Here is a 68,084-nt window from a genome sequence, read left to right on the forward strand (position 1 = left end):
CTAGAATGAGAGAGAAAAAAAGCATCTCGTGAAAGATATAATTATTGCCAAGTATAAAAATGAGAAATGTAGCCCCTTTGGGGTGCCAGATGGCTCAGTTGGTTAAGCATCTGACTCTTGATTTGGCCCAGGTCATGATCTCATGGTTCATGAGCTCGAGCCCTGCATCTAGCTCTGTGATAAGAGTGCAGTCTCCTTGAGATTCTCTCTCTCCCCTCCTCTTTGTGCCTCCCTAGCTCACGCAAGTGCATGATGCATGCTCTATCTCAAAATAAATAAACTTAAAAAAAAATAGCCTCTTGATATAGCTACATAATTGAATTTGAAACATTTTAACTACAGGTTGGGGAGTGGAGGAGGGGGGCATTTCAAAGGTTCCTTTAAGTCAAAGGGGATGAATTTTGAAAAGACAAAAGCAATTTATGAACCTATGGACATATTACTGGGGAAGAAAAATGATCAAATTCCAAAAGTTAAATCTAACTGGAAACAAATCTAATTAGAAAGAAAAAAAATTGTTTTCAACTAATTTTTTTGTCCATTTTATTTATTTTTTTCCAAATGGGTATTTATTATTTATACAGATACATAAAAATGATTCCCATTCTTTAAAACATACGAAAAATGTACATTAACCACAAAAAGCACTTACTCTGACTGAAAAGAAGATAAGCGCAGCTATTTGGAAAATAGCAGTAAACACAAGGAGCAAACATGTAAATCATGACAAGCATACATCTCATTTTTGACAAAAATAAGTTCAATTTTTACATTAATGCTTTATTATAAGCTTCTATATGAGATCCTCCGACTTTATTTACATTTACCATGAAATTTCTATTAGCATGTATAACTCAAAGGCACTCAATTCAGAGGTTATAAGGTCCTGAGGTTAAGTAGGAAATAGGATTCCCAACCAAAATTTGAACATAAATAATTCTGTAGAGAATATGAAAATGTTTAAAGTGTAATATTTGGTACATAAATAATCCATGACATAAGAATAAAGTTGTATAGAATGTCAAAGAAATGACCATGTAAGGCAAAGGAATATCCTCAGATTCCAACGGATTTTCTCTCCCATTCAAGTTCGTTTGAAAGTCTGAAGCTGATTTTGTTAAAAATCCTCACAAAGCTAAATTAAAAGCAAAATAAAATAGCATGAAAATGCTCACATTAAATAAAAAGTTCCCCAGCTTAGTCTCCACAGCAACAAAAAAGTATTTAATGATTAAAAGCAAGCGTAGTTTGGAGGGATATCAGAATATGAGGAGAAATCATAAAAAGCAGTTGAAAAGATTAAAGGACAGATTTAAATGCACCAATTGAAAGAGCATTTACAACTGGCCATTCAAATTGTTCCTTCAGCATTGTCTTAGCCAAATAAAGATAAATTTACAGACAGATAACTGAGGTTCACTAACATTAGGTAGGATCAAAGTTTAAACTAAAAATTAAATCTATATTAGATTGCAGAGAAATGTGAAATTTACCTACAGCGATTTTCTACTGATGCTAAATTAAAAGCATGAGTCAAAATCTTTATCACAGAAATAGTTTGACAGATATTTTCTTGGCTTCAAAATGGTTTTTCATATATGCATAGAAATGTAATGATCATAAGAATAGTCTTCTGTATTGTCTGTACAGTTCATAAGGCCTTTGTCATTGTTAGTCACCTTAGATGTGAATATCAGTAGGGCCATTAAAGTAAAGCTGGCTGAAAAAGTTTTCAAAGTGCTACTGTTTCCAACTGATGAGAGCCTCAGTTTTCTGGATTTTCTGGATGACGGTTATTTTCAGTTCTTTTTTCTGGTGATATATACAGGAAGTTACAGCAGATGTATAAAGGGAAGATCAGAAGCCTACTGTCCAAGTTCATCACTACTTGTTCCTATAAAACAAATTTTTGGCTTTAATGACAAGACAAAAAAAACAGAAAACCAAACTGTTGAATTGAGCGAACTGAAGGAGATCGCATGGTGGTTAAGAGAGCTTGCATCTGAAGTCTCAAAGTCACCGCTCAAATCTCAAAACTCCCATCCACTAGCTGTGACCTTGAGCAAGTCAATGACTTGTCAACTGCAGTTTCTCTACTGTAAAAAGAATAAAAATACCTGCCTCATATGATTAGAGTGAGGATTAAATGAGACAATGCACATAGAGGGCTCAGTAAAGCCAGCCATGTATGAAGTATTCAATAATGGCAGTTATTTTCATTACTGAAAAATTTCTATCAAGTGCCTACATTATCTTATGAACAGGTATACTCCAGAAAGTATATATACAGACTTATTTGGCTTCATTTCCTGATGGCCCTTAGATGTAGCAAATGGTTGGGAAGAAGGTGGGGAGTCATTATTAGCACATACAAGCATGGTTCCTACTCTTGTCTAAGATCTTCAACCGTCTCTAACGTAAACATAACATAAACATTTGTCTCTTGAAATGTAAAATACATGATCATGTGAAATCAATTCCAGGTTCAGTTACATCAGTACACATGAGAATGCCTTGAAATCTCAGAGAGAGGAGTTGATTCTTTACTTCACAGACACAGATGTAACCATCTCTGATTCTACAGATATCCATTTGGAACCATGTATGAACAGCATTTGGTGAACAGAGTAAGTTTTCAGACTAAAAGGAGCAGGACTGGAACTTCTACTTTTTTATTTTTTTTTAAGTTAATTTTGAGATAGAAAGAGAAAGCATGAGCAGGGAAGGGGCAGAGAGAGGGAGGGGGAGAGAGAATCCCAAGCAAGCTCCATGCCGTCAGTGCAGAGCCTGACGTGGGGCTCAAACCCACAAACTGTGAGATCATAACCTGAGCTGAAATCAAGTCAGACACTTAAGTAACTGAGCAACCCAAGTGCCCCTGAAGCTTCTACTTTTTGAATCCTTGGATACATTCTCTGCAGTAATATATATTAGCTTTGCCTTATTTTATACATTTTGAAGAACACACTAATAAACACTGTTTAAACCTAGAGTTTCTGATTTTTTTTTTTTTTTTTTTTTTTTTTACTGAGCAAGATGCTCCTGCGATAAAGAGGGATTAATGCACTGGAACATTTAAATGACTGATGTAGGCTTAACTAGACACAGCTTCTGTGCTGGGGGAGAAGCGAGATAAACTGGAAAAAAGAAGATATAGAATATAAATGTGACCACCCCTCTCCCTACATGTTATCTCTATATACCCCAAAACAGGCAAAGTGGTATTTTTTTTTAAAAAAAAGTGTTAGTGAACAAGATGGGTAAGATGAGGAGTCACGTGAGGTGATCACCTGGGCCGATGACACTAACAGGGTTAGCAGAGAGGAATGATGTCAAACATAGTTGGTCTTTAGATGCTTGAGTCACCCTGGCACAGCCGAAGTTTATAGCAATAACCCAGGTGAAGACACACTTACTAAATTTGTTGAGGACATATGCTTTGACAGTAAGTATATTTGATGATAAAAAGCAAGATTCAATGCCACAGCGAAAGAAAGACTCCAAGGAAGATTCTAGTATTTGAATATAGTTAAGGCTGGGGTGTGGGGTTGGTTTTTTCCCAACTTGGTTTAGAAAAGAGGAGAGCCAGGTGGACATCACTTGAGAGCTGAAAGGACACATCAATTTCTGAATATTAGATTGTATTAATTCCCAATGCCAGTTCCCTAACTAGACAGATCTAATTCTAGCTTTACTAAACCTTTAATTCCACCTGAGGGCTCAGTTTACCTCCACGTTTGCATTGAAGCACCATGAAGTTCCATTTTCTTTCTTCCACTACAGAGTGGAAGCTGAGCAGCCCACACATCACAGCACCAGACGGCGGCGGTATCTTTCTACGTCCATTTCTACCTCCAGGCGGTTATTTCTCCGTCTTCATTTACCAATCCCCGCTTCTCTGAGGCTCACACCACTTATTCTGTACTAGAGTTCTCTCACTTCCCCCTATTCTACCATACAGGTCTAAATTCCAGGATCTAGCTCTCTACTGGAAATCTTCACTTAGATATAAAGCAACTCAAATTCATCTTTTTACAATGTTTTAAAAAAATTTTTTTTAAATGTCTTTATTTTATTTTGAGAGGCAGAGACAGAGAGCAAGCGGAGGAGGGGCAGAAAGAGAGGGAGACACAGAATCTGAAGCAGGCTTCAGGCTCTGAGCTAGCTGTCAGCACAGAGCCTGACGCAGGGCTCTGTGAGATCATGACCTGAGCTGAAGCCAGACGCTTAACTGACTGAGCCACCCAGGTGCCCCCATTTTTTTTTTAACATTTATTTTTGAGAGACAGAGACAGAGTGTGAGTACAGGAGGGGAGAGAGAGGGAGACACAGAATCCGAAGCAGGCTCCAAGCTGTCAGCATGGACCCTTATGTGGGGCTCGAACTTCAAATGGTGAGATCATGACCTGAGCTGAAGTTGGATGCTCAAACAATTGAGCCACCCAGGTACCCCAAAGCAACTCAAATTCAAACCATCAGCTACTGGCTACTACCTCTTCTTTCCTTTCTTTCCAGGCCATCTATACATTCACTCTCGCAATCTGGCTTTGACTCCCCATCCCAGCTCTTGAATGTCTCACCAGGTTTCCTTTTTTGGTAATACTGGTGTCCCCTAGGTTTCTGTCCTGTCAGATTCTCTACACATCTAATTCTGGTGTTGTCTGTAAGAGGGATATATATGATTTTCCTTTCTGCTTATTTATGTTTTCTATTTTTTTCCTATCACAAACATCTATTACCTATGTAAAAACACATATACAACTTCCCATTGCAATCTTTCTCTACAGATCTCGAGAGATCTCAGGAAAAAGTCCAAACTCCATCCACAGCCCATCATGTCCTGCCTCTGGTCCTACTCAACTCTTCCAAACCTCTTTCAGTTCCTTGAATGGGCCTTGTGCTCCCTTGTTTCCATCTTACTCACCATCTGAGGCTTGATACAGGTATCCACTTACTTTTCCAGAGAGGAAATTTTCTGTGAGCTATTGTCCCTTCTCTTCCTCTCCCAACAACCACACCTGCCCCCAAAGCTGCAGTAAGGGTTAGAGACTTCTTTAACAGTACACACTACTGTGAGCTCATCGCCACCATGCAACTTATCCTAAGCTATATAACACAAGCTTCTCTTTATTTCCCCCACTCCTAGTACAGAACCTAGCATGCAGTAGGGACTCCGATGTTTGCTGAATAAGCAACTCAAGGAACACTTGATCAACTTCTCCTGGTGATTTTTTAAAAAATCTCTGGCTTTGAGCCATGATAGTATTTTTTTTATGATGTTCCAGGTAGAAGGTAAAGATAAGCCATTGTTCATGCAACTCCAGAGGGCACCAGACAGACTGAAAGAGGGACCTACTGAAGGCAGTTTTGACCTTTCCTATTATATATCTACCTTCTCTCTCAGAGCTCTCTGTCACTTGAATTGCAACAACTAGTGAGGGATCCCATTAACAATGTTGTTAAAGAAGTTCTCATTCACACAGCGTACGTGAGGTCAGAGGATTACTCTAAGGTTCCTTGCAATGCTAAAGTCTAGTGTTCTCTAAGACTCTTCTGTGTGAAGAAAACTGCTAACTTCTAATAATTTATGTGAACTATAGGCCCTGAACCCTTTATTAAAACAGTGCATCCCTTGGAATGGTGGTTAACTTTTTTTATTATTATTACTTGAGAGAGAGCAGGTGCATGCACCAGTGGGGGAGATGGGCGGGTGGGCGGGGGAGAGAGAGGGACTCTCCAGCAGGCTCAGTGCAGAGCCTAAAGCAGGGCTCAATACCACAACTCTGGGATCATGACCTGAGCCAAAATCAAGAGTTGGATGCTCAACTGACTGAGTCACTCAGGCACCCCAGGGGTTAGTTTTAATAGAAGTAAACTTCCTTAATATTTTACCAGCTCTCATATAACTTTTTGAAAATGGCTTACTTTCTCATCATGACATTTTGAAACTTCTACATGCATGTGATATATAAAGGAACAAATGACTTTAGAGAGAATTTCGGGAATATTACAGATGTTACTTTAGGAAACTACTGCGTTAGAGGATGATGTTCTCTTGATATACAGGAGCTATGGAGACACACTGAGTTATCCTCATGGTGTTTGCTATTAATGTATAAATAAATGCACTTATGCACACATAGATAAAGCATTTAAGATTCATAACTTTTGGGGATGATATTCAGGATAAACAATTATTTCCCTATTATCAGCTTTTCCCTGACCCTCAAATCAAACTGAATTTTCTTTTTCGTCTTAGTTACACTTTTAATGATATGGGAGTAAATTATGCATAAGTGAGCATGGTGCTTGCACCTCTACCTTCAAAAATATTATAAATCCATTCTTAAATCAAATGTTACTTCTCTTTAAGAATTTTCAAAAGAGGATTTAAAAGACAAATATTATATAACCAAACAACAGAAAAGTGATCAGACATACCTGATCTTTTTCGAGTGTAAGTATCTGATAGCCAGTTGTTCTACTACAGATTAGTTTTCCACTACTATCAAAAGAGGCCAAACGTAATCTAGGATTAAAAAAAAACAACACAAATAAAAAATAAACATGATTTTTTTTTTAAGTAATCTAGACACCCAGTGTGGAGCTCAAACCCACAACCTCGAGATCAAGAGTTGCATGGTCCACCGAATGAGCTAGCTAGATGCCCTTCAACATCTTTTAAACTACAGATTAATTTAAACAAGCCCTCCCGCACTTTAATATTTACTTTTCCACATTCTTTAATTTGATAAGAGATTTTTTAAGTCTTTTCACATTCTAAACTGATCCCCTTTAGATTTATAAACTTGTGCTATTATACATATCTAGGGTGGAAAATGATTTATAAATGTCTTTTTTATTGTAGAATATACATAAAATTTACCATTTTAACCATTTTTAAGTGGTAGTTATCAGCATTAAATACATTCACATTGTTCTGCAATCATCACTGCCATCCATCTCCAGAACCTTTTCATCTTCCTATCTGAAACTTTCTACCCAGCAAACACGAATTCCCCATTTCCCCTTACCTCAGCCCCTAACAACCACCATGTACTTGCTCTATGAACCTGTCTATTCTAGGTACCATGAGTGGAATCATATAGCATTTGTTCTTTTGTGATTGGCTTATTTCTCTTAATATAATGTCATCAAGGTTCATGTTGTAGCATGTTTAAGAATCTCCTTCCATTTCAAGGCTGGATAATATTCCATTGTAGGTATGGACGGTATCTACATGGGCTTCTGTTGATTGACACTCGGTTGCTTCCAACTTTTGGCCATCGTGAATAATGCTGCTATGAAGATGAGTGTACAAATATCTGACCCTGTCCCTGCTTTTAGGAAAATATGCAGAAGAGGAATTGCTGGAATTGTTGTGGAGTTCTCTAGATATTCTGAATATTAACTCCTTATCAGATACATGGTTAGCAAATATTTTCTCCCATTTCATGGGTTGCCTTTTTTACTCTGGTGACATTGCCTTTTGATATACAAGGGCTTTTAATTTTGATGAAGTCCAATTTATTTTTTTCTTTTGTTGCCTGTGCTTCAGTGTCATGTTGAAGAAATCACTGCCAAGTCCAATGTCAAGAAGCTTTTCCCTATGTTTTCTTCTAAGAATTTTAGTTTATTTCTTATGTTTAGGTCTTTGATCCATTTTGAGTTAATTTTGCATATTGTGTAAGGTAAGCATAAATATATGACTTTAAAAAAATCTGTTCATTTAGGTATTTTCCAATTTGTCAGCATCCTCTCCAGAAAGACAGCCAGCTCAACTATCAAAGTTGGACATATGAGATCCCATAGAGAGTGGGGACAAAGGCAGCTTTTTTTTCCTGGAAAAATACCTTGCTGTCTTTCCAGTGTGGACCTTTTATCTGCAAGGACAGCAAGGCAGCAGCTTTAAGTCTAGTATCAATCCCCTACCATTCATAGTCCAGCCTATACTTTCTGACATGCTAGATCCAGAGTTTTTGATTCTGATTATTACTAGCACTTCACAGGAATGGAGCTTTACTATTTCTTTGCACATTCATATATATTGTATCCTATCAAAACTCTACTACTGTTGGTGTAAATTACCAGGTTTTCTTTCCTTCCTTCCTTCCTTCCTTCCTTCCTTCCTTCCTTCCTCTCTCTCTCTCTCTCTCTCTCTTTCTTTCTTTCTTTTCTCTCTCTCTCTCTCTTTCTTTTTTTTCTTTCCTCCCCGGGAGGAGGAGAGCAGCAGGAAAATTTCATCCTACCTAAATGCTATGCTCCTTCGAGGCTGTAAACTGACAGATCCACTACATGGCTGATTCAGTGTGTTACGTTTGAAAATGATGTATCGATTGGTATAAGTTACAAGCAGGTCAAAGCCGAAGTTAAAACCTGTCCACCGCCAGCAGTACTAAGAAATACAAAAAAGAGAAAGATTTACTTCAGTTTATCATACTAGCAAGTCACAAATTAAAAGTTCAAAATGTCTTTTCTTTCTCTAACTCATTCCAAATATTTCTTGCTACACAGAATATATCTGTGAAGATATATAAAGGTTTGTCACACAGGTATAATATATTTCAAAGGCAGAAAAGCAGCTGGGCTTTTCTGGGCATGATTCTTTAAGGGACTTTCCTAATATTGGCTCTTCATAATCTGTTTCATTCTCTCCACACTGTAATTCTATCATAAAAAATATAGCTTTTTGGGGTGCCTGATTGTCTCAGTCAGTTAAGTGTCTGACATTTGATTTCAGCTCAGGTTATGATCTCATAGGTTGTGAGTTGGAGCCCCACATTGGGCAGTGTGCTGACAGTGCAGAGCTTGCTTGGGATTCTCTCTCTCTCCCCCTCTCTCTGCCCCTACGCTGCTTGCTATCTCTCTCAAAAATAAACAAATTAAAAAAGAAAGAAATATGGCTTTTCACTGCAACTCTACATAGGTATAGCTTAGGGGACTAGGAAGCTAAATGGAGGTAATAAGAACCCATTAAAATCTGCCTTTAAAAACACTCTAAATTCGGGGCGCCTGGGTGGCTTAGTCGGTTAAGCATCCGACTTTCACTTAGGTCATGATCTCGCGGTTTGTGAGTTCGAGCCCTGAGTCGGGCTCTGTGCTGACTGACAGCTCAGAGCCTGGAGCCTGTTTCAGAGTCTGTGATTCCCTCTCTCTCTGACCCTCCCCTGCTCACGCTGTCTCTCTCTCTCTCTCTCCTAGAAATAAAACATTTTAAAAAAATTAAAAAAAAAATACTCTAAATTCTTAAGTGTCTAACCAACAGAGTCACAACTGAGTTATTTATTTTTTAAGTTTATTTAGGAATTTCTACATCCAATGTGAGGCTTGAACTCATGAGCTAGAGATCAAGAGTTGCATGCTCTTCTGACTGAGCCAGCCAGGAGCCTCACAACTGAATTATTTTAAATCCCATCATGAGGTTCACAGTTTGTTTAATCTATCACCTAATAGTTACTAAGAGACTATTAAGTGTTGTGGTATGGTGTGACAAAGGAAGGTTAGGGCTTCAAGTATTTGGTTGACACTATGAACTACAATATTAATTCAATAGCTCACAGATATTTACTGAGCACATATTATGTGCCAAGTACTGCTCTAGGCTGAATAGCAGTAAGTTTGTATGGAAGGAATAGATGGAAGAGACCAAAACAGAAAAGACTTGTCAGGAGAGAGTGACAGGGTAGAGAAAGGGGGCTTGTAGCTGGGAAGCCTGGTGTTCAGAACGGTGCTCAGGGAAAGTATCTCTAAGGAGATACTAGGTGAGCAAGGCCCTGAGTCAACTGAGGAGCAGATCAGTAACTATCTGGGGAAAGAGGGACTTAGGCAAAGAGCAGCAAGTACAAAGCTTTGGAGATAAAAACATGCTTGACATATCTGGAAAACAGCAAGATGGGCTATTTGACTAGGGCTATCACTTAGGTGGACAGAAGATGGGGATGAGTTCAGAGAGTCAGTTGGGTGCCAGAAAACGTAGGGCTTAGTAGTCCACAGTAAGGAGGAACATGGACTTCTTCTAAGTGCAGTAAGAGGCTCATGGAAAGTTTTGGGGAAGGAAGTAACATGATCTAACTTACATTTAAAAAGATGACTTTGACTATTGTATGGAAAATAGAATGTAGAAGAGCAAGAATAACAACAGGGAGAGAAGTTATGAGGCTACTACAATAGATCAGACAAGAGATAATGGTGAGCTTGGACTTGAGTGGTAGACATGCTAAGAACATAGTTCAAAACTAGAGTCTGGAGGAACTTCTTATGAATACGCATGAGGTATTTAAAAGAGAGGAATCCAAAGTTTGGAGCTTATTCAGTGGATTAACAGAGGGGCCATTTATGGGTTAGAAAATTACTTGGGAAGGAAGAAGTGTGGGGATGAAAATCAGAGTTCAGCTTGGGACTTTTATACTCAAGATGCTATTAGGATTCTAAGAAAGTTGTCAGTGAGTAGCTGGATATATGAAGTCATCAGTGTAAAGTCATGGGAAATAGATGAGATCACTTCAGAGTGAGCACAGACAAAGAAGTCCCAGTACCTAGCCTCAAGTCATGCCAACATTTGTTGAGAAAGAAAAAGATCTAGGCGAAGACTTAGAAGAAGCAACCAATGAATTGGGAAGAAAACCAGCAGAACCTGCTGTCCTGAGTGTCAAAGAGAGAATATCTCCAAGAGTGAGTGCACATGTGTCATGTCATCCAGAGCTTTTGGAAGATTAAAAGCTGCTTATTTGGCAATGTGGAAATAAGTGACAACAAACAGCATGGCAGTTTCATTGAAACTTTATTGGGATAAATGAATTGGAGTGAATTCAAGAGAGCATCAGAAAAGAGGAAGTATAGACAAATATGTGCAATATTTTAAAATGAGTTTTTGGCTTAAAAGAGATGCAGAGAAGTAGAGTGCTGGGTGGTAGAGTGTGGGGTCAGGGTATGGTCCTGGATGGGTGGTGGTATATATGTTAAATACTAAGTGAGAATGACACAGAAGAGAAAAATTGATGATGCAGGTGACAGGGAAAGTTAACTATAGGAGCAAAGGTTCTGAACAGGTGAGAAGAGATGGAGTTTGTAATGAGGGGAGGGGATGGACCAGGGTAGAAGCAGACGGTTCATCCATTCTAATAAGAGGAAAAGCACAGCACACAGGTACAGCTGCAGGTAGACTGGCAGAACTGTTTGGTAGGTGGATATATAGATTCCCTTCCTATTGCTTTTATTTTCTGAATGATGAAAGAAACAAGGCTATCACATTAAGACTGAGGGTGGTAGCAGGGCACCTGGGTGGCTCAGTAGGCTGAGCATCTGACTTGGGCACAGGTCATGATTTCATGGTTTGTGAGTTAGAGCCCCGCATCAGGCTCTGTACTGACGGCTCGGAGTCTGGAGACTGCTTTGGATTCTGTGTCTGCTTTGGATTCTGTGTCTCCCCCCTCTCTGCCTCTCTCCTGCTAAGGTTCTGTCTCTGTCTCTCAAAAAATAAACGTTAAAAAAAATTTTTTTTTTTTAAGAATGAGGGTGGTAGCACTGCCCCTTTTGAGAAGGTCTAAGAGGTACTCAAAGAATCGGGCAGGATAAATTCACTAGGGAAATGGAAGATCACCGTGCAGCACTGAAGACCTGTTTGAAGTTTACAGTTACAGAGATTCAGGTGAAACCTGGTGGGGTACATTGTCTTTTTTTAGTCATATTTATCTGTTTGGAAGCAGGCAAGTCAGGATTTACTAACAATTGGGGTTTAGCCAGCTGAGCTTGACAGAATAAAAAGGGAAGTTAAGACTATTAGCCAGCGTCCAATTTTAAGGTAGAACATAAAATGTAAGTCAAGTAAAGAAAGTAGGGATGTGGTGATAGGGTAACGCGAAAAAAGGAGTAAGAACAATGTGAACATCCCTGTGGAGTTCAACAATTGTTGGGAGTACAGGTACTAGAAAAAGAGTGCTGGAAAGATAAAAGGAAGTGGAGTCGGAAAATGGTATGCTTGAAAAGGCGATTTTGAAGGGGGTATATTACTTTAGTAATAACAAAAACTGAGGATATGCTTCCCGGAAATGGGTGCCTGAGGTAGGGTAGAGCATAACATCACAGCGGGGAAGAAGGTCAGAAATCACCAAGACTGACAATAAGAAAAGTGATAAATGCAGACAGCCCAGTGCATGATGGCTACAGTAAGTAGTCAGTAGTGTAGTAGAAGCGCGTGCTTCAAAGGACCTGTGGTTCAATTAGGCATGAGGGAGGAAGGAGATCTGGAAGTGACAACAGGGAAGACTAAGGAATAAAGAAGACACCTACCTATTCCCCTTTCATATCCTAACATATGTTAACTTTCATAAGTTAACACTTATCATAATTATGAATGCAAACATAAAATAATTAACTTCTAAAAACAAAAAAGTTAAAATGAGGGAAAATTTGGGAGAAAAATAACTGAATGGTTATCTAAATTAGGCTGAATGATTTCTTTTTTCTTTTTTTTTTTTTTTAAATTTTTAATTTTTATTTATTTCTAGGAGAGAGAGAGACAGCGTGAGCAGGGGAGGGTCAGAGAGAGAGGGAGTCACAGACTGAAACAGGCTCCAGGCTCTGAGCTGGCAGTCAGCACACAGCCCGACGCGGGGCTCAAACCCACGAACCGCGAGATCATGACCTAAGCGAAAGTTGGACGCTTAACCGACTAAGCCACCCAGGCACCCCCAGGCTGAATGATTTCTTAAGATGACAACTATAATTAGAGTGGGATTTTTAAAAAATGTAGTTTATGTCCTATTAAAATCAATTTAATGAATCACAATTAGCTTTTTAAAAAATATTTTTTAATGTTTTTTTATTTTTGAGAGAGCGCGCACAAGAGTTTGTGCACATGTGAGCAGACAGAGAGACAGACAGAATCTGAAGCAGGCTCCAAGCTCTGAGTTATTAGCACAGAGCCTGACATGGGGCTCAAACTCACAAACCATAAGATCATGACCTGAGCTGAAGTCAGACGCTTAACCAACTGAGCCACCTAGGACCCCGACAATTAGCTTTTTAAAAAGTTAAATAGAAAATAGGACCTTTAGACACAGCAGCAGTAGGTACTATTTCATAATGCTTTTGTTTCATTTATATTCATTTACATATGGTAATGAAAAATATTTAAGTCTAAATGTGGGAAGAAAAGGGTTTGAATGTCTTTGTTTTTTATTTTTGTTTTTAATACAATTTATTGTCAAATTGGCTAACATACAGTGTATACAGTGTGCTCTTGGTTTTGGGGGTAGATTCCCGTGATAAATCTACAACACCCAGTGCTCACTGAATGTCTTTGATTTAGGGTAATTATAAAATAGAAAGAATCACTTTTAAGATTACGTAAAAGCTTCCATACAATTTCTTATTTATTTTAATTTCTGGATTGCTGAGGGATCCTCTTCTATCTCTTAGCTGGACACAAAAAGGTCAACATTCTCATGCTGGGCTGAATTATCAATTATCACTGAGCACATAACTCCTTGCCTAGAAGATCATGGTATAGAAACTGTTCCAAAAAAACTCTTCTGAGGTATGCAGGTGCCATGGTTGTTACTGAAAGTGTATTTTGCACTAATAGTACCACAATTTGCATGAAAATATTAAGAGTCTTAACCCATACTTACTTCACCATCTTTGGCAAGCTTTCTACCACACCTCATGCTATTTCCCTCTAGTTCTTCTTTATTGATTTCCTGAGGCCTAGAAATACATATAAGATGTGAAATCTCGTAAGAAATAGGCAACCAATAGTTTAAAAAGAATTGCTATGTTTAAAAGAACAGAAAAACTTGCTAATAGATTTAAAAATAGCTTTTTGTGGTATGGATAAAGTTAGAATACATTGATTAAATCTGGTCCATTGCCTTTGCTAAATAAACAAATTTAAACTTTAATGTTTCATTTATTGCCCTGGCTTCTAGAATACTTTTATTAGGGCTCAGCTAAACCAGAGAAGGGGGGGGGGGGATCCACAAGAAATTGTACTCATCCAGAAAATAAAACACTTAAAAGTCTATTAAGTAAAATAAGTTAAAAATCTATTTAAGATGTAACTTGGTATTAACTACCATTGGATATTATTGTTTCACATCTAAGCCATCTTTTATGCAGTATAACCAGGTAAACTCAATATTTAATAGAAACAGCTATAGATTTTTATCAATTGATCTTTACTTGGTTTCTTACTTTAAAAACCTTAATCAACTAAGAGAAACATGTTATTTCAAGTTATGATAACAAAAGGCCATTATTATTAGCCTGGAATTCCAAATGATAAAAGTAACACAATATATTCATAATATGCAACATTCATTAAGTTTCTAGAAGCTTCATCAATTTAAAATACTGAAACAAATACAATACATACAAAATAAGTAAATGTAAATAAAACTAATAAAACATGTCCTCAGCACCCAAGAGTTTAGTCTAGTAGAGAACTAGAGACATAAATCATAATTACAATAATGTGGAGAGAGTTGTGATGTTAGAAGTATGAAGAAAGCACAGATTTACTGCCTGGGATTAGAGGGGAGATCATCACAGAGAAGGGAGTTTGCTGGCATAGAGGTCAGAAGTGTATTCTATGCATTCCAGGTCGAAGGAGTAGTAGGTAAAAAGAATGTGGAGCATAAAAGAATATAAAATGTATGAACTGGAGCTTAAGATGAGCATGAGAGGAGATGAAGTAAAATATGTTTGGGCTATTTTTATTTTTATTGTATTTTATTGTAAAAAATTTCAAACATAAAGGTAGATAAAATAACGAGCCACATTTTCTCATTATCTAACTTTAATACTCGTTTCAATTTTATTCCAAGCCCACTTCTGAACCCCACATCCCTCCTATTTTGAGGCTAATCCTCCAGATATCAATATCTCTTAATCTATAAATAGTTCAGAATGTATTTTTATCAAATATTTATTTATTTTTGAGAGACTGAGAGAGCACATGCTAGGGAGGGGCAGAGAGAGAGAGAGAGAGAGAGAGAGAGAGAGAGAGAGAGAGACATAGAATCCAAAGCAGGCTCCAGGCTCTGAGCTAGCTGTCAGCACCGAGCCCAACTCGGGGCTCAAACTCACAAACAATGAGACCATGACCTAAGCCAAAGTTGTGGGCTTAAGCAACTGAGCCACTGAGGCACCCTTCATAATGTATTTCTTAGAGATGGGGACTTTTAAAAAATGTTAACATAATATATATCACACATAAATAACAATGATCCCTATCATCAAATCTCTGGACACATTTAAGCAGGAAAGTGATACAATTATACTTCTGCTTCACAAAGATAACCTGTTGGCAATGTGGAAGAGTATGGGAGAGGAGAGCCCTGGAGGTAGCCTTAACTTTACTATAACCTAACATCCAGGGAAAACACTGTCTTCCTCACGTTAGCAGCCTGGCCGCAGGGAGATGTTCCGTATCTGTGAGATAGAGCACTTCACTGGGTTACTGTAATCATAGATACACTTCTGAGGGGAGGAAACCCACTTTTTTCAGCTCAGTCTCATAGGTCAGACTCTATGTTTAACTCAGTAAAGATACAGATGAGGAAAATCTTGAAAGATAAGAACACTCAATATTTAAAAACTGGATATACAAAAGAAGTAGGATGATTTTGAAAATATTTCATATATTATAAAATGCTTTGAATCTGAATTCCATTGGGGCGCCTAGGTGGCTCAGTCGGTTTAGCATCTGACTTCGGCTCAGGTCATGATCTCATGGTTTGTGGGTTCGAGCTCCGCGTCAGGCTCTGTGCTGACAGCTATCTCAGAACCTGGAGCCTGCTTCAGATTCTGTATCTCCCTCTCTCTCTCTGACCCTCCCCTGCTCACGCTGTCTCTCTCTCAGAAATAAATAAAACATTAAAAAAAAAAAAGAAATGAATCTGAATTCCATTAAATAATTAACTTTCTTTTTTTACTTATTACTATTTCTATTTCAACAATCTTTGTGCACGGTAAGTATGCTGTGAACATATGGAAAAAGATGGAATATAAATTGTAAATAAAACAGAAACTAAGAGTCCTGGATAATAACTTCATAATCATTACCGTGAATTTATATAACACTTTTATATACTCACTGTTTGAATATAAACATAACTAGGTCATATATTTTAGAAAGAATTTTGGTCTATAAAAATGGGTTAAAAGAGGGGCACCTGGGTGGCTTGGTTGGTTGAATGTCGGGACTCTTGGTTTTGGCTCAGGTCATGATCTCATGGTTCATGGGTTTAAGCCCTGTGCAGGGCTCTGCACTGACACTAATGGGCCTGCTTGGGACTCTCTCTCTCTCTCCCCCTCTCTATGCCCCTCCCCCACTTGAGTTATCTCTCTCTCTCTCTCAAAAATAAACAAACATTTTAAAAAAATGGGTTAAAAAAGCAAAAAAAGGTCAAACTTTTTTTTTAAACGTTTATTTATTTTTGGGAGAGAGAGAGAGAGAGAGAGAAAGCATGAGTAGGAGAGGGCCAGAAAGGAGTGCAGAGTGTGACGTGGAGCCTGAACTCACAGACTGTGAGATCATGACCTGAGCCAAAAGAGTTGTCCACTTAACCAACTGAGCCACTCAGGCACCCCAAAAGGCCAAACTTGCTAAGTAAGGCCTCTTACATATACATTCACAGATGGACTGTGTCCTCACACGGCCTATTCCACGGAGCTAGTATAAAGATCAAATAATAAATGTGGAAGTACTTCTGTGAACTGTAAAGCACAATGAAAGAACAGATAATCTGTTTTCCTTTAAAATGAAGAAAAGAGAAATATTTTGTGTGTTATATGCTTTTGGGGTTATAGTAAAGACGCCTTGTAACTGGATTATGTTAATTCATTTCAGACTCAAAGGTCTTCAAAAACAGCTATTAGTTAATTAATAAAAATTAATCAGACTTTCACACCAGCACAAATAAGGAAATTAGCTTTACCTAACAAAAGTATGAAAATCATGCTTTGTGAAAGCATTATTCAAGCAATAGTTCAGTATATTGAAAGAAAACCATAATACAACACTAGCTGAAACAGAGTACATGAATTATTCAATTTTTACAAATATAGCAAATGACTATTCAAACATTCCATTAATTGACCAGAAAGATATTAATAATATTGACTTTATGGAAATATAAGAATAAAAGTTGATTAGTGATCTTTTCTCTACTTTAACACCTCTTGATTTTTCTTTCTTTTTTTTCTTTTTATTTTATTTCTAGGAGAGAGAGAGAGAGAGAGACAGACAGACAGACAGACAGACAGCGTGAGCAGGGGAGGGCCAGAGAGAGAGGGAGTCACAGACTGAAACAGGCTCCAGGCTCTGAGCTGGCAGTCAGCACAGAGCCCGATGCGGGGCTCGAACCCACGAACCGTGAGATCATGACCTAAGCGAAAGTCGGACGCTTAACCGACTAAGCCACCCAGGTGTCCCTAACACCTCTTGATTTTTCAATAAATGCATTTAAAAATTCATAGCACAAGCTTTTTTTTTTTTTTTAAATGAACAATGATATCCTCTAATACACTTACCCCACCTCACTGTCTTGTTCTGCCCGAAGCATAGCAAGCCACTGTTGTTTGTACACAGAAGACAGCCATTCTAAGATATGAAAATAAACAAAGATAAAAGAAAAATGGTAAATATGAAAGAACATAAAGCATTTAAAAATTTTAAGAAGTTGATAAAATTGTTACCATTTCTAAAGTCAAGTTTAAAATAGCAATAAAGCTGGTAGTTTATATTTTACAAATATGCTATAACAATATGGCTTAATGATATTTCAAGTGATAAATGTGATTTTGCTTTGCTGTAAGATAGACTTTGCTTAGATTACATGCATTTAAATTTTTTTTTTTTTTATGTTTTATTTATTTCTAGGAGAGAGAGACAGCGTGAGCAGGGGAGGGTCAGAGAGAGAGGGAGTCACAGACCGAAAGAGGCTCCAGGCTCTGAGCTGGCAGTCAGCACAGAGCCCGACGCGGGGCTCGAACCCACGAACCGTGAGATCATGACCTAAGCGAAAGTCGGACGCTTAACCGACTAAGCCACCCAGGCACCCCAGATTACATGCATTTAAATTAGAATTTAAATCTTTAGTTCAAAGTGGTTCTTGCATTTAATAGTTTCCTTTTCATAGCTCGTATTATTTTTTATGAGAAACATATCTAAAGTAGTATTTTCAGTTTTTATAACTTTTCATAGAAAACTGAATTTTAAATTGTATCTTTATTAAATTATCTAAAAACAATTGCTAATTAATGGGAGATAAACCATCTCTAAATTATCAGATGAATCATGTATAGTCAAAAAATAATTCTGGCAGATCAGATTTAGGTAACTCATTAAAAATTTTTTAAATTATTCTAAATGGAATAAAATTTAATAAGTATACACTTTTTTTCATAAATCTATGTAAACTGAAACTTTATTTAAAAAAATTTTTAAAGGGGTGCCTGGGTGACTCAGTTGGTTAAGCCTCCAACTCCTGATGGCGGCTCAGGTCACAATCTCATGGCTCATGGGTTCAAGCCCTGCATCAGGCTCCGTGCTGAGTGTGAAGTCTGCTTGGGATTCTCTCTCTCTCTCAAAATAAATAAATAAACTTAAAAACCTTAAAAAATTTATTAAAAATATAGGTAGAGTTGGGTCAGTACCACATTTAATTTTCTGTTCTTATTTATTCTCAACCAAATGAATAGTTTTTCTGTTTTTTTAAGTTAAATGATTTTTCAATCTCTACCTGAAGAAAGAGGGAAAACTCTAGTGTGATTAAAATCTGGATTTTTACTTTCTATGTCTCTACTCAAAAAAGGTATCCAGATGACTTGCACTGAATTATTGGTATCTTTCTTTAAATCTCTCTAGAAAATATATTTGAATGTTTCTTTCTCTCAAAATATTCTTGCTATTATGCAGAATAAATGCTGAATATCTAGGCCACAGATAAAATTTGTCTTCAGTAGGTAAAGACTAGAAGTTTATGTGAGTCAGTATACACATATACATACTGTGAATCTTATTTGCAATGCATACTGATTTTTAAATTCTTTTCTAATGTATTTTATCAAAAAAAAGAGTTGATCCTTTCTCATTAAAATATATTTCTCAACTCACTAATGGTTATGCCTATAGTTTAAAATGCATTGATCTAGAGAAACAGAATATGTTCTTCATGATTCATTTATAAAATTGGAAAGGGTTATACATATATATTCTCAAATATCATATAAGATATAGCCCGTGAAAAAGTTTTAAAATTTAATTTTAGGGGTGCCTGCTCAGTCAGTTATGCGTCTGATGTCGGCACAGGTCATGATCTCATGGTTCATGGGTTCAAGTCCCACAATGGGCTCTGTGCTCACAGCTCAGAGCCTGGAGCCTGCTTCAGATTCAGTGTCTCCCTTTCTCTCTGGCCCCCCTGCCTGCACTCTGTGTGTGTGTCTCTCTCTCAAAAATAAACATTACAAGAAAATTTTTAATGTAATTTTAAAGCTTAAAATTATCATTTTAAATAATAATGAGATTTAGAACTAAAAGCACTTCAACAAGTTAAAAACATTGGTATATAGTTTTGTATGTATGTCTCTCTTTTCTTGCCTTAATCTAAACGAGTAAAAAGCCAAACTGAAAATCTTTCTAGTGACTGGTAATTCATCCAGCGGCCCCAAAATAAGTCCATAGAACACAGTTCAAATGCAATGCTGAGAAAAAAGAATCCTTGTAAAATGAGTTTGAGAAACATGAGATGAAAATAAGTAAAACAGGTTCATCATTATTTCGTTATTTATTTTTTTTAAAGTTTATTTATTTTGAGAGAGAGAGGGAGAGGAGAGAGAGACAGCACGAGTGGGGGAAGGGGCAGAGAAAGGGAAGGAGGAAGGGGGGGAAGAGAGAGAGACAGAGACAGAGACAGAGAGAGAGACAGAGAGAGACAGAGAGAGAGGGGGGGTGGGGAATCCTAAGCAGGCTCTGCCCTGCCAGTATGGAGCCCAGTCAGGGGCGGGAACTCAGGAACCGTGAGATCATGACCTGAGACAAAATCAAGAGTTGGACACTTAACCTATTGAGCCATCCAGGTGCCCTGATAATTTCTATTTATTATTCTTTTCAATGATGTATAGTACTAATATAATCAGAAAGATATTACTTAAAATCATAACTACATCATGTTCTCTCACCTGAAGGTACTAGAGAATCTTGTTCAATAATTCTTGCAGAGGCCAAATCACTGATAATATACTGTAATCTTAAATGTCTGAATACTGACACAAATGGTTTTCCTTGCTCAGTTTCAAGGAAGGCCATACCTTCAAAATCTATTAAAAAAAAAACACCACATTTAAATTAAATAGGCATTCTTTTCAAATCTATTTATTTTATTCCTAAACGTTTTTATGGGCAGGGAGTCACACACACACGCACACATGCATGCACGTATATCAGAAAACAAATATGCTAGTTTTCAAAGATTATATAAACTTGATAGGAATGTATATGGATAAAAACGTGGGGAGATTTAGGAAGTAGCTCCAGGAAATTAACTTTGGTCCCAAGTGACCCTTGGGCTGAGAATTCAGTTGTGCACCTTATTTCTGGGATTTGGAGCTTATAGTGCAGCAAGGTGGGAAAGAAGGTGAAGAGTGGGTTAGGGTTATGGTATCTCAGTATCTCTCCAGAATCCCCTCTCCTAGGGACTGGACACTCCATTGGAACTCCTGAGCCACTCCAAATGCCCACCTCAAGGGTCTTCATAAGACACATAGGACATGGATTTGTCTCTTGAGATACATCTAATTTACACTTTAGTTACATGAGATGAACACTACTAGATAATACATTCATTCTCTTCAAAATAGAAAATAAGGTACAAAGACACTGTAGCCACTGATTTGCAACACATGGGTAGTATATATCATTAAAACAATTCACATTTATGAAGTACATCAATTTTTTTAAGGGAGAATTTAAGGTTATTTCTAAAAAAGAGTTACTCTCAGTTGAATTCCAATGTGCTTTCATGAGTGCAAAGGAAAGGTCTAGAGTTACTGCTATCAGACAGGAACTGTGCATAAGCTCTAGTGGCCTGTTTTCTACCAAACAAGGTATACCCATGGGAGCATACTCAGTCCTGTTGCTATTTAGGATAGGAGAAAAAGGTTGGGAGTTGCTACTGTAAACTATGATATCTCAAACTATGCTTCACATGAAACAGGCTTACTATGAAGCAGAAAGGAGGGGATACCCAGTAAAATAATTTTTTTCCTGAAATCAGCAAAAAGACAGTTCAGTTAATGAAAAGTATTTTCACAATTTCCTAATTTTTATTCTATACATTTTTTTGTATTCTTTTGGCACCTGCTCAGAGTCAAAGCAAACAAGAAAGCAGTAAATTCATCTTAAATATTAATAGTTAACTTTGCTTATTTATGTGGATTTACATGTCATTATCTTTTCTTTAAGGATAACATTAGTTCTGGTTCATCTGTTGAATTGAATGTGCCAATTTCATGGGGGGGGGGGTACTAAGAATATCCTTCCAGTCTTACAGATGCACCATCACATGAACAGGTTATAAAAATCTAATACTAGAGTATCTTATAGAATCTGGTAAATATCCCATGAGGCCTTTTCTTTAAGGGCATGGAAAAGGTTGGTTCATTTATAAGAATTCATGGAATTAAAAATATGTTTTAAAGATTCTAGCTGGCTCAAGTGTGGTCATATTAATTGCACCAGTGAAATTCAACTGCAGTCCCTATGAATAATTTCTAAATTTCCATTGTTTCATGTAGTCCTGAGACATATATAACTAAAAAGTCAAATAATTAATAAAACCTAAGAGAAATCTACCAAAATATAATGGGAGAGGGGACCACAAGTGATCTGTCTTATTTCCTGAGTACTCATCAATTTGATAATTTTAAAACTGTATGACGTGACCTCAAAAGTCTTCACTGAAACACAGGGCATCAGACATAGCTTTTGCTTTATGCAATAAATGCCTCCTTGAAAAGTTATCTTAAAACTGTATACTTCTGCACTACTTGAGACCAGGATGGAAAACCTAGAGAGTGGAAATCTTGATGGGATTGCTGGAGTTCAAATGAGCATAAGTTCACGTCGGCATTTACCTAACATCTCTTCAGTTTCTACTGAGTCTCTTTTTCATTTTAGCTTTTCCACCTGCCTTATCTCTTTCAGTTGCTAGCTGTCTCCATCTGGTGCTTTATTTTTCTCCTGTATAACTTCTCTAATGCCTCTAATTGCCATAATGTAACTCTAAGGTGTATTTTAAAATACAAGCTTAGAATTTTGTTTTTTAAGTAAATCAAGTTAGTTTTGGTATGGTCCTTTATATATTTTTGGCTCATGAGCTTGACAGGAAATCAACTTACCTGGTTCTGAGTTACGAAATCTCCCTCCCTAAAATAACTCTAAAAAATTTTTTAATTAAAACACAAAGAGCACTAAATTTTAAATTAAGAACTTCTACTCATCAAAAAAAACATCCTTAAGAAAGCAAGAAGATAACCTACATACTACATAAATGGCAAAGGACTGGTTATCAGGAAAATATTAAGAATGTCCATTAAGTTTTTAAGAAGAGACAAATAGGATACTAAAATAGGAAAAAGACTGAATAGACATTTCACAAGAGAGGAATTATAAGCCCAATAAACATATAAAGAGCTGTTTAATCTCTTCAAGGCAATGAAAATCAAGGTAATATGAAATAGTTCAATAACTACTAAAGTCAAATGATATATTGTCCAGTTGTGTGCATTCCTTCCCAACTCTGCGTTCAGTAATATCATTTTGGTAGCCTGGAATCAGCCACATTGGGAACATTTGTATCATGGAAATTTTTAAAATCTGCAAATCAGGGATTTTTTCAGAGAGCTAGTTTACCAGCATACCACTATGTTATATGTATCAAGACACACATGCATAATGCAGTTATGTTATCTTCTTTAAGGGAATAATGAACACAAAATTCAGGATAGTGGTTGGGAAAGTTAGAGACACAACAGGAAAGCAGCACAAGAGTAAACTTAAGTTACTAATGTTCTAGTACTTGAAGATTAGTTTGTGGAGGTTCAACGTATTACTAAAAATCAGCAAAAAAAGGTGGCCATGCATGAACCAAAAATGACCGTGAACTAAGAAAATCACGAACTAAGGATTATGATCCTAATGATTAAATTTTTTTTTCCTAGCAAAGTATAAAATAAATACATTACATGCTCCACCTCTGTCAAGAGAAGAGAGAATTTAATGCCAGTTGATCTTAATGAATTTTGGATCAGTCTCCTCTGAGAATCTGATGAAAGGTATGGAATTTCTCTCCTTGCCAAATGCATGCGGCACACACATACATATAAAGTTGTGCATACACTTTTGGGGGTAGTGACACACTAAACCCTGTAGATGGGCCCCCCATGTTAAGAACTGTTGTCTGATAAGACAGGGTGAATGTGTTAGGGAAGATTCAGTGTGGTCAAACAAAACACCATTGTAATCACCCAGACATGTTGGTGATAAAATGGGAAAAATAATAGCTTAGGGGATCAAACTATGGTGTTAGTTCAAGGAGCAATAATTCAGCTAATACTTGGCAAAGCATTTTTCTTATCCAGCTTTAATTTTCTCAGTGTAAATTAGGAGCTAAATTAAATAATTGCTCAAGGTTCTCTCCAGATCTAAAATTCTCTAGGTCTACAAAGAAGTTAGGACATGATTTTCATAAATTTCAATTTGAAAGGGCCCCTAAAACAAGTTCTCAATAAAGTTTTCAAGCATACCTTTTCTCCTCTTGGAAAACCAGACATCTGTTTCAGTCAAAAGCTGTTTTAAAGATCCATTCCACGAAGGCACAAGTTGAAGGAACATCCACTGGATTGAAAAAGTAAATTTACGAAAAAAATTACAAGATTTCACCAGGTTATGATTTTACATTCAAACTGCTTCCACCTTAAAAATAATATGTGAAACGTTTAATTTCCAGTACATGCAACTGACAGAAAGTAGAACTATCATATAACATGCTTACAGGCTTTAAATTCTTCATGGCATTAATCATGGTCCGATGATTAATGATTAAACTAAGTGTGTGAGAAGGAATAAGCTAATTCCTGAAAAGTATTTATGGTATCAAACAGTACAGTTATACAATAAAAACAGTAAAGGTTTAATATACATATTACATTAGTAATTTTACACTAATTTATTCTACTCACTAATTAACTCAATTTTGCTAAATTTTGTTTAAGATTATAAAAATAAACAAGGGAAAAAAGAGTTTCTTATTGTCTTCTTACTGTTGAGACAGGATGCAGAGTAGTTAGGAGCATGGACTTTTAAATCCTGGCCCTGTCAATTACCAGTTGGGCAAATTACCCAATTTCTCTGGGTCATAATTTCTTCATTTGTAAAATGAGCATGATACCTATTTCATAGGCACTGAAAGAATTAATACATGTAACATGCTTTGAATAGAGCCCAGCATATAGTAAGCACTTAACATTACTGGCATAAAAGCAATTACAACAACAGGAAACAACGAATCCTACCAGTGGCTCAGAGATACACATGGGCTGTATACTCTTCCTTTGATGACTGCATAACTTAGTTACTAAACTTCCTTGAAGAAAAAAAAAAAAACCACTAATAAAATCTCATCCCTACCACAAAACCAAACAATTGCAACGATACAACTTAGAAAGTGTCTCATTCCCAGATTTCAAAGCTGTGTTAAATGCAGACTCTGTCGCTGGGGACAAAGGGTTAAAGGCAAAATTATTCAGGGGGAGAAGCAATAAGGGTAGGACTCACAAGACCTGGATTCTGCCTCAAGTCTGCCATTTAATAACTAAGACTTCTAAATCTTACCATCTACAGAACAAGAACGATAGCCAATCTGTCTCTTTAGAGTTGTGAAAATAAAATTACATTATACATGTTAAAACCTTTCAAAAGTATGAAGTGAAACATGTACCTGAAGTGCAAATAAGGTCTTTAAAGAATATAAACATTTTTTTAAGTTTATTTATTTACTTTGAGAGAGAGAGAGGAGCATGATCAGGAGAGGGGCAGAGAGCAAGGGTGAGAGAGGATTCCAAGCAGGCTCTGCACTGTCTACACAGAGCCTTGATGCATGGGCTGGACCCCATGAACCATGAGATCATGACCTGAGCAGAGATCAAGAGTCAGATGCTTAACTGACTAAGCCATCCGGGTACCCCAGAATGTCAACATTTTCTAGAAAAAGCGTGAAAATTTCCTCATAAAGTCATTAATTCAACTAAAGCTCAACTTTGAAAACATTTCTGAAAACCATATAAAATATTTAACATTTGTAAATATGTAAATAATAACATGTTTGTTGTTGAAAAATATCTGGGAAAAAACAGAAACAGATTCCTAGAAAAGCATGTGAAACCAAATAAAGGAAACAGTATGGGAGCTCTCATGGCTCACCACTTGTTAGCAAGTGCAGGCCCCAATAGGAAGAGAGGTATTTTGCATTTCCAACTGGAAGAAACCTACTTTACTAGTCTAGCAAAAGGAAGAATTTCTCCCAGCCTAGCAGTAAGCTCAGCCACCAAGAAAATACCACAACTCAGACAACAAGGAACTCTCACTTCCCTCCAACTGACTTTCATTCCCTCCCAACTTCCTCCTATTCTCTATACAATAATGTTCCTCTCCTTTGAGGCCTGGACTTGCTTATGGTTTGCCATACCTTACATGTCCCAAATTGCAATTCCTCTGCTATTCACAAATAAATCCATTTTGCTGGTAAAATAACTGGCTGTTGTACTTAAAAAAATTTTTTTTTAATGTTTTTATTTATTTCTGAAAGAGAGATAGCCGGAGCAAGGGAGGGTCAGAGAAAGAGGGAAACAATCTGAAACAGGCTCCAGGCTCTGAGCTAGCTGTCAGCACAGAGCCCGACGCGGGACTTGAACCCATGAACCGTGAGATCATGACCTGAGCTGAAGTCAGACGCTCAACTGACTGAGCCGCCCAGGCGCCCCATGGCTGTTGTACTTTTAAGGTTAACAAATATAAAGGATGAAATTAAAATCACTCAGGATAGCAAATTTCTAAACAAAGACTTTTTAACATTTTGGCATGTTTCCTTTTACTTTTCTTACATTTACACCATTCCTTTATCAATGGACACTAGCTACTTCCAGTTTTTCACAATTATAAGTAATGCTGAGGTGATACTCTTATATACATATTATGCCAATACCTTTTTAAGAGCTGTATAAACATCCATCTCCACTTGCATCACAAATAAGTTAGATGAACCAATGAGCTGTTTCATGACATTTATACTACAAAAAATAAAATAGAGGTAGTGAGTTACTCTCATGCACCGGCTAAAACACCCTGGTGGAATTAAAAGATTTAAGTGTTTCTTATGAAAAGAAAATTAGAAATTTAAAATTACATTACCTCAGTCTTTTTGCTCAAGACAAAGAATCTTAGAAATAACCTATCTGAACACAAGGATACTTATAATTCGGATAGTGTACTATGAAAGGTCTTTCTTTGAACTGATAGGAGAACAAAGAGCACTGATGTGCTAAGTAATCAAGTTAAAACAAGGTCTCAATAAGATATCTTTTATTTATTTATAAATGTTTATTTATTTTGACAGAGAGTGAGCATGAAAGCAGGGGAGGGGCAGAGAGAGGAGAGAAAATCCCAAAGAGTTCCACTGTCAGGGCAGAACCCATGTGGGGCTCGATCTTACAAACTGTGAGATCATGGCCTGAGCCAAAATCAAGAGTCAGATGCTTAATCTACTGAGCCACCCAGGTGGCCCTCAAGAAGATAACTTTTAGTATGCTCTGAGAGAGCAGTGGTGTTCCTCTTTTGCCTTTCCTATTCATTCATTGTTTAAAAACAAAACAAAAGACACTTGTAAAATTTCAGTGAATCATCTATAGATATCTTCAAAATAACTAACATTGAGGCTTAAGAGAACTGCTTAATCATAAAATATATTTTTATTACTATTAAATCAAGAAGTATGTGTTAGTTTAAATTTAGAGTAAGTGGAAATGACATTGCCACTTGTTTTCTTCCCCCTTCCTTCAAGCCATAAAAAGCCCGAAGAACATCTAGGATTTTAAGATGATCACTATAACTTATCTTCTTTTTGAAAAAGGTCAATGAGAAATTATAAAAGAGAAAAAAATTATAACGTTTCTAATGATTTCCAAACCAAATATAATGTGGTACTTTGTTTATACCTTGATATCGCTAGGTAATTTTTTTTTTTCTGTGTAGAATAATGCTTCTCAAACTTTTCTACCAAAGGACCTCTCAAGGGCAGAGGATGGGAATGGACGACCCAGGGATCCAGGAGATGGTCTAGCCATAACATTTCTACTACTTCTTATATCTCATCTTTAAGCTTCAAAGAAACTTGAATTCTCTATATTCTATAATGTATTTAAACATAAAAATGTTTATATTTTTCCCCACCCACTCCTGCAAAAAAATGAGTAAAACTGACATCACAGGAATGATCCCTTTAAGGGCAGAGGCCATGACACAATCATCTCTGCATCCTTCACATCCCCTAACAGAGTACATATATATACAATGGACATTCAGGAAGTGTTTGTTGAAGGAAGGAAGGAAGGAAGCGGGGGGAGGAAGGGAGGTAGTAAAGAAGGAAGGATAGACAAGCAAAGGTAATTCAAAAGGCCAACCTGATTATGAGTTTAATTTCATCAGGCTTAGCAAAAAGTTTGAAACAACTTCCTTAAACTTACTTTTGCAATGAATGGTAAAGATAGTTTTTAAAATAAAACTTGTACATTCTCTAAGAGCCCAGCAAAAACAAATTAATACTTGAGATTTTTTTTCCTATGGTTTTATAGTAGCAATGATTTTTTCTATAAAAATTAGTTCAAATACTAGACATAATATACATTACTTATGACAAAGAAATTTGTAAAGCATTTCTTTAGTTCATAGATATAGTTTAATGAAAGGTATCTTTAATGAAAGATACCTTTCATTAAATTGTTGACTTTTTCATAAGGAATATATTTTGTATAAAACAAAGGCATGCTTTAACAAATATTATTTTAGAATAATTAATTACAAAGTTACTTAAAATTAAAATACCTGAGTTCCTTAAAAAGTTCGACATTCTGATGAGTCATCAAATTATTCAGAAGCCATTCAAGGCACCTGAAATTAAAAACATGGAATTATTTATCACGATACATAAATACGCATTTATGACTTATTTAGTAGGACTTACAGTTAAAATAAAAATAGAATATTAGTCTTGCTAGAACATGCTCAGATTTTTAAATTTAATAACTGAAAATTTAGTATTATTTTTGTCAGCAGTTATTAAGGAAATATTCCCTTTATATTAATAAAAACATTTCTAATTAAGAAAACCTCATTTTAAGTTCGTGTTAAGTCATTTACGAAGGGGCTTACAAACTTCTATTACCTTCTTTATAATTTGAAAACAGGTACTGCAATTCTCAAGAGTTAAGAACATTGCCAGTAGCTGTACTGATATAATGTCTATGATGCCTACTACTTAAAAAAATGTAATAGAAAATGTCCTGTAAAGAGTGACCATAGTTTTTATAAGCCATATATAAACATATGTAACCCACCCATGGTCACTTACAAAGACAACACTTCCAAGGAACTTACTAATTCATCCAAATGTAAAAAAGGACTTTTTAGAACAAACTTCTAGTCCTCTATCTTTATTTTTCCTTTCTTTCTTATAGCTATACATTCTCTTAAGAAACCAAAGCAGCCAAATTCCAAAAAGTGGGATGGGAGGAACAATTAAAAAGGTAACTCACTTTTTCTTTACAGAATCTAATCCATAGGTCCCTGCTGATGTGTAATAGCCACATACAGTTTTCACATTAATTGTTTCCTTCATTGTCTCACCACACTGCTGTATTAAACCATCCTGTAAATATAAATAAGCACTGGAAAGGCCCATTTCACATGGGAAAAATTAGCTCTGAATATGTGCTTTTACATATTAAAAAGTAAAAAAAAAGAAGAAAGAAAGAAAAGAAAGAAAATTCATTAAGTGCAGCAAGCCTAAATTTTTAAGTCTGGCAAAAATACTAAAAAAAACAAAAAACAAAAAACCCAGCAAGTATTCAACTAAATACTTGGAATTAAAAATGGAAGAGGGCGGGGGGTAAAAGCAGCAAGGTAGTAAAGTAGAGATGAATATTGCTATTCTATTTCTATTCTCTGGGATCTTTGCAAATTTAAGCGGCATTCTGTCTGTATTGCCTGTTCTTTTAAAATTAAGACCTCTTGACATACTCAGTTGACCATGTGCTGGAGTTAGGCAAGTAAATATCATCATATGAATCATCATAAAGTGTTTATTAAAGTATAAACACTCATCAATTTCTAAGAGATGCACCTAAAACACATTATTTTAAACTTATACTGAAATATTAATCTAAAATGTTTACACGTAAGATTTCAAATGAACTAACTTTATTCAATAAAGTCGCTTTTTACTTAAATTTCTGAAAGATGTTCATCATGCAAGTATGTTATTAAGTTAGTTAGTTAAGTCATAAAGGTACTGCAGAAAATGGGATTTAGGACAAAACCAAAAGGACTAAGTTAGAAAACAAAGTGTACTTGTTGGAGATAAGTATTGAAAGGATCACAACATTTAAAAAACCAAATGATCTCAGCTAAATATATTGAGCAGGCTATTAACTAATACTTCAAATAAATCAGCATACAAATATCACATATAAAGAAACTTGATTAACTTTTTAAAGATCAAAATAAAACCCTGGCTCCATTAGGATTTTACACTTACCTGGAAGTCATTGGAGACCACCTATCCCCTGCCCCCTCTACCTTCCTCTGAACATCTTGTCTGTCACCAAGTCCAGTGGATTATCCTTGCTTATCTTTCTGTGATCCAGCTTCTCCTTTCCATGCTTACTGCTACTGCCCTACTTCAGACCCTGATTTGGGATTACTGCAATAAGCTTTTGTCTCTAATGTACTCATCTTTCCTTCAATACATCCTTCACATTATTTCCAAAGTATTCTTTCTAAAACATAACTGTCTTTCTTCTGATTAAAATCTTTCAAAAGAACCTACATATAAAATCTAAACTTCTTTTTAAAAAAATTTTTAAATGTTTTTTATTTATTTCTGAGAGAGAGAGAGAGAGAGAGAGAGAGACAGACAGACAGACAGAGACAGCATGAGCAGGGGAGGGTCAGAGAGAGAGGGAGACACAGAATCCGAAACAGGCTCCAGGCTCTGAGCTGGCTGTCAGCACAGAGCCCGAAGCGGGGCTAGAACCCACAAACCGTGAGATCATGACCTGAGCCGAAGCCAGACGTTTAACCGACTGAGCCACCCAGGCGCCCCTAAACTTCTTTAAAAGGTGGGGGGGGGGGCGCCTGGGTGGCTCAGTCGGTTAAGCGTCTGACTTTCGCTTAGGTCATGATCTCGCGGTTTGTGGGTTCGAGCCCCGCGTCGGGCTCTGTGCTGACTGCCCGCTCAGAGCCTGGAGCCTGTTTCAGAGTCTGTGTCTCCCTCTCTCTCTCTGACCCTCCCCTGCTCACGCTGTCTCTCTCTCTCTCCTAGAAATAAATAAAAATATTAAAAAAAAAAAAAGGTAGAGAGGGGTCTTCATGTTCTGGCCTCTGCCTCCTTCTCTTTAGCCCTTCTTTTCTGTGCTAGCGCCATGTTCCTCTCAGACTCTCTAGGCCTCCACTGTCACACATCTCCTTCCCTCTTCTTTCTTTGCAACATAAATACATTTTCAGTTTTCAAGACTCAACTTCCTTCTTTGCACCACCATGTTGAACTGACCACTCCCTCCTTTGTTCATCTGCTAAATTCTATGGAATATTTATTATCATACCCATGATACTGGACAGTTCTTACTTGATCTCTGGGCCTATGTATCAATACTCCCTTCACCCATTCCACACACACATTAAATTATAAGTCTCTTGAAGACGGGGACTATATCTAAGTTTACTTTTGGATCTCTATGCCTAGTCTGACATCTTGCTCAAGATGCTTCTGTTGAATGAACAAATCTCTCATTCTGCCAATGGATTTTACATATTTATGTGGTTTACCACAACTATTTCATAATTAAGAAAAAGTTGACAAAGTAAGCACTCAATGTTTTTCAAACTCATGAACTAAATGAATTAGTAATCAAAGCAATCTGCTTAATAACAGTCAAGATAAATCATTAATGAATAGACATCTGTAATAGACCTAGACAGGTAAATTCTAACATTTATAGTAATTCTGCAGTATCTACACCCAAATAGGTTGCATTCATCCTACACAGACATGATGATCCCCTCAGCTATAATAAATTGCTTTTAGTTAAGCATTTTATTTTATTATTAGTATTTTTTTGGTTAAACTTTTTAAATGACTTATCACAAATGACATTTATATATTTAATTTTTATTTTAAAAATTATAAAAAGCTAGATTTTTTTGTTTTTGGAATAGATACTTTGGAACAAAGGTCCAACTGTGATCCTATCTTTGAATAAGGTGCATACTCACCAACTGCAACATACAAGCTGCTGCTAAAATGGCAATAACTCGACTGGGCTTAATTAAGACATCATCTCGATACAGTGACCCAAATGCAACCTGAAGTGCTGAAAGCAAAAGTACACGTGTGGAATTAGATACAATGATATCTATAAATTATTACAAAAATAACAATGACCATCTTCACACACTAAGGCATATGTCTGAATTTAGGATCTACATAGGAGAAATATGCTAATTAAAATGCCAGTAATGGTTACTGATTAATGGTGCTAGTTTAATAACAATGTTATAAATTTTCATTTATTTTATGTAAAAGAGCTGGATTCTTCTACATCTGATTTTGACATTAGTCGGTGGTCAGAATTAAGACACTCTTGGAAAAAGTTTTATAAAGATACCTCTGAGTAGACTCATCATTAAGTACACAGGCCCCATGATAATCTTAGCCCTGGTGCTTCCAGTGCTTCACTGATGGGGAATGGGGCATAGCTCCTGGCTCCTAGCCATGCCACATGTTCACCCAGCCACCACAGTGGGCTAAGCCTGCCCTTCCTTCTCTCCAGTGCCGCACTTGTGTGTGTTTATAAATATTATTAACTTTTCTCTTTGCCTATGTGGTGAGTACTGGCTATTTCCACTTGGGCTATCAAAACGGAGAACAGAAAATGAACACTAGAACAGAAATTAGAACTATACGCCGACTGATGCTCACTAAATTGTTCTGAGACCTAATATAAGCCCCTTAAACCTTTGAAGCCTCAGCTTCCTCATCTAAAAACTCAGAGCTCTAACACAACATTGATTACATGATTAATACCCTATTGTTCCCAGAGAAAGTCTTCATATATGGGGAATTAAAAAAAACAAACACGATCTACCAGCTTTCCTTTCTTTTCTTTTTTTTTTTAATCAGCTTTTCTATGTGATTTTAAAAAAGTCACACCTTTCCTTCACCCTACATCATCCATATCCCAGGCAGAAATATATTTACAACAATAAGTAAACAGACTGATAAGGCCCATATTACTAAGTGGATTAGGGATAGGTAGAACAGAATTGATAAGGCATGCCTGGGTGGCTCAGTCAGTTGTCCCGACTTGGGCTCAGGTCATGATCTCATGGTTTGTAGATTTCAGCTCCACACTGAGCTCTGTGCTGACAGCTCAGAGCCTGCAGCCTGCTTCAGATTCTGTGTCTCTTTCTCTCTCTGCCCCTCCCCTGCTCACATTCTCTCTCTCAAAAATAAACATTAAAAGAAAAAAAGAACAGAACTGATAAAACTAGGGAGCAAATCAATACAAAGGTGTCACCCTAGAGTGTTAAATGAAGCTTTTATCTAGCCTACAATGTTAGAAGAAAATATTTATTTTCTACCAAAAGAATAAAAAGGTATGTTACAATTTTTGCATAATAGTAATTATAGTGGTGATTACCTTCTATATCAATATTCTGGTCAGGAATCTCCAATTCAATAATATTCATGCTGGATTCTTTCCAAGAACCACTGAACATACTAGAAAAGTAGCCAGACTTAAAAGAAAAAAACCAAAATGATTATCTAGTACTTCCTGATCTTCCAAATTATTTTCCCATTTCTAATTCCAAGCAACTATTCTATCAAAACGAATCCACATTATCTTGAGAGAAAAAGAATTGCTAAATATGTCTACAGCAAAAATGCAATTAAGATAAGGACACTTTATGTCAAAATACTTTCATTTTAGTATTAGTTTAATGAAAACTAAACCAAATTCTCATAATACCATCTGAATTCCTCTATTACTACTTAAGCTTCCCATTAGCTTTTTTACTTAGTTAAAACTATTATGCGTCTATTACAGGTATGTTTTCTTTCTCAATGACATTCTAACTTCAAGTTTAGAAAATATATATTTAAGTCTCTCATAAGTACATGACAACACACAATGTGAACACACAATCATGTACTGAGGAAGAAAGAAGACTAAGAACTTTCATACTGTTGAATCTTTACTGTATTAGGGGCTGTACAGGGTCCAAACCAGTCCCAAGCTGGCATTAGTGGGATGATCCCCAGATATGAGGTAAATCTAAAGTCTAGTTTCACCTAATCAGAAAATTCTAGAATGAAGCTGAATTCTTACAAAGGTACCAGAATAGATGAAGTCTTTAGTTACTTCTAGATAACACCTGCCATAATTAGAATTACTTTGGAATAGATCAAATATTAACAACTTTACTGAATACTTAGTATGTATAAGGCACTGTGAATATAGCAGTTAACAAAACAGACATTGTTTCTGTCCTTAGGGGGCTTATTATACTCTAGCACGTAGCTTGCACTATAATCAATACAGTTTCCCTCAAGAGTGAAAGCCGCCACAGAGGCATTCTCATCCTTAAATTCACATAACTGTTCTCTGAGACTAAAAAGAAATATGGACCCTATCCTCAAGTTGAGAGCAATATTCTGATATATTCCCTAGGCTATATACCTCTAGCCAAAGTAAACTTGTTCAAAAAATTAAAAAAACATTATGATTAAAATGTTATAGAAGAAGTTCCTTTAAAATATTTCTACTGGAAAATCTTATACTATACTGTCTTTCCAGTAATTATTGTCAAATGTTGAGGAAAAGAGAAAATAGAACCTCCACAGGATAAAAACTGAATTGTTCCCTATTCTATTCCCAATGCCTAGAATGATTTGAAGAAAGAATAGATAGATTTGATGAAAGAATAAATGAGTAAAATATTTGAGTCATTAGAGCAACATTTTCTTTCCTTTGAGAGTTTTGAATCTTTAAAATGGGATGGCAGATAGTAATATTTTCAGCACACAAACCAAATAGGTTGTGTTTTAGCTTTGCTAAATGAGTTGGTCTATATTTGTTGGGTCTTGTCTTTAAGTTAACTGCATTTTCCATTAGGAAAGAAGAGGGTCAAGAACTTTCCATTCACATTCAACCATAACTACAAGGTAACATTTCAGGTAAATTTATTCAATTTAAATAATTATATAGAAAATAAATAAATTCAGCAATCTTAACTTTAAACATTTCCCCCCCTTTTTCCCTCTTGTCAGCAGAAGACACTGAAATAAGAACCTGACTGAAGTAATGACGAAAAGGTATTTGCTAGGCTGGTATGACAATGAAAATTCAAAATCTGCTTTCTAGACCAAACAAAGTTTTCACTAACAGAGTGCGCCATATTTCTGATTAAACAAGACTTTGTATGAGATGATAGGATTTAAACGACTACTGTCCATGCAAAAAGATTACTGTGAAAATACAATGAGAAAGAATAGGACTTGGAAGAGTTTGAGCTATTTTAAAGTGACTACCTTCATTACTCAAGTAGAAAAATAAAATACTTACTTGACATAAATATATTTTGTGTAAGTTCCACTCTTCTCCCAGAGCACAAATCTTAATGTCACTATTTTCACCATTCAAAAATAATGTTTGATAAATGTATTTGGATGTACTCTTTAATTTTTTCCTGTTAAAAGAAATGTAAATGTTACATATGTGTAAAACCGAGTGGTTTACTGATTTTGCATAAAAGGATAGAAGTATATAGTCAAATCTGCACTAAGTACATAAGAAACTAACAATGGTAGTAATCTCTAGGGTAGTCTATTCCAAGAGGGTTAGTAGCGGCTAGATGGGATAGCACGTGCAGGTGACCTTTCACTGTACACCCTTTGGCAATTTGTGATTGCTGAATAGGTCAGCACGTGATTTTGGCTTATTTCCTCAATTAGAAAACAGTACTATGAAGGATCTCAGTACAACTTCAGTGCTACTACTATGCAACTATAAAATGGAGAACAAGAATAAAAATTCTACCTATCCAAGTAATTTTGGAACTAATTTAATCTTATTTTGGTACCAAACTATTCCTAAACTCATTAGAAACCCCCCCCCCCCCCCCCCCCCCCGTGGACAAATGGTTTGCAGCTTTAGATCAAAGGCTTTCAAAACTATGCTCAACGGAGAAGTGTCTTAGGAGCCACCAGGGAGAGCTGAGGAGTGAACTGTGGACATCCTCACTAACTTCAACCAGAGCAGCATCACATCTTGAGGATTTCTGCATAAAATTTCATTTAAAAGATAAATTATATATATGTATGTATATTTAAATTTGATAATCATTGCTCAAGATGATCTAATGAAAGCCCTAGGCAGAGGCTGATAAATACCTTTTTATATTTCTGGCCAATCCTGACAAGCCTTCCTCGTAGTTAAAATTTTTTAGTCTTTTTAAAAATGAAGTAACTGTTTCAGACGATATCTTGAACCAATGTGTTTGACATGTCTTCCCAACAGGGAGTAAAAACAGCACACGTTTTGGTAGTAGAGACTTGGGTTTGAGTCTCAGCCCCACCACAGCTCAGGTACCCCATGTGCAAAGAGAATATTAATAGTAAGCACTTTACTGGGTTACTGTGAGAAATGAGACAATATAGTGTCTAGTTCCTGATAGCACCATCCCCAAATTGCATTCAAAGATTAAAAGGAATAAGCCCACAATAGCAAAAAAGGAAGAGACCAGAATATATCCTGAAGGTCTAGGATGAAGGCTGAAGTCTGTCTGCCCTTCAGAAGTGTGTGTGGGTTGGGAGACAAGATCTCCAGGGAAATTAAAGGCAGAAGTAAGGCAGAAAGTGGGGAAACGTGTTCCTTTAATGGTCTCCTCCACAATGTATGAACACAGACTATAGATAACCAGAGTACAGATAACTCAGGCATAAAGATTCCAAGGCTCTTCTATAAAGGAGAAAGAGGAAAATCTATCAGGAAAAGCTAAGACTTTAGTATAGGTGGTGGCACCCCAGACAAAGCAATCTTCATTCTGACATTTGGGGAATCTGTTCCCTGTTAGCTCTTAACCCATTCACCCTGCATCATGGTCCCCAAACTCTGTGTCAAAGCACCTGGAGCACCACACCAAACTCAGGGAGGCATGTGGAATATTTTATATTTGAAAGAAACACAGCAACATCTTTGAGATACCATGTTACCTACTACTATTAAGTACCAGTTTGGACCTAACTACGAAATATTTCTTTAGGACCAGAGGTACCATGAAACAAAAAATTACCGAGACTCTAAGGGTGCTGTGAAAAAGAGTTTGGGAATTTCTGCTCTAAAATGAAGCATGCCCCACCCATATCCAATTTAGTAATCATCAGTCTTTCTACTTAAAGGAAAGGCTTAGTAAAAATAAATCTATTTCCTCAATTAACACACACACACACACACACACGTTACTCATTCTTAAATATAAGCAGACAACCAAGGATCACCCAACATGAGGAGAATTTGGAGTCTTCAAGACTATTAAAAAGACAAACTAGCCCCAAGGAAATACATTAATTCAGGGAAAAGAGAACTTAAAACACCCTAAAATTAGCACATTCAGATATAGATCTCTGAAATTATTACATATATAAAACAACAGGATACTATGATAAAGGAAAGAAAGAAAAGAGCTCTTTGAGATTAAAAACATGGTTGCTAAAATTAATAAGCCAAAAGAGAGGCTACTGAGAAAGTTAAGGAAATTTCCTAGAACATAACGCAAAAATGACCTAGAAATGAAAAAAAGAAGAGGTACAAGAAATCCAAAATCTGGTTAAGAGGAGTCCAAGAAAGAGAAAACAACAATAACAGGAAAAAGGATATTATGGAAGGAAATTTTTCCAAACTAGTCTCCAGACTGTAAGAATCAACCAAGTACTGAGGCCATTAAAAAAGCCACACTTGAGCACATTCTAGTTAAATTCCAAAACTGATGAAAAAATTCCAAAATTTCCAGAGGAAAAAAAAGGTCACCTATAGGGAAAAGAGAATTAGACCAGCATCATAGTTCCTCACCAACTCTGTAGGCTAGAAAACAATGAAGTAGTATCATAAGGGATATGAAGTTATTTTAGATTAGATTTCCATACTCAAAGGATGAATAAATTTACATTTAGATAAGCACAAATTTCCTCCTTCTGCACCCTTTCTGAGGAAAATACACGAGGATCCAGTTTTTTAAAATGGGTGAGGAAAAAAAAGATACAAGCTACAGAAAACAGTAGGTCCAATCCTAGAGATGGGATGAAAGTAAGTTCCAGGATAAGCACAGACCCAGGAAGCAGTGGATGCAGAATGGAACAGGAGGATGAAGGGACCCAGGAGGGGGGTCTCGGGCTTAGGGAGGACACCCTGCAAGTGTGTCCAGAAAGATAGGAAAACCTGAATATATACTGAAGGGATGTTATTCTTTTGTCAAGGGTGGTGGTGGGCAGTCAGAAAGTCTAGGAAAATTAAAAAAAAAAAAACAATACAAAAAAGAAAACAGCTGTCACAAAGATACAAATGAAAACAGGGCCTGACTTTGAGAACTTGATGGAATGTAGAAAAAAGATTCCATGTACTACAAGGTTAAAAAACTTCTCCAATAGAAAAACAAAGGGTTGTGACACTGGATCTAGGAAGTATGATTTATAATCGTAACATACTACTTGACTTTGTAGTGAACAATAAATACATTGTTAACAAACACTGATTACTAGGTTTCAAATTTTACCGTCTAGGCATAGCAAACAACCAAGATCTGGTTCCAGAGCAGCTGAGTTTCAATAGCCATATTAATGTAAAAGTAAAACATGCAATTGTCATAAAGGTATGACTGAAATGAAAGGTGGGGTTGGTAGCCAAAGCTTTTCATGGAGTAGCTGGTTAAGGTGGGAGAGTGCATCAGACAACCACAGGGAGCATAATTAGTGCCAACACACAAATTTCTAAGTCTTAGTATTTTTTTACAGCCTTCATCCACGCTGGGCTGAATAGCCAGGCCTCTTCTGCTGATATAAAACATACTAAATTCTGGATGTACTTTCTTTTATTTGTAATTAATTAATTTTTTAAGTTTATTTTGAGAGAGAGAGAGACAGAGACACAGACCATGGTGACCGTGTGCACACAAGGGTCAGAGAGAATCCCAAGCAGGCTCCACACTTTCAGCTCAGAGCCCAACTTGAAGCTCTAACCCACAAAGCATGAAATCATGACCTGAGCTGAAATCAAGAGTTGGATGCTCAACCATCTAAGACATCCAAGCGCCCCTAAATTCTGCATGTATCTTCTAATAAAGGTTTGCTTTAAAGACCTTCCATTCTAGTCCACTCATGTAGTTCATGGATTGGCAAACTTTTTCTCTAAAGGTCTGGGCAGCAAATATTTTCAGCTTCGTGGGCCAGACAGGCTCCAAGGAAATTTGCTGGCATCCCAATGGGCAATTGCCTGCTTGCCAGCATGAGCCTACCAAATCTCAGCTTCTCTACCATCTAGTGGGCTACAGCCATACCTCTGCCACTATTTGAATCTTAGTCTAGGAAAGATGGCTGTATTCAAAATGTGTTCCTTCCTTAGATGTTTTCAGTCTGAGAAGTGCTAATTGCTCCCTATAGCTTCTACTTCTATACAGTTTACCTTCAGTAGTTAATTCCTCTTTACTTATTAATAATGGTTATATTAAATTTTCCTTTTTCAAATTACTACATGGTTTCTCTTTTGAACAGATTCTGACATATATATTTCGATAACATTAAACATAAGTGGTCTAAATACTAATTAAAAGACAGAGATTATCCTAATGGATTAAAAAAAAAGCTAGACCCAACTATATACTTTCTACAAGATACCTATTTTAAACATAAAGATACACGTAAAAAAAGAAAACATGGAAAAGATATACATTTTAAACACTCACCAAAAGATAGTAGTAGAAATATTACCAGGGATAAAGAGAGATATTTTGTAATGATAAAGGGGGTCGATTTATCTAGAAGACATAATATTTATGGAGTGCTTCAATACCAGGCACTGTGCATTATATGACTCTAATATTTGTGAAACCCTAAAAAGTAAGTATTGGGGTGCCTGGATGGCTCAGTTGGTTAAGTGTCCAACTGTTGGTTTGGGCTCAGGTCATGATCTCATGGTTCATGAGCTGGAGCCGTACCTGGGGCTCTGTTCTGACAGCACTGAGCCTGCTTGGGATTCTCTCTCTCTCCCTCTCTCTCCCTCTCTCTGTTGCCCCTCCATCCCCACTTGCTCACTCTCTATAAATAAATAAAGTTAAAAAAAGGGCAAATATTAATATCTCCATTTTACTTATGAGGAAAAAAGGCTGTTAAGCACAGAATCCAAACTAGAACTCAGAATCTGAGCTCTTTATACTATAATGACTCTCCAAGAAAGTAACTGAACAATTTGACAGGGTCGGGGTGGGTGGTGTTCATTTCTGTAAATAAATACAATCATTCATACACAAAACTATATGGAAGATTTTTAGATAATCTATTAACAGAGGCTATCCATGTTGCTTTTATTTCACAATAAATATGTTACACTTGTGTAGCAAAGTGTTTGAATTTTTTTAGGTTTCATTTAAAACACTGCATTTATGTTATCCTACTGATGATCTTTAAAAAAAAAAAAGCAATTAGATTGCTTTATGTGGAAACGTATTCTACGCATGAATACGTTCTAATTTTTCTAATTCACAAGTAAACATCCTGTTTCTCGCCTCTTTGAAAAAAAAGGTTAAGCAAGCTGCAGCACGTGCCTTACACAAATCCACGGTCAAGGTTTAAGTACTAGAGGCTTGGACTTTGCTCTTAATAAGGAACAGATGTACACTATTGATAAATTTCACCTTTACAGTTAAAGAGAACTCTCCTGTGTGTAATCACTTCCCTTTACACTGGTGGACGTGCCCCTTAAGGTAACCGGATGCAAAACAACTTCTCCTGCCACCCACTCAGAGAGGAGGACAAAGGTGTATTACGGAAGGCCAGCCAGCCGTTGGAGCCAAAGGTTTAATGAGGCGCGAGCTCCGGCTTGGCGTTTGCCAGTCTCATCTTGGGGCTGTAACGCCACTCAGGCAGCGTCTGTGGTTTATAATCCAGAACACCAGGCGTCTCCCGAGGCGCTCCCCATCCGCCCCGCATCAGGCTGGCTACAGCGTTTCCCGGTCAAGGGCACGTCCGCTCCTCACCGGCTGGGGAGAGCCGCACCCCCAAGCGCACCCGGCGCCGGGCTTGTCCCCAGGCGGGGCCCTGGAGCTGCCCAACAGGTGCTGGCGCGTCCCTCCACGTACCTGCGCGGGGTGTTGAGGAGTCGCTGCTGCTCGTCCCCCTCCTCCTCCTCCTCGTCTGTCTCGGAGTCGGGGTGACAGTAGCAGAAGGCCCCACTGCTCCTCTTGCGCTTGCGGCTGCCCGGGCAGTAACAGAAGCCATGGCCCGCAGCGTCGCCGCCAGCCTCTGGCCTGCGGGTCGAGCCCCCAGCCCCAGGACCCGGCTTCTGCTGGGCTCGGGCTCGCCCCGGGTGGCGCAGCACTCGGCTGCTCAGGGAGCCCATGGACCACAGCTCCCCCGGACTTCAGGGAGCGCACCTCAGGGAGCCTAGCGGAGGCAGTCTCCCGCCATGGCCCGGCCGCCGCCGGCCTCCACCCAGCCCGGGTGCCTATACGGCCACCTTCTCACGCGCAGCCCCAACCGTTGCAGCGTACGCTACCGCCTCCATCCTTCGCCCCGCCCGCCGCGTCCAGCCGCGCGGCGCGCCGGGACCGCAGAACCTCGCCCCCTCGCAGACGCAGCAAAGCGCGGACAGGAGGGCGCGTGCGCGGGGCGAGCCTCCGGAAGGGGCGGGGGAAGGCGCGTGTGCGTGGTGGGTGGAGCTTGCACTGAAAGGTAAAGGGGCTTGTGGGCGCCTAGGCGAGCTCGGTCGGCTCTCCGCTTGGATCTCACGCTGCCTTGAGATTTGGGGCCAATCTGGATTTTACAGTTCCTTCACACACTCCTTTGTATTAGCCCGACCGGGAGTTCCAGCTCATTGATTCTTTCGTCAAAAGTTCCTGGAGTTCCAGATACTTAGTAGGCTCCGTGCTAGGCAAGGGGCAAAAATGATAGTGCTGTTTGGGCTCTTCCTAGAGGAGTTCACCACTAGCTGGAATCACGCCTTGCGGATATTTGGCAAGGCTTCCTCGGGAAGGAGGACCTACTATGTGGAGTTCTGTTAGGCCTTTGGGTTTCTTAAATATCAGGTTTCTACTGCCCTAGGCGGGTTATGGCAAAGGTTCCCTGCATTCTTTAACTTCCCTCCTAGCCGCAAGTGAAACATCTGAGTAGTGTCTGCATCAGTACTGGCAGGGCTTACAGTGCCTTCTGAAGGTGGGAGCAAAATTTACAGCTGCCTGCCTTTGACAGCCAGCTTTCACTCCGTAACTCCCTTCTGCTACTTTTTAAATAAAGTGTTTACAATGAATTACTCAGAATAATACGGTAAACTCCTATGGTCCTGCAACAAGTATGATAACTTAAAATTAAAATTGCTTTGATTCATTCTTTTAAATAGAACAGTATAGATAGAAACTCCCTCTCCATCTGTCTCTCCCTCCACTGTGGTGACCACTATCCTGGGAATAATAGTGTTTATCGTTTTCCCATGCATGTTCTTATACGTATACCATAAGGAATATAAGTTCTTTAGCACATTTAGGCATGTAATTAAATGGAATCATACTGTACCTATCATTCTGTACCTTTCTTCTTTCTCAAAATTATACTTTTAAGACTTACCCAGTTAATCTCCAGTTAATTTTCATTGCTCCTTGTTTCACGAACCCACAATTTGTTTATCTTTTGAGGGAGTCAGGTTGTTTCTCTTTTAATGTTCTTACAGAGTAGCAATGAACACCATGTGCAAAGATTCACCAAATAGATTCCTAGAAGTAGATTTCCTGGGAACTTTCCAACATTATTAGGTATTGCCAAGTTCTCGGAAATGATTGAACCAATTTATACTTTCATTAGCAGCATATATAGTTTGGGGGGCCGAGTGGACTAGGGTGTGTGTGGCAGAGAATGATGGCAGCAAGGGGATCAGTCTTCATGCCTAGAATTTGTCAGCATGGATGTCCCAGTGTTTCCCATGGGGCAAGTGTGGGCCACCATAAGACAGCCAGCATGGGATTATTTTAGATTCTGTCCCAGAGGCCTGGGTGGAAGAACAAACTGACTTCAGCAAAGAGCACCTGAAGGTATTATCGGATTCCTAGGGGCTGAAAAAGGAGTTGATAAAGGAACCCAGGAAAATGCCCCTAAGATTTATCAGCTTTAAATATCTGCCAGTGTTACACAATACTGATCCTCTACCACCACAGCAAGAACAGTCGGTTAAGAAGTTTCCTGCTCCCCTTTACTCTCTTCCCTCCTGCTACAACCCTGGCTGAGTTTGGGCTGTGGTGAAGCGATGAGTGTGTGGAAGGAAACCACGGCGAAGAAAGAAGAGAAACCCACTATATTCCTATTCCTGCTGGCAATAGGCCAGAGCTGAACAAGGGAAGAAGGCTCAATTATAAATCAAGGTTGGAATTCTGACTGGACATATTACTAAAATGACCATAGGGACTGCACAGTAGGACTTTTTAAAACCTAAGAGTGACCAGAAAAGTCCCAGCTCTATCAGAATTGTCATCTAATGACAGGAGAAGTAGGCCCATGAATAAATGTAAATAAACAGTGGGAGAGAAAACCAAAGTTGCCTCATAATCATATTCCAGGGGCGCCTGGGTGGCTTAGTCGGTTGGGTGTCCGACTTTCACTTAGGTCATGATCTCGCGGTTTGTGGGTTCGAGCCCCGCGTCGGGCTCTGTACTGACTGCAAGCTCAGAGCCTGGAGCCTATTTCAGAGTCTGTATCTCCCTCTCTCTCTGACCCTCCCCTGCTCACGCTGTCTCTCTCTCTCTCCTAGAAATAAAAAAATAAATAAAAATATTAAAAAAAATCATATTCCAAAGTCATGCTTGTTCTTCACAATAAACAAACATTTCTCCAAGGTGGCTTCATCCTGCTTCCAGTCACCAAATGCAATGTCCAGTCACCAAATGCAATTTGTTTTAAACATTTGGTTAAATCATATGTAATTTAAAGATAAAACTACCAAAACTTTGTAATGATTCCAAAGCCAAATAAAGTTGGAGATTCCATACTCTCCTAGGTCAATATCAAAGCAGCAGTACTACTTCCTGTAATTAATCGGAATGACTAAGTATTCATACAAATAGCCTTCACTGGTAGCTCTAGCACTTACATTGGGCAAGCAGAAACAAATTGAAAAAAAACTTTATATTTCATCTATCAAAATACAATAAAAAGGCAATTATTCTTTTTTAAAAAATTTTTTTAATGTTTAGTTTTGAGAGAGAGAGAGAGAGAGACAAAGCGCAAGCTAGGGAGGGGCAGAGAGAGAGAGGGAGACCCAGAATCCAAAGAAGTTTCCAGACTCTGAGCTGTCAGCACAAAGCCCACTGTGGGGCTAGAACCCAGGAACCATGAGATCATGACCTGAGCTGAAGTCAGATGCTTAACTGAATGAGCCACCCAGGTGCCCCAGAAGGCAAATATTCTTATTTAATACAAATGTTCCACTTAGTAGAACAGAGAGCATCACTTATTTCCAGCAAATAAATTAAATATATTATTTTATATTATTAAGTGGTGTTTGGTATACGTAAACATTAGTTTTATAGCAGTTAGTGCACATAAGATTAAAAATGTTATTTTTTCTTAATGTAGTTTCTTTTTTTTAAATATTTATTTATTTTGAGCAGGGGAGGGGCAGAGAGAGGGAGAGAGAGAATTCCAAGCAGGCCCCACACTCAGCTCAGAGCCCTATGCGGCTATACATGAACCATTAAATCATGATCAAGCATAAATCAAGTGTTGTAGTTTCTAACAGAAACTGATTAACACAAGTTTTTTAAAGATATCTTCTTTCAGAGGCCAGAGTAAAAAATCTCAGAAGTGGTAAAGTCAAGGGGCGCCTGGGTGGCTCTGTCAGATAAGCATCCAACTTTGGCTCAGGTCACAATCTCACAGCTTGTGGGTTTGAGCCCCGCATCAGGCTCTGTGCTGACAGCTTGGAGCCTGGAGCCTGCTTCAGATTCTGTGTCTCCCTCTCTCTCTCTGAACCTCCCCCGCTCACACTCTCTCTCTCAAAAAAATAAAGAAACACTAAAAAAAAAAAAATTTAAAGAAGTGGTAAAGTCAATTAAAGAAAGAATATTTTAAAGACATTTTAAAGACACCATATTTTATTGAAATTATTTTTCCATGTTGTATACAAACTGAACTTTTGGATAAAATCAAGTACAACTTCAGAATAATTCTAGAGTTGAAAGGCACAGTGCAAATGTAAATTACTACAAATCAACAAAATTGAAAAATATTTAAAAAATTACTTTTAGCACAAAAAAATTCCTGTAAGTAAAAGCAAATTCAGAACATTACACCATCACCAGAAGAATACCTAGTTGGACACTTAATTTTTTCTTCATTCATCTTCTGGCTGGATTAAGACATTAACCATAATATTATGGAATGTTCAGCATTTATGTTTGCTAACCAGACATATATGACCTGTATAACCACACTTAGAATTTAATTTGCTCAGATGAGTTGGTGAATTTGGTACACTTCAATCTGGAGAGAGTAAGTAATCTTAATATAAGATGTGAAGAAGAAAGTCTCCCATGCAAATTTTTGTAGAGTTCAACTAACAGTATAGACAACCTCTAACAAAGGAGATTAGTGGATGTTTTCAAAGTGTGACCATGTAAAATAGCAAATTGGACTGATATTCTTATGAACTACATGCTCAAATTTCAAATCAAGAAATTACTAGCCACTTTGAAAATAGAATTAGGGAAGCAAAGTGATTTTACAACAGTCTTTCAGTCTTCTGCTTTAATAGTTTTTCACCCAAGCCATGAAATAAATTAAATACATTCTAATTTCTGTGAAACACAAACAAGGAAGAAATGTGTTAAAAACATGGAGTACATTTTTATTTCTAATTTAAAATCTCCTTTTAAGTTTTATAGGCTTTGAAATGCAAGTACAGCTTTAAAGCATCATGAGTAATTATAGATGAATAATAATACAGTCTATATCCTAAGAAGAATCTGTAGGCGTTTTAATTGGAAATAAGTATTCTGAGATAATGCTAATAGCAGTGTAGAAAAATGAGGTGAAAAAAAAATTCAAAATGTTGGGAATCCTCCTATCCTTCCTGGATTTTATTTTAATCATCTCCTCCACAGAGAATGAGCAGTACCTTCCTGTAGTCTCCAGAAGTATCACCCTGAGGGCAAGGAAAGCAAAGGAACAGTCTGATAAGTGAGTTTCCAAATGGAATACACAGCTCAGAGTCAACTATGTTAACCTTTTAAGTCTTATCTGACTTTTTCTCAGAGAGGTATTTTTTAAAAATAACCTTCGTTATTTTTTCATTGCGAAAATAATACTTGTTCAATGCAGGAAATAAACACATAAAAGAACATAAAAATCCTAATTCCACTATTTAGAGATATTCTTTTTTTTTTTTTAATATTTTTATTTATTTCTAGGAGAGAGAGAGAGAGACAGCGTGAGCAGGGGAGGGTCAGAGAGAGAGGGAGTCACAGACTGAAACAGGCTCCAGGCTCTGAGCTGGCAGTCAGCACAGAGCCCGACGCGGGGCTCGAACCCACGAACCGCGAGATCATGACCTGAGCGAAAGTCGGACGCTTAACCGACTAAGCCACCCAGGTGCCCCATAGAGATATTCTTAACATTTGGTGTGTCCAGTATCCTTCCAGACTTTTTTCTATGTATATTGATTCCTATGTGAGGGGACCATAGTATTCTGTATTCTGCTTTCCTATGTAACAGAGATTGTTTCCCTATTTTAATTTATTAAATATTCTTCTACAACATCATTCTTTAATGGTTAAAGAGTATTCCATTGTATATGGGTAAAATAATTTGTTTGCTTACCCCCCCTCCCCGTTAGATATTTATATCGCTTCTAATTTTTCACTACTATAAACACTGTTACAGTAGCAATTCTGGTTAAATTTTTGTGCATTTTCTTGATGATTTACTCAGGATAAATTTTCATAAAATGAGAATTACCAGATTAATGATGGTGCATTATCTTAAAGAACTTTTTTAAAAAAATGCTTATTTTTGAGAGAGAGAGTGAGAAAGCATGGGGAAGCGGGGCAGAGAGAGAGGGAGATATAGAATCCGAAGCAGGCTCCAGGCTCTGAGCTGTCAACACAGAGCCCAACACAGGGCTTGAACCAGGGAACCACAAGATCATGACCTAAGCCAAAGCCGCTGGGCGCTCAACTGACTGAGCCACCCAGGTGCCCCAATGATTGTGCATTTTCTTAAGCCTTTAAAACATTTTTTAAATATTTTTATTTATTTCTGAGAGAGAGACACAGAATCTGAAACAGGCTCCAGACTCTGAGCTAGCTGTCAGCGCAGAGTCCGACGTGGGGCTCCAACCCACAAACCGTGAGATCATGACCTGAGCCGAAGTCAGACACTCAACTGACTGAGCCACCCAGGCACCCCAAGCCTTTTTATATATGTTGCAAAATAGCCTTCCAGAAAGGTGCTATAATTTCTACATATAATTTTTTATGGTCTAATTAATAGATCAATTTTTGTGCTTCACGGACACTAGAAAAGAGGGAATCTCTGTCTATAGGATTCAAGGTTTAATATATCTATTAAGTTAAATCTTAATATATCCTTGTTTATGCTTTGTCTCATCAATCTGCCAAAGAATAAGGATATGTTAAACTCTATCTGGCATAGTATTTCCATCAATGTCTTCTTTTGGAGGTTCGAATTTCTTATTTATAGATTTGAATGCAATACCTATTTGGCACTTAAAGTTTCACAAGAATTTAATCTTTGTTGTGAATAGTTATCTTTATTAATATAAAGTGATCACTTTTTTCCTATTTAATGTTTTTTCTCCTTAAATTCATCTTTTTCCTTATAGCATAATCCCTGCTTTCTTTTTTACATTGTCAAATGTTCTGTTCCCTGGCCTCTTTTTTACAGCTGCTTACATGTCACCTGTATTTTAATTGTTCCTTATAAATATAACTTACATTTTTGTCTGTCTTCTGTCATTTTCCTTTTTTCAAAAATGTTTATTTATTTATTTTTGAAAGAGAGATAGCATGTGAGAAGGGGAGGGGCACAGAGAGAGGGAGACAGAGAATCCCAAGCAGACTCCCCACGGTCAGTCTGAAGCCCCCAGTATGGGGCTTGAACTGTAAGATCATGACCTGAGCTGAAGGACGATGCTTAACCGAGCCAGCCAGGCTCTCCGGATGTGAATCATTTCTTTTCACTCTCATGCCCAGTTAGGACTCCGGGAAGTGTGCTGCCAGGTAAATAAAGGCAGCAATCTAGGGTAACTAACATGCTTTCCCATGTCTTCTGCAGATTGTAGCTGGCCCTGGGTAGGGTTCTGGATGACTGACTTAGTTGCTTATCTCTCACTGTAAGCAGGCAGGCAAGGAAATGACACTCTTAAAAGTATTCATTAAAATATACTCTTTCTCTGTCTGGGGTCAACATAATTATCATATTTAGAAGGCAGACATTTCTAGCTTCTAACCTGGCAGAGATTTAACCATCTGTGTGAAAGGAAATAAACTGGAAATACCTGAATTTGAGTAGGATCTTTAAAAGTGATGCTATCTGCCTGGGAGTGGATAAAATACCTAGGTCAGAACCCCATCCTTTCCTCAGAGCTTTCCCCTGGGCCAGGGCCAGGCTCTCATGACCTACCTTGATGAAGGAATACAGAGACTTTCCATAGAGCCTCTTGAAGTTTTCCCGGATGTCCATCATATCAATCTCTGCTCGAGAAACCATAACTCTGATAAGGGTGTCATCGTCAGTGCCCAAGCCCTAAGGAAGAAAACAAGATCCATGCTGGTGTGTTCAGTGCTCTTTCTCGGCTTATCAAGGCAAGCCTATGCATGGCTCTCCTGATGTCTGTTGCACCACAAAGCCTGTAGAAGCCTGTGGAATACTGCTCCTCACCATGGTGTGCAGGGCTATCCACGACCTCCTTTCCAACGCTCTGTGTTCTGACCAGAGGAGACTGCTCTCTGCCATTCTAGACGCATACCCGGGTGTTCCCAGACTGCCTGCCTCACTGGCAATGACTCCTCCGCCTGAATGTCATCCTTCCTTTCCCAGCCTTACCATCCTTCCTACCACGTGAAATCCTCCAATGTAAAACCCCCTTTAATTTTTTAAATGTTTATTTATTTTTGAGAGAGCAAGAGCACGCACAAACAGGAGAGGCAGAGAGAGACACACAGAATGTGAAGCAGCCTCCAGGTTCTGAACTGTCAGCGCAGAGCCTGACACACGGTTCTAACTCACGAACTGTGAGATCATGACCTGACCAGAAGTTGGACACTCATCCGACTGAGCCACCCAGGTGCCCCTGTAAAATTTCCTTTAAGGTCCTGCTCAAATATTCCAACTTCTTCATATATTCTTTTCTGATCTTTATCCTCTAAACAAATATTGAAAAGCACTCTTCTTTCTGTGTTCCTATATATTTGGATCCTCAACTACTGTCATATTATATTTTGTTCTTATTGGTATTTTGCACAAAACTGCCTTCCCCTTCCTTTTGATCTCTCCTGCACCTCCCATGGTTCTCAGTAATGGTCTCTGGAGTACGATGCATGGTTAAGGGCTTGGGCTCTGAAGCCAGACTGCCAGTATTTGCATCCTTGCCCCATTACTTCCTCACTGAGGACCTTGGGCAAACTGCACATCCTCCATATGTCTCAGTTTTCTCATCTGTAAAATGGGAGTAAATAATAGGACCTGCCCCACAGAGCTGTCGTGGGGATAAAATTAATCCCTATGTATATAGCATAAGGAAAGGTGATCACATGTTATAGTACTCAATAATATTTATTGAGTATTATCATTAGCAGGCACTCTGTGAAGTATTTGATGAATTGAACTGAACATCTCAAGCTGATTTTGGTTGATTTGTGTGGGAAATAGAAGTAAACATGAAGGTGGACACAAGACATGTTGTAGTCATTCAGATGCTAAAAAATGAGGCCATTTACCTTCATAGATTTATAAAGCCTTTCAGCAAAATATGCCGATTTGTTCCTCATGCACTTTACTGTTAAGAGATTAAAAAAAAGAAATTAAAAAATTATAAAATCTATGAGAAAAAAGTGACAATTGTTCCCTCTATTTCTACAAGGTACGAAGTAGTGTTCTCTTGATTGCTTTGTCAGAAAAATTTTAGCCAATGTTTTATGAACATAGACCATGGAGAAGTAATTAATAAAGTAATTAATTAGAGAAGTAATTAATAAAGGCAATTAAAGCAAAAGGCAGCTTATAGTTTCACAATGATTCCTATCTCTACCACATGAAGCAGTTATTAGTTCTAACCATCCATAGACTTGCAAGATGCAGCCAGTAGAGGATTATTTCTCTGGTATATTGAGATATAAAGGCACAGAGGATATAAAATATATAAGGCTACATAATACAATAATAATCAGATTATACATACCTCTTGTCTAAAATTCTGCATCTCATTATGCATGATTGAAACATTTTTTAATACCTGAAAACAACTACATCCCTGTGACAACAAACTAGTAAGGACAAAGTCTGTAAACATTTGTTTCTCTACTCCCCCCCTCCCCCCCACCAGCTTACCTATGGCCAGCAGAGCATCTTCAAAGCTACCAGATGTTTCAGATTTAATACTCTGCTCAATGTCCTTCTGTGATATCCTTTTGTATTCATCAAACACTAAAAACAATAACAAATTGTTTTGTTATTTTACTTACAAGTAATAAACATAATTTATTTTTATATTTTATAATTACATATTTATAATATATATTATAATTCTAAATGATAAAAAGAATAGAGGAAACTAAAATTTATGGAGAGAATGAGCTCATCTAGAGTTCACTGTTTATTTAAAAAGATTTTTTTTTAACATTTATTCATTTTTGAGAGACAGGGAGAGACAGCATGAATGGGGGAGAGGCAGAAGGAGGGAGACACAGAATCCAAAGCAGGCTCCAGGCTCTGAGCTGTCAGGACAGAGGGTGACACGGGGCTACAACTCATGAACCGTGAGATCATGACCTGAGCTGAAGTCAGACATTCAACCGACTGAGCCACCCAGGTGCCCCCATTTTTCATTTTAATTTAAAATTTTTTTTAATGTTTAATTTTGAGAGAGACAGAGAGAGAGAGACAGAGTGCAAGTGGGGGAGGGGCAGAGAGGGAGACAGAATCAGAAGCAGGCTCCAGGCTCTGAGCTGTCAGCAGAGAGCCTGACGTGGGGCTCAAACCCACAAACTGTGAGATTATGACCTGAGCTGAAGTCAGATGCTTATTAAGTGACTGAGCCACCCAGGTGCCCCCCCCCAATTTTTTAAAATGTTTATTCATTTTTGAGAGACAGAGAGAGACAGAGCATGAGTGGGGGAGACACGAATCCGAAGCAGTCACTCTTTATTCTTTGGCATACATCAAGACGCAAGTAATTAGCAGTATCCGTGAGAACCCAGGAGGCACAGGCAAGTGGAATGGGTGTGAGGGGAGGATGAAGGAATATTGTGACTCTTGGAGGGGATCAGGCGAGTCCTCTCCCTTATTTGGGACCCTGTTTTCTCACACATAAAATGGACATAACATCTAGAGAGATTTGCTTTCTTTTCTCATTGTTCTCTTAATGAGCAGAACATGTCTTTTTGTAATTCTGGCCTTGGCAATCACCTGTGTGTTCCTTTTGGCTCAAAACTAGAGCAAGTCAACCCCTTGAATACTGAGTCACATTTCATATCAAATGGTTGCCTCTTTTAATAGACTGTAACATAATTATTTTTTTTTCACTTTTTGCCAAGTATTTTTGAATGTGATTAACCTATTTTCCTCACACTGTCTCCTTCTGGAGCCTTCTTAGAGTGGATATCTGTTTTTGCTTCTTAACCATGCTCTCTTTGAGGTGTTGTCCCAGGTCCCATCAGTGTGATTTTCACAGGGCTGTCAACCCACAGACAGCTCTGCCCCCCAACATACACTATAAGCTCTACCAAATCAGTGGGCAGTTCACTAGATCAGAGCCAGTCTTAACCTACTGGGGACTTTTTAAAATTTAATTTAATTTAATTTAATTTAATTTTGTTTATTTATTTTTAAAGAGAGAATCTTTTTAAACAATTTTTTAAATGTTTATTTATTATTTAAAAATAATAAATATTTTTAATGTTTTATTTATTTCTGAGAGAGAGAGAGAGAGGGAGAGGGAGAGAGAAAGAGCATGAGCTGGGGAGAGTCAGAGAGAGAGAGAGACACAGAATCAGAAACAGGCTCCAGGCTCTGAGCTAGCTGTCAGCACAGAGCCCATCACGGGGCTCGAGCCCACGAACCGTGAGATCATGACCTGAGTCGAAGTCGGACGCTTAACTGACTGAGCCACCCAGGTGCCCCAAGCTCTGCCTTACAAATAAAATATGCGACTTCCTTAAACTGTGATTCCCCAGAACTGTCTTGATTTCTGTTCTTCCTGGAATTGTTCAGCTCTCTCTCTTTGATTCAATGAGCCACCAATATTTTCCATTTTCCCTCTTGTCCCATTCTGTATTATTTCTTCTTCTTACTTAAGTTGGAGTCAGTGTCTATTGCTTGGAATCAAAAGATCTAATTGACACATTTTCAAAGTCCCAGTTTACTTCACTGTAAAATGGGTGAATTAATGGCTGCTCCAATGTGATGTTGCAACAAACAATGCTTATAGTAGGCTTAGCACTGCATCGGGAAGATAATTAATAAAACCTTAGTTATTTGAATCCTCACTATTATTGTTGGTTGGTGAAAAAAAATTATGAATCTTTCTTTATCCAAATAGTACTTAGATTTTCTTTCAGTGGGTTACAAGCAGATACTTTATAACTATCCAACAATTGTGCTGAGAAGTGAAAATTGTTACAAAGGTACTTACTTGCATGGTCTTTTGAAGACCTGCAGTTCCTGGGAAATACCACCAGGGGGAGATTTATATAATTAGTAATTTGGCAAGGGAAGGTGAAGAAATGAGCTGAGTCAGAAGTTGGTGCATCTGATGGTAGCCCATGACATTTATTAACAGGTGTAATCACCTATTTTTAGGCACCGTGGGATATCTGAAATCACTGCAACTTACAAATGTGTTGTAATTTTCAATTACTTTATGTTTTCAACTTAGCGAACTCATTCTTCTCAAATTTCCCATAGGTTTGGTAAATTGTGTGTGCTTATAAGGCATGGCAGGCTTATAAAATTGTGCTGCAACATAAAGAACTAAAAAGCCTATATAAAAGATGAAATATCTTATTAAACCCTTATTCCTGCTTACAGGAAGATAATAAACCTGGACAAATGTTCCACAATATTTTTTTCCCAAAGAAGTTAAAAGCACATTACAAAGACTAGCATTATCAGAAGCAAATTAGAAACATTACACATAGGAAATAAAATGTGAAATTATCCACTATTTATCTTATACAACATACTCCCTAAAGAAATCATTTCTATTAGCTTTACAACTTGGATATTAACGAGGAATAAATGTCAACCAACAATTCTATTTCATTACTCACTGATGTACTGAAGATTTTTTCCTATGTAACTAAAAAATGGGGCGGGTGCCTGGGTGGCTCAGTCGGTTTAGCGTCTTACTCTTGATCTCGGTGCAGGTCATGACCTCGCAGTTCGTGAGTTTGAGCCCCATGTCAGGCTCTGCACTCACAGTGGAGAGTTCTCCACTGGAGTTCTCTCTCCCTCTCTCTCTCTGCTCCTACCCCACTCATTCTCTCTTTCTCTCAAAATAAATAAGTAAACTTAAAAAAATGTTTTTGGATTAAATGGGGCTGCTTTAGGCAGAGAAAGACAGATACCATATGTTTTCACTTATATGTGGAACAGGAGCAACTTAACAGAGGACCATAGGGGAAAGGATGGGGAAAAAATAGTTAAGGAGAGGGAGGGAGACAAACCAGAAGAGAATCTTAAATACTGAGAACAAATTGAGGGTTGGTGGCAGGTGGGGGAGAAGGGAAAATGGGTGATAGGCATGGAGGAGGGCACTTGTTGGGATGAGCACTGGGTGTTATATGGAAACCAACTTGACAATAAACTATATTAAAAATAAATAAATGGGGCCACTTTAGAAAAAGGACTGACCATAAAGGTTGGTTTCTTGCAAACAGGAATGCCAAACCCCTATGAATACATTACATATATACTAATTATTCATAATTAATCTTTCAGAAATTGGCCTTCATGCACATTGTTGCACTCCTACATTTCCAAGATAAGATATCTAAAATGGTTCAGTACAATCAACTCTTTGTACCAAGCAAAGGGGAAAAGGTTCTAAATTAATTATGGACACTACAGAGTTCACTGTCTTTCAGTTTCTTTGGAAGCTGAGGCAAGTGCCTTACCGTGCAACAGATGATTTCGGTTCCGGGAACAGAGAACAGTTAGAAATTTCACCTCATCTGTCCCCCATTTCTTCTCTCCAGCCTCATACAGGTCCTGAAGCCAAACAAAGCACAAATTTAAAACATCACAGAGAAGGTGCCAGGAAATATACAAATATTTCCAGAACTTCAAAGAGCTGAGCTGGCTTCATTTTATTTTGTTGGTGAGGAGGGTGGAAGTGGTGTTGCTGGTTGAGTGGCAAGCAATGACTCAAGATTTTTCCTTAGGTATATGACTAATGGCACCTTTTACTATCTGCTTTAGAGGGCAAGCACCAGCAGAAGCTCCTTATATATGGACGACATGGTTCAATCCTAAGAGCTGAAAGGAATGCCCTAGACTAGGCTTACCGTACAGAAGCCACTAACCATATGTGGCTATTTACATTTTCATTCATGAGAATTTAAAAGTCAACTCCTCAGTCAGACTAGCCACATTTCAAGTGCTCCGTGGCCATATGTGGCTAATCTGACTGAGGTGTTGAATTTTACATTTTATTTAATTTCAGTTAATTAAAATTAGCCAGCCATACAAGACAGTGCCAGTGTAGAACATTTTCAGCATTGCAGAAAGTTCTCTTGGACAACAGAACTGTAGAATGATCTGTGATTTGCTCAAGGCTACAGAAGGTCTCATGGTAGAACCAGGACCCCATTAGTAATTGTTTTTATTCCAAACAGGTAGGACTATAAGAATTTGGCTTTGGTCGTTTTAACTATATTACTGATAAATCAAAACTACTATTCATTTACCTCACTGCTAATTTAAAAACAACAACAGGAAAATAGCAAGTGTTGGCGAGGATACTGAGAAACTGGAACTCAGTGCACTGTTGATGAGAATAATGCAGCCTCTATAGAAAACAGTATGGCTTTGCTTCAAGAAATTAAAAATAGAATTACCATATGATCCAACAATTCTACTTGTGAGTATATAGCCAAAAGTTAGAAGAAATCCAACTGTCCATCGACAGATGACTGGATAAACAAAATGTGGGTTACACAAACAATGGGATATGATCCAGTCTTAAAATTTTTTTTAATGTTTTTTTTTTTTAATTTATTTCTAGGAGAGAGAGAGACAGCATGAGCAGGGGAGGGTCAGAGAGAGAGGGAGACACAGAATCTGAAGCAGGCTCCAGACTCTGAGCTGGCAGTCAGCACAGAGCCCGACGCGGGTCTCGAACCCATGAACTGCGAGATCATGACCTAAGCGAAAGTCAGACGCTTAACCAACTAAGCCACCCAGGCGCCCCAATCCAGTCTTAAAAAGGAAGGAAATTCTGACACGTGCCACAACCTGGATGAACCCTGAGGACATTATGCTAAGTGAAATAAGCCAGTTACACAAACACAAATACTGTGTGATTACATTGTATGAGGCCTCTAGTCAAACTCATAGAAAGCCAGATAGCGGTTGTCAGTGGCTGGAAGGAGGGGAGACGAGGAGTTGTTTAATGGGTACAGAGTTTTGGTTTTGCAAGGTGAGAAACTTTTGGAGATTGTGCAAGAATGTGCACCTAGTTAACATTACTGAACTGTACACTTAAAAATGGTTAAGATGGCAGATTTTATGTTACATGTATTTTATTTTTAAAATATTTTTGGGCCACCTAGGTGACCCAGGTGTCCGACTTCGGCTCAGGTCATGATCTCACAGTTTGTGGGTTTGAGCCCCATGTTGGGCTCTGTGCTGACAGCTCAGAGCCTGGAGCCTGCTTCAGATTCTGTGTCTCCCTCTCTCTCTGCCCCTCCTCTGCTCACACACTCTCTCAAAAATAAACATTTATTAATTTTTTTATTTTTTAATTTAAAACCCTACTGTTTATTATTATTATTTTTAATTTTAATTTTTAAAATTTATATCCAGGTTAGTTAGCATATAGTACAACAATTCTACTATTTATTTATAGGCAGCAGGTGGCTTGTTAAGTTTCTTAAAATGCCCTTAACTGACACTCTGTCCTTCATTGGGCTTTCCTCCATCTGCTCATATTCTTTGTCTAATTTCCTCACTGCTTTAGAGTCAATTCACAGAACCATGGAATTTTAAAGCTCAGAGGGCACAAAGGTTCATCTAAGTAATAAAGTAATAAACTTGAAAATTCATATTTTCCTGGTTTCATCTAAGATCACTTCTTGCCAGCTCGTCTATCTCCTTTATCTTTTCTTACCCTTTATCTAGCTCCATTTTCATCTCTGTTCTTTACTCACTGCATTTTTTTATTTAGCTCTTGTTTCACTGAAACTTGTTTTTTTCTCATGTATTTTAGGGTCCAAAGCCATCTGAAATCTGCCTCTTCCTGACAGTGTGGACAAGTTTGCATCCCTTGCTGCTTCTGTTTGTTCACAGGCTACAGTGTTGAGCTGAGGATGTGTTGACTGTCATGCTTTTTAAAGTAATAAGCAGTCTATCCAGATCTGTTTTTTTCCTCCAGAACAAGGTGAGTGGATTCTTCTCGGAGCTCCTCACTTTTCATATGGATGAAGTTCCCCAGCTGGAGCACCAATAACTGGTCCACAGAGGGCCTCTGAGACACAGGATTCCCCGAGGAATTTCTTCCTGCTTGCACGAAGCCACTGTGCCTGCTTCCAGCTTGAGGCTATGGGGGACTGGCCTCTTTTTTGTGGCAGAAATGTCCTTCCTGCGTCCTTGGGCCAGGATTGCTGCCCATCTGACATTTTAACAGTTCTCCTCCATAGTTTCCAGTGTTGATGCAGATTTTCCCTCTTTTTAGATTTGCTGGTTTGTTTTTCAGAAGAAGGGAACCAAAATGTGTCATCCAGCAAAAGCTCTGAAGGGCATTTGTAATGCAGTTAAAATTTTTTTAATGCATTATTCATTTTTTAATGCATTTTATTCATTTTTGAGAGAGAAGAGACAGAGTGCAAGTAGGGAGGTGGAGAGAGAGAGGGAGACACAGAATCTGAAGCAGGCTCCAGGCTCCGAGCTGTCAGCACAGAGCCCAACACAGGGCTCAAACTCATGAACTGTGAGATCACAACCTGAGCTAAGTTGGACACTTAGACTGAGCCACCCAGGTGCCCCTAATGTAGTTTTAATATATCACGAGTTCTCTATTAAAAATTTTTTTTAACGTTTATTTATTTTTGAGACAGAGAAAGAATGTGATTGGGGGAGGCAGAGAGAGAGACGGAGACACAGAATCAGAAGCAGGCTCCAGGCTCTGAGCTGTCAGCACAGAGCCCGATGCAGGGCTTGAACTCACAGACCATGAGATCATGACCTGAAGTCAGACACTTAACCAACTTAGCCACCCAGGCGCCCCAAGTTTTTTTTTTTAAAGTAGGACTTTTGTGTACTCCTATGATGTCCTTCAGTGCAAGTTTCACCCAAAAACAGATAAAATTGGACTTGTTGGATAATAGACTTAAAAATTTTAAGATTTCTACGTTTTATAAATTACCATGACCTGATTCTACGTGCCCTGATCATTCTTCTCATCTCAAACTCATTTACTTTCCTCAAAATCCAGCTGTAATACCCAGTGTTTGCAAACACTTCCCCTGCTGCTGATACAAGTCACAGAGCAAAGGCTGACAAGGTTTTCCTACCGTCTTATCCTACAAAAGCTGAAATCTCAGTGGCTGTTGGTCTTAAATTCCTCACCCCTTGGTGAAGCATCCAGAAAAACCTACTCTGAGTTCTACTTCCTCTGACTTCCCCAGCCCAAACTTGGTTGAAAGCCCCTTTCACCTGATCACTTCCAAGAGAAACTGTACTCCTTGAAGAGACCTCAAAAAATTTGTTGATTGAACTGCATGGTTTTAAAAAAAATCAGTCAGACCTGGATTCAAGGAACCTAATTCTACCAGATATGCGATCTTGGACTGTTTACTTATTTATTTATTGTTTACTGTAATTAGGAATAATTATTTTGGACAAATTATTTAAGTCTTCACATTAAAAATATCTACTTCACAGGTGTGTTGTGAGGAAAAAGTGTAAAGCAGTTAACGCAATGCCTGGCATCTAGGAAATGCACCAGCAATTGACAGTGGGTATAACGTCTCAGGAATAAATTGCTCGCTAAAAAACTCTTCATTTAGTTTGAGATACACCTGGCCTATGGAGACTCCTTCCAACACATCCAAAAATGCTGTCCTTGGGGCGCCTGTGTGGCTTAGTCGGTTAAGCGTCCGACTTTCACTTAGGTCATGATCTCGCGGTTCGTGGGTTCGAGCCCCGCATCGGGCTCTGTGCTGACTGCCAGCTCAGAGCCTGGAGCCTGTTTCTGTCTGTGACTCCCTCTCTCTCTGACCCTCCCCTGCTCATGCTGTCTCTCGCTCTCTCTCCTAGAAATAAAATAAAAAACATTTAAAAAAAAAACAAAAACAAAAACAAAAATGCTGTCCTTGAGGAAGCTGAAATTCACATAAGCAACCAGGAGTTCCAGTGTTTTTAATACCTTCTCCCTCCTCAAAGCTTCTGGATTAAAGCAATTTCCTATTTCTCTAGTATGGGATGGGCCTCCCTGCATCCTCAGAACTCTTATGGCACACATATTCCTCTCCCTCCTAGTGAAAGCAACAGGTTCTTTCCTGCAAAATCCATAGTGGTTTGTACCTTGCATACTAAATGGGAATAATCCTTCCTATGGTTGTATATTAGTTGTGAGTATAGGGTCTAGATCCAAACTGCCTAGGTTCAAATCCCCATTCTGACATGTATTATCTGTGAACTTGAGCAGGAACTGCAAGCCTCAATTTCCTTGTCCATAAAATGGAGCTAGCAAGACTTGGTTCATAGGGTATCGCAAGGATTCACTGACATACTTCATATTAAGAGCTCATAACAGTGTTTGTCACCTGGTAAGGACCCACTTTTTATTAGTTATTATTATCAGTGTTACCTGGCCGCAGTAAATCGATCAGGGATCAGTTCCAGGGCACCATCAGTGGGGTGGGCGCCAGGGAAACAACTGCCTCTTGGGGTTTGATATTAATTTTACCCCATGGGGTACACACTGTGCCAAGCTTTTTCACACAGGTGCTATCAAATGTTCTCTCTGGGGAGGTAAAAATGCAAGGTAAACAAAGCAAAGGTAGGTCCCTTCACCTCCAAGTGATTCTGAAGACACTCCATGGCTCTTGGCGGGGGGGGGCATACCATGGTCCCAATGTCAAGAACACAGGGATGCTTATATAATGAGGCTCTGTGTCACTTGCCCAGGCCCCAAGTATCTCTGCAAGAAATTTCTGCTATTAAAGGTTATCTATGGGAATCTTTTTTAATACTATATCCCAGCCTGGCTGATATACACTGAAATATAAGAGGGAATCCACCAACTAAGGCATGTCTTACTGGCAAAAGCAAAGAGAGAAGTTTCAGTTCTACTAACCTGAGCATCCTGTCTCACGAGAGCATCATCCAGATAATTTCCTTCATCCCTGCCACCCTGAGAAAAACAAAACAAGGAGAATGAGAGAGTATCCATGAAAATGAGTGTGGGGTGCACTGTTAGGACAGAATGTCTGGGAACCCAAGGATGTGGTAATTGGAATGCCCACAGGGGTCACACTTCCAGCCTAGGGAGAGAGGACAGATGTCCTCTGAATGTGTTTGCATTAATCCTGTGGCTCTAGTCTGTGCCTGGAGACCATGACCACTCAGAGTGCCAGCGGTTCCTTCCCACTGCCTGAGTGACTCTGTCAGTAGAAGGGGAAGGAGAGTGAACACTGCCTGCTGACTGCTCCCTCCAGTGTGGTCCCCTCCCCTTTGCCACCTCACCCCACTCCTACGTCTGACTCAGGCCTTCCTAACCGGCAAATCTGCGCTGATCTGATCAATTCTGCCAAATAAGGGCTTGGAATAAAGGAGAATCAACAGTCTAGGACCAGCAGTGGGGCTTAAGGAGCATGTGGAAACTCCCTACCCCTCACCGACATCAGCTCACAGGGAGGGCAGGGTTGAAGTCTGGGAGGAATGCTAAGGAGTGACAGGCTACTTTCCTCTGGATCGTTAGACTATTTTTTAATGTTTATTTATTTTTGAGAGCAGAGAGAAAGAAAGAGACAGCGTAGGGAAGGGCAGAGAGAGAGGGACACAGAGAATCCCAAGCAGGCTCTGAGCTGTCAGTGCAGAGCCTAATGTAGAGCTCAAACTCATAAACTGTGAGATCATGACATGAGCTGAAATCAAGAGTCAGAGGCTTAACCAACTGAGCCACCCAGGCGCCCCTTCTTAGAGTACTTCTATTGCTGTGCTGTCTCAATATTCTATGGTCTAGGCATGGCGTGGTAGGGTGCTAAATCTGAGAGGCAAAGAACAAAATGGGTTAAGAGATGCTAAGAAATAAGGGAAGAGGAAAAAATAAGGAAACAAGAAAAGCCGGTCAGCATTATTAAGTAAGTATCAGAGACAGAGTATGGTGGGGCTGGAGATGATTTCTGGGGTCCTGCCTTGTTGGAAGAATAGCAACAATATTAACAGAAACAGGCAAGTCAGGAAGATGAGCTGGTTTGGGGGGGAAATGAGTTCTGGTTTAGTTTAGGAGGACTGATTTGAGGTGATGGTAGACTAGAAGGAAACACCTTAAAAAGTAGTGAGAAATGAGGGTGCTACACTCAGGAAGGACGTCAGGATAAAGACAAAATTGGGAAGTCATGTGAGATATCACATGCATGCATCTTCCATTTCCTGCCACCCTTCCTCCCACACTACCTCAGTGCTGCTTTACCTCTCATCTGGATTAAATATTGAGGTAACTTCCTACCAGACCTCCCAGCCTCCAGTTCAACTGATCTTACACATCACTCTTACGTTATTCTTCTGAAAAGACAGTTCACTTCATCGATCCCAAACGTTCAGTGGCTCCCTGCTGCTCACCCAATAAGGGATCCCAGTTCAGCCTTCCACCTTGCTCCTAGAAATACCAGCCGACTACCCAGCCAACAGTTCCCTGAGCACACCCACATGCCATGTCTCTTGCCTCCTTGCCTCTTTCTGGCTGTTCTTCCTGCCTGTAATGCACCCACCTATGTCTGTGCCTCTTGAAATCCTGGCAACCCTCCAAGTCCTCTCTGAAGCAGCACCTCTGTCATGAGGCTTTTCTTTGTTTCTGCAACTAGACTCTCTCCTTGAACCTTCCTTTTACTCTGTGCCCTTCCTTTGGCACTCTTCATGCCTTTTTTTATAGCAAACTGTGTACTTGCTATATTCCTTTATGACAACATAAGCCTAGAAGTTGTCTCCACACTGAGTAGAAAGGGCACCTGGCATGTATTAGGTACTCATATATATGGATCTGCATAAATGGGCATGCACGAGTAGCCAGAGTCTCTAAGAGGGAGAAGATTAAAACAACAGAGAGGCCCATGAACAACACTTGGGGACTATTCACGTTTGGCAGGATGAAAGGGTGAGGAAGGCTGGAGAAGAGGACTTGGAGTGAGCGTCCCAAGTGAACTCAACCCCCATCAGAAGCAGCCCACGGAGGGAGCGACTCACAGCGGACAGAGACACCAGCACCCTCTGGAACATGAAGGAAGTGTCAGAGCGAATGTCATCTTCAAGGCTCCGCCCATATTCTGGCAAGAGAGCAAAGTTAGCTGCTTCAGAATATAGTCCTGCCAGCGCTGTGCCATGCTCCAGAACTGTCCGTCCTCCCCAGGATTAGCCGGTTCACCGAAGCAGCTCATGATGAGGGTTTTCAACCCCGCGCACAGTTTTTCCAAAACTGAACTCTCATAAAATGGTCAAGGTAAGTTTAGTTTGTCATTAGAGTGGAAGCAAGATGTTCCTGGTCCTTAAAAGGTGAGGTCAAGAGGGCTGGGGCTGTAACCCTCCTTCTGCGGTCACTACTGTCCAGGAGTCTGCCCCCACTGTGGTTCTCAGTGATGGAAGGAACGAAGGCTGTGGACTGGCACATGGAAAGGCAAACAGCGCAGGGTTTCTGAGCCTGTGACTGGGGACATGCAGGGGCTGTCAGACCCAAATTCTAGCAGGTGCCTACTCTGCACTCCCTTAAGAGCTTTCCCAGAGAAGCTCCAACCCTTCACAGCCCACAGGGTGAGAAGATCCACATTCGGCAGACATGGGGATTGGAGTGCTCAAACGAAGCTCCCAAAGGTTTAGTATCTCCTGTTCTGAACACTTACCAAAAATCCCTTACTGTTTTGTTTCCTTTCTACCAGAAAGGTAGGGGAAACTTGGGGGAAAACAAATAAGTAAGAAGGAGGAAAAACACCCCACAACATTCCACCATAATATAACCACCCAGAAATAACAATCATTTGATACCACCTTGGTGAGTCTCCTTCCTCATTTCTCCTTATATACATATGTTCTTTTTCTTTTTCTTTATAGTTTGTTTATTTTTGAGACAGAGAGAAACAGAGCATGAGTGGGGAAGAGGCAGAGAGAGAGGGAGACACAGAATCTGAAGCAGGCTCCAGGATCTGAGCTAGCTGTCAGTACAGAGCCCGATGCAGGACCCGAACCCATGAACCGTGAGATCATTACCTGAGCTGAAGTCGGATGCTCAACCGATTGAGCCACCCAGGCGCCCCTTTGTTTTTCTTTTTTTAAGTTTATTTATTTTGAGAGGGGCAGGGGAGAGACAGCATGAGTTGGGGAGGGGCAGAGAGAGAGGAAGAAAAGAGATCCCAAGTAGGCTCCATGCTGTCAGTGCAGAGCCCGATGCAGGGTTCGAACTCATGAACCCCAAGATCATGACCTGAGCTGAAATCAAGTCAAGAATAGGATCCTTAACTGACCAAGCCACCCAGGTGCCCCTGTTATTATTTTTATTTTTTTTTAAATGACATCATAGCATGCTATTTTATGGTTTGCCTTTTTTTACTTATCCATATACCATACCACTTAATGGAATGTAATAATATCCTTCAATATACATTTTGATGACTACATAATACTCCATTGTGTGGGTGCAACATATTTTATTCAGCTAACCTGCTACTGTTGGACATATTTAGCTAATCTATACAATACCAAATAAGCACTATAGGATCTAAACCTTTGTACAGTTTTTTTTTTAAATTACATTCTTAGGGCAAAAAAGCATATTATCTTTTAAAGACTCTTCCTAAGCATCATCCTCTGGAGATTTGTAAGAGGGAAATAAATGGCTTCCTTCTTGGGTGGCTAGAGGATACACAGTGCAGTGTGGAGGTAAGAAGTTGGGCAAGAGAGTCCCTCCAGGGCATCCCCTGAAATGCTAAGATTCATTGGTGCCACCGCTTTTGAACAAACATGTCTGATTCTCTGCTTTATAATAAGGAACAACATGCAGGGCGATGAAACACTGCATTGGGAGTGGTGTCTTCACATAAGAAGTCTTGAGAAGCCAACAGACTGTCATTTGCCTAGATGGGGAACTGCCTGAAAGCAGAGCTTGGAACTCAGGATCTCTCATGGTCACTGTTTCTAAGGCATAAGTTTTTTAAAAATATTTTTTTAATGTTTATTTATTATTTTGAGAGAGAGAGAGAGAGAGTGAGGAAGGGGCAGAGAGAGGGAGACACAGAATCTGATCCAGGCTCCATGAGCTGTCAGCACAGAGCCCAATGTAGGGCTTAAACTCACAGACCGCAGACCACGAGATCATGACCTGAGCTAAAGCTGGATGCTTAACCAACTGAGCCACCCAGGCGCCCCTCTCGAAGAAAGTTTAATCAGTAGGTAACTACCCGCTGCTTGTTTACTTTTCAGATCACAGTGAAACCTCAGGGGGACCACTGAGGATGCTACATACGAAGCTGGTAGGTCTGGTTTATGCGTCTGATCTCCTCAGGTGTCCGGGAGGCCAGGATCTCAATCAGGCAGCCCTCATCCGTGCCAGCTCCCTAAACACAAAACCCAGAAGACAGGGAGTTATGAGCCAGTTCATAATGTTGAATCCCAGACATAGAGGCATATACCTGGGAATTTGCAGAGAAAAAAGCAACCTATTGAGCTATACCTACAGGATTTGCTAATTTATAAACTGTCCTGCCCAAATCCCAATGGGTGTACCATAATCATTTTTAATAATAACAAACATTTATGGGCTGTTTCTATCGGTTGATTATTGTGCCAGGTTATGGACAGTGTCTGCCCTCTGGAGGCATAATCTTTCCTTGACTTCCCCTGTACTTTTCTCTCTTTTTTAAAAATTTATTTATTTATTTATTTTGAGAAGACGCCATGCAGGTGTGTATGCAGAGGAGGGGCAGAGAGAGAGGGAGAAAGAGAATCCCAAGCAGGCTCCATGCCTGATACAGGGCTCAATCTCACAACTGTGAGAATACAACCTGAGCTCATATCAAGAATCTGACACTTGAGGCATCTAGGTGGCTCAATCGGCTAAGTGCCCAACTCAATTTCTGCTCAGGTCATGACCTTATGGTTAGTGAGATCGAACCCCACATGGGGCTTTGTGCTGACAGCGTGGGACCTGCTTAGGATTACCTCTCTTCCTTTCTCTCTGCCTCTCCCCAGCTCATTCTCTCTCTCTCTCAAAAGTAAATAAATAAACATTAAAAAAAAAAAAAAGAGTCTGACTAAGCCATCCAGTTGCCAGCCTCTACCTCCATACTTTTTCTTTGAAGGGCAGAATCTTCTGGCAAAGACTGTTACCTCTTTGCTTTCCCAGAGCCTAGCCCAGAACCTTCCACAAGGCTATTTACTGACATGTTTGGGGAGGGTAATTGTATTTGAATTTTGTAGTTGGTCATTAAAAACTGTCCCACTAAGGCTAGGGCACAGTGGATCTAGTGCTGAGGGAGGCCGAGAATCCTTTCTGCCAGTTCTGAGCCTCTGGCCACTCCAGAGGCTCCACTGTGCCAGCCATAAAGTTTCACGTCTCAAAAGCGGCGAACGCGACAAGAAAGTTTCTGGAGCTGCACCACAGGCACAACTCTCACCATTCCCCATGGAGCCATAGGAAAGAGCAAACGATTGCATAACTTTATGGAAAATCATTTTTAAGTTTACAATTGCTATAATGTAGTGTCATGTTTTCGAGTTGTCATCGATGAAGGAAAATCTTTCTCCTGAACCTCCCCTCCCCACTCCCACAGGGCTTTTGTCCCTTTCTGGAGGAAGCTGGTCCGGGCCGCAGGAGAGGAGGGCACACACCTTCATGGCCCTTCGCAGCTCCTGCACGTCGTACAGCACAGTGGGCGTCATCATCCCCATGATCACCCGCTCAAAGTTGCCACTCAGTTCTGACTTCAAGTCGTCTATCAGGTCCTGCAAAGCAAGCGAGTGGCTCTGTTTAACTGCTACGCTAACTTAAACCAGCCCAGCCGCTCTCAGAGTGTGGTCCAGGGATGTCTGGGGTCTCCAGACTCATTCTGGGGTCTCTGGATTCATTCAGGGGCCTGCAAGGTCAGAGCTCTCCTCATGATAAGTAACACTAAGACATTATATTTGCCTTTTCATTGCCATTCTCTCACATTTGTACCATGGAGTTTTGCAAAGGCTACTTGACATATCTGCATTTCTATAATTCTGTTAAAAGGCTATTAACATGCCCTTTTCCAAGTACATATATATCTATACAAGATCAGATTTCAACCAAAACCATGTATCACAACAAACGATGCAGAAGCAGATATGAGAATCCAGCTGTTTTCCACTAAAGCAGGCATTAAAGAAATTTGCAAAATGTAAAAGAATGCCAGTTTTCTCACTAAATGTTAATGTTTTGGAATATATAGCTAATTTTCATTAAAATGTAACATGTAATATATTTATGTTTTTTAAATAAATTAACAAATCCATATTTTTAATGCCTCAGTTTTAATTTCTAGTATAGTAAATATCAATAGATATTAGATAATAGATAATCCAAAAACAAAAAAAGTCCTCAATCAGAGTGTAGAAGGGTCTTGAGATCAAAAAGTTTATAGACACGGACTTAAATGTATTCACTCTCTTAGCAATATGCTTTGAATGTATTTCCAAATCATATGTAATCAATATGTAATCATATGTAATCAATAATTACATATGACATTTTTAACAGCTGCTGAAATTTCTATATATAGATACAATATAATTTATTTCATCAGCCCCTTATTTCTATTTTTGTACCATTATGTATACATGCATTTAGCCATATCTTTGTGATCATTCACGATTATTTCTTAAGATTCAGTTCCTAAAAAGAAATGTAATACTTTGGACAAAGGACCAAATTCTAAAGACATTCATTCACATTTCCTCCTAGAACAGGTCAGATAGTTTAAGGCCATGCTTGAGACCGATCAAAACGAGCTGAGATACCGTTCAGGTCTTGTCTCTGATCTCACACACCCGACTGCACAGCCCTCCCTGTATTTCAATCTCTAGTGCATATTTTTAGGTCACATCCATACAGAGTGAATGAATTAATGAATGAACAAATCAATGAATGCTCAATTCATCAACGTTGGTCATCTTAACAAATTGTCATCAGGGGCGCCTGGGTGGCTCAGTCAGTTAAGCGTCCGGCTTTGGCTCAGGTCATGATCCCCCAGTTTGTGGGTTCGAGCCCCACATCGGGCTCTGTGCTGACAGCCCAGAGCCTGGAGCCTGCTTCAGAGTCTCTGTCTCCCTCTCTCTCTGCCCCTCCCTTGCTCATGCTCTGTCTCTCTCTGTCTCAAAAATAAACAAACCATAAAAAATTAAAAAACAACAACCCCCCCCCAAATTGTCATCAGATTAGTTTAGCTCTGAGGCCATTCCAGTTCACATATCACATGCATGTTCACACTCGTTTATGCTCATTAAAGGTCTCTGGGATGGAGGAGAGTTTCAGATGCTCAGAAGACAGTCTGAGCTATGAATAATCCCAGTCCCTATTGGGGCCCCAGCCAAAGTTTGCATGCAGATGTGCTGGGGAATGCTGAGCCAGCTTTGTCCCAGCCAGTAGCTTAGTGCCAGTCTTTGAGAAACAGCTGTAGTCTGATTGGCTGTAAGGTTTCTCCAGGATAGAAATATTCTTCGGAGTTACTATACTCCGAGACCTAAAACACTCATTTCCTCACTCAATAAAAAGATTCATCACATAGACAGGTTTTCAGTGGTGAGGAAAGACTGGGTGGATGGCTCTGGTAAATGAGTTGTTGAAAACAGAGTTTGAAATAGGGTCCCTGGGGGTGCAGGATTCAAACCAGAAGGGGTGAGTGAACACACCCTGAATCCATAAGCTAATGAATTATATACATAGTCACAACCCCAATCTAGAATTTGAGGGGGTGTCCCTCAACTGAGAATCATCAAAGGAATGAAAATATGGTACACCTGGGTTTATGTGGAAGCGTCAGAATAGACTCCAAATCCTAGGAGAGCGTGTTTAAAACAAACTAGATGTCAATACTGCTTCATCCACCGTGACCTAAAAGAAGCCCGGCCAGGATCAGGGAAGCAATGTGGAGGCTCAGCCCTGTCTGATGCTAACCAGGGCGGTGGTGGAGTCCACTGAACGACCACGTCCCTACACGGGGCTGAATGGGAAGATACCACTTCACTGTGGTTGGGTTGAGCTCTGGGAACCAAGAGCTCCCAGAAATCACCTCTGGCTAAGGACAGTGGAGGTAACACACTGAAGTTGTTTTTTTCTTCAGAACATCTTTAAACAAGGCAAGGGTCCATCTTTTGGACCCAAAAGGCCACTTCTGGAACCTAGATCAGGAAGAGACCTGGAGAGGCTGCGGCCTACCCTGCCGATGGTGGACTTGTAGGCCATCCTGATTTCCTGGCGCTGGGCCGTGCTGCGGTAGGCGAGGACGCTGATGATAGCATCTTCGTCGGTGCCTGGTGGAAAGCGGGGACAGTGAGTGAGGTGATTGGAGAGGGAAATGAGAAAACAGGTTCCTGTGAGGATGCTGGCCTGACCCAAACACACACAGAGAGCCTTCTAAGAAAAGAGGTCCTTGGGGGCGCCTGGGTGGCTTAGTCGGTTAAGCGTCCGAGTTTCGCTTAGGTCATGATCTCGCGGTTCGTGGGTTCGAGCCCCGCGTCGGGCTCTGTGATGACTGCCAGCTCAGAGCCTGGAGCCTGTTTCAGTCTGTGACTCCCTCTCTCTCTGACCCTCCCCTG

At 39.0% G+C, this 68,084-nt stretch overlaps 2 protein-coding genes across 3 annotated transcripts in view; both read right to left on the bottom strand.

Annotated features, from left to right (window-relative positions):
- Window positions 1-526: 526 nt before the first annotated feature.
- Window positions 527-41,213, bottom strand: GMCL1 (germ cell-less 1, spermatogenesis associated). The gene is made up of 14 exons (XM_039239553.1): window positions 40,742-41,213; window positions 34,960-35,083; window positions 33,034-33,130; window positions 31,607-31,704; window positions 28,870-28,982; window positions 28,160-28,225; window positions 26,265-26,349; window positions 23,809-23,899; window positions 20,185-20,322; window positions 17,536-17,605; window positions 13,632-13,707; window positions 8,250-8,395; window positions 6,442-6,529; window positions 527-1,894 (listed from the first exon to the last, which is right to left on the bottom strand). Exons 1-14 carry the CDS (start codon window positions 40,999-41,001, stop codon window positions 1,766-1,768), a joined length of 1,581 nt encoding a protein of 526 aa, XP_039095484.1. The 5' UTR covers window positions 41,002-41,213; the 3' UTR covers window positions 527-1,765.
- A 3,502-nt stretch (window positions 41,214-44,715) lies between these two features.
- The window catches only part of ANXA4 (annexin A4), a 65,011-nt gene continuing 41,642 nt past the window's right edge, over window positions 44,716-68,084 (bottom strand). For both annotated transcript variants that reach the window (XM_039239573.1, XM_039239575.1), the window contains exons 4-13: window positions 67,705-67,799; window positions 65,136-65,249; window positions 63,772-63,862; window positions 61,506-61,585; window positions 59,398-59,454; window positions 53,996-54,089; window positions 50,211-50,306; window positions 49,601-49,659; window positions 48,285-48,407; window positions 44,716-45,786 (exon numbers count right to left, since the gene is read on the bottom strand). In XM_039239573.1, the coding sequence (XP_039095504.1) occupies window positions 45,727-45,786; window positions 48,285-48,407; window positions 49,601-49,659; window positions 50,211-50,306; window positions 53,996-54,089; window positions 59,398-59,454; window positions 61,506-61,585; window positions 63,772-63,862; window positions 65,136-65,249; window positions 67,705-67,799 (869 nt within the window). In that variant the 3' untranslated portion in view covers window positions 44,716-45,726. The remainder of the gene's footprint in view (window positions 45,787-48,284; window positions 48,408-49,600; window positions 49,660-50,210; window positions 50,307-53,995; window positions 54,090-59,397; window positions 59,455-61,505; window positions 61,586-63,771; window positions 63,863-65,135; window positions 65,250-67,704; window positions 67,800-68,084) is intronic.

The sequence above is a fragment of the Hyaena hyaena genome, unplaced genomic scaffold (genome assembly GCF_003009895.1).
Source record: "Hyaena hyaena isolate Hyena2069 unplaced genomic scaffold, ASM300989v1 scaffold_158, whole genome shotgun sequence".
Classification (NCBI taxonomy): Eukaryota; Metazoa; Chordata; class Mammalia; order Carnivora; family Hyaenidae; genus Hyaena; species Hyaena hyaena.

Bases quoted from the DNA above. Each gene is read 5' to 3' on its own strand.
- GMCL1 (XM_039239553.1), bottom strand. From the start codon at position 41,001: ATGGGCTCCCTGAGCAGCCGAGTGCTGCGCCACCCGGGGCGAGCCCGA. The intron at 33,131-34,959 runs GTAAGTATTTTA...TTTTCTTTTAAG, and splicing joins ACAAAATATATTTATGTCAA to TCTGGCTACTTTTCTAGTAT. The intron at 23,900-26,264 runs GTATTGGCATAA...TTTTCAATCCAG, and splicing joins TTTATACAGCTCTTAAAAAG to TGGATGTTCCTTCAACTTGT.